The sequence below is a fragment of the Mangifera indica genome, chromosome 11 (assembly GCF_011075055.1).
Source record: "Mangifera indica cultivar Alphonso chromosome 11, CATAS_Mindica_2.1, whole genome shotgun sequence".
Classification (NCBI taxonomy): Eukaryota; Viridiplantae; Streptophyta; class Magnoliopsida; order Sapindales; family Anacardiaceae; genus Mangifera; species Mangifera indica.
In genome coordinates, this window is record NC_058147.1 from 10,064,600 (window position 1) to 10,136,688 (window position 72,089).

General features: G+C 31.8%; 3 protein-coding genes and 1 long non-coding RNA gene across 4 annotated transcripts in view; 2 read left to right on the plus strand and 2 right to left on the minus strand.

The window, feature by feature from the left end:
• Positions 1–11,505: 11,505 nt before the first annotated feature.
• Positions 11,506–13,279, plus strand: LOC123228547. The gene is made up of 2 exons (XR_006504721.1): positions 11,506–11,701; positions 12,956–13,279. It is a non-coding gene; the product is annotated as an uncharacterized LOC123228547 (long non-coding RNA).
• A 17,271-nt stretch (positions 13,280–30,550) lies between these two features.
• LOC123230199 lies at positions 30,551–33,206 on the minus strand. The gene is made up of 2 exons (XM_044656359.1): positions 32,169–33,206; positions 30,551–30,845 (listed from the first exon to the last, which is right to left on the minus strand). Exons 1-2 carry the CDS (start codon positions 33,087–33,089, stop codon positions 30,711–30,713), a joined length of 1,056 nt encoding a protein of 351 aa, XP_044512294.1. The 5' UTR covers positions 33,090–33,206; the 3' UTR covers positions 30,551–30,710.
• Positions 33,207–39,449: 6,243 nt separating this feature from the next.
• Positions 39,450–53,036, minus strand: LOC123229266 (histidine--tRNA ligase, cytoplasmic-like). Its single transcript, XM_044654929.1, has 7 exons — positions 51,644–53,036; positions 50,510–50,689; positions 49,279–49,536; positions 48,670–48,804; positions 42,390–42,671; positions 40,986–41,126; positions 39,450–39,910 (listed from the first exon to the last, which is right to left on the minus strand). Exons 1-7 carry the CDS (start codon positions 52,955–52,957, stop codon positions 39,611–39,613), a joined length of 2,610 nt encoding a protein of 869 aa, XP_044510864.1. The 5' UTR covers positions 52,958–53,036; the 3' UTR covers positions 39,450–39,610.
• Positions 53,037–69,878: 16,842 nt separating this feature from the next.
• The window catches only part of LOC123229732 (disease resistance-like protein DSC1), a 4,093-nt gene continuing 1,882 nt past the window's right edge, over positions 69,879–72,089 (plus strand). The window contains exons 1-3 of the mRNA XM_044655657.1: positions 69,879–70,422; positions 70,490–70,507; positions 70,574–71,666. Coding sequence (XP_044511592.1) covers positions 69,899–70,422; positions 70,490–70,507; positions 70,574–71,666 — 1,635 coding nt within the window. The 5' untranslated portion in view covers positions 69,879–69,898. The remainder of the gene's footprint in view (positions 70,423–70,489; positions 70,508–70,573; positions 71,667–72,089) is intronic.

A 72,089-nucleotide genomic window follows, 5' to 3' on the forward strand; every position in this document is an offset into this window, starting at 1 on the left:
CAACCAGTTTAGGAGCTACAACTGGACTTTCAGCTAAACAATATGACCAATTGATCCATCTTCTGAATCAGATACCAAAGGGCAATGACATCTCCACTTCTTACACAGGTACAGTTTCGTGTTTTAATACTTTTATTTCTCTAGATGTTTGGATAATAGATTCAGGGGCTAGTGACCATATAATATTTTCTCCAGAATTCTATACCAACAAAAAATATCTGTCCTCTCCAACACCTGTTAAACTATCAAATGGGACCACAACTCAAACCACACAAATAGGAGATGTCCAATTAGATAAACTCACACTTAAAAATGCCCTTTGTATACCCAATTTCCGTTTTAACCTCATCTCAGTTTCCAAACTATGCACAGACAACAAATGTGTAATAACCTTTTTACCTACTATATGCGTATTTCAAGACCATTCGACTGGCAATCTGATGAGCTTGGGTAAAGAACAACATGGGCTATACTACTGGACACCGAACCCCAAGACCTTTCCTTTATTAAATAAAAATTGTATTACCTCTTCTCACTGTAATACAAATCAAATTAATAAAGTGTCATTAATTTCTCATCAAAGATTAGGGCATTCGAGTACTATCCCATATCCAAAGTGTCCCATTTGCCCTCTTGCCAAGCAAACTCGCACTTCCTTTTCCACAAGCACTACTTCAACCATAAAACCGTTCCAATTGATACATTTAGATATTTGGGGACCTTATAATACACCTAACTATGATGGATCCAAATACTTTCTTACCATAGTGGATGACTTCTCATGTGCTACATGGTTATACCTCATGAATTCAAAAGCCCAAACACATACCTTTTTCCTGAAATTTATGTCTATGGTCCAAACTCAATTCCACACAAAAGTCCATCGAATCCGCACAGATAATGCAAAAGAGTTTTTCAACCATACCACTACTACTTACCTTGACTCTCATGGAATTCTTCATGAAAGTTCTTACCCTTACACACCACAATAGAATGCTACTGTGGAAAGAAAATATAGACATCTATTAGAAGTAACCCGTGCCCTCAAACACCAATCCAACATACCACCTCATTTCTGGGGAGATTGTGTGGTCACGATAGCCTATCTGATCAATAGAATGCCAACTAAGGTTCTGGGTGACAAAACACCTTATAAACTTCTCTTTGGCAAAAAACTAGACATCAGACACTTAAGAGTATTTGGGTGTCTCTGCTACTCCACCAAACTTCAACAAACAGACAAATTTGATACTCGAGCAACTCGTTATGTTTTCATGGGATATCCTCCACTACAGAAGGGATATCGCCTATATGATATGACAGCAGACAAAATCTTCATCAGTAGAGACATCATATTTCATTAAGATGTTTTTCCTTTTACTGATGAAATTAAAGGTACGACATCCACTGATTTGTCACCAATAACACACAATGAGTTTCTTGAAGAAAGATATGAGGTAATTTCATCGCCTTGTAACACTGGCGGTACATTGATAGAATCTAAACAAAGTGCTGACTCATCTTCACCTATCCCATCCATGGATGTTCCAGCTATCTTTGATGATCCTGATCCGACTCCCTTGAGACGATCTTCACGAACCACAAAACCTCCTATTTGGAGCACTGACTATGTTTGTGCTGTTTCATCTAACCCATATGCAATCTCTCGATATGTTAATTATGACAGGTTATCTCCAGGACACAGAGCTTGCATCAGTCACATCTCTGCACATCGTGAACCTATTTCATATTTAGAAGCAGTACAATTACCTTATTGGTGTCAGACGATAGCAGAAGAGTTAGAAGCTCTATATCTCAATAAAATATGGGACTTTGAACCACGACCATCTCATAGAAAACCCATCGACTGCAAATGGGTCTTCAAGATAAAGCACTGGGCAGATGGTTCCATTGAACGATATAAAGCTCGATTGGTTACAAAAAAGGTTCACTCAATAGGAAGGACTTGATTATCAAGAGACTTTTTCGCCTGTTATCAAGCATGTTACTGTTCGCACACTCTTTGCCTTTGCAGCCTCTTATGATTGGTCTCTTTATCAGATGGACGTTCACAATGCCTTTCTTCATAGGGACTTAGATGAAGAGATTTATATGGAAGTTCTACCCAGAATTCATAGACAGGGGGAGAATCTGGTATGTCGACTACGAAAATCCTTATATGGCCTGAAACAAGCATCCCGACAATGGAACACTAAAATCACAGAAGCATTGATCAAACTAGGTTTCAAACAGTCAAGACATGATTATGCCTTGTTCACAAAAAGACAAGGAAAATCATTCATATGCCTCGTGGTTTATGTAGATGATATCCTCATAACTGGGAATGACACAATCGCTATAAAAGAGCTGAAAACTTACCTCCATAAGTCTTTCAGAATAAAAGACTTAGGATCTCCAAAATATTTTTTGGGGATTGAAATTGCTCAATCTGCAGATGGGATCGTCCTCAGCCAAAGGAAATATGCATTGGAATTAATAGTAGACACTGAATTATCTGCTTGCAAACCAAGTACAATCCTAGTGGAACAAAATATCAAACTCACTAGTCAAGAGTATGATCACAACAGTGAAACAGTAAAAGACCCGCCACTACAGGATCATCTCGAATATCAACAACTAATGGGACGACTAATCTGTCTCACAATGACTAGACCAGACATTAGTTATGCAGTTCAGATCCTCAGCCAATTTATGCATGCACCAAAGTAGTCTTACATGGAGGCAGCCTTAAAGGTAATTAAATATCTAAAAGGATATCCAGGTCTAGGAATATTATTTCCTTGAGATAAAACCTTGAAAGTAACGGCTTACTGCGACACAAACTGGGGTACATGTCCTATGACAAGGAAATCACTGACAGGTTTCTATGTAAAACTTGAGGATTCTCTTATCTCATAGAAAATGAAAAAGTAATCTACTGTCTCTCTTTCTTTAGTTGAAGTAGAATATCGGGTAATGGCAAAAACTACTTGTGAAATAATATGAATTTGTGGTCTATTAAAGGATCTGGGCGTGATAATCTCAGAACCTGTTGAACTCTACTGTAACAATAAGGCAGCAAAGGATATCTCTACCAATCCAGTCTTCCATGAAAAAACTAAGCATATAGAGATTGACTGTCACTTTGTAAGAGACAAGATACAGGAAGGATTGATAAAACCTTACCACATTCGAACCATAGAACAATTGGCTGACATATTCACCAAACCTCTGGGATCAAGACAACATTTTTATCTCTTACACAAGCTTAGAGTTTATGACATCTACAAACCACTAGCTTGAGGGGGAGTATTGGAAATCAGAATCACATCCACATCCTTAGAAATCATGTAAATCATATCCCAAAAATCAAGCAAATCATCATCCATATCATATCCCAGATAATTAGCTATCACATCCCTAGAATCATATTTATATTGATTAACAGATTGTACAAATATTATGTTGCCATAGATGAATTGTAATTTACAATATATAAAGCTATTGCATGTAAAGATCAAATACACAAGTAATAAAAAACATAATTCTTTTTACTTTTCTTGAGCTTCTCTGGTTGGCCGCATTGAACCAACTCTGCTCTCTCAATTTTTGGCAAAGTGGACCTGGATAAGTTGATCGGTTCACTTCAAACATATGAATTCACTAGAAGAGATGGGAGAAGAAAAAGTCAGTTATAGGCCTCGTACTTTAACACTCAGTAAAATCAAGCAGTAATGAAATTTTTGATTTTGCAAATTTGCATGATAACAAAATAATCATGCTTACCCAAAATTATGCAAAATTTCTTTAAAAGAACATGTAAAAAATAATTAAAGGAAAAATAAAAAAGAACATGTAAAAAATAAATGCTAATAAAGGAAATAAAAATTCTAATAGAAATAATTCAAATCTATTCTTTAGAGTTGGAAATAACCTTAAGTTTTCAGAGAAAATTATAAGAAAAAGGGGATTCAATATAGAGAATGTGAGGGGTATGGTCACATTCAAGCTGAGTGTGCTAACACACTCAGAAAGAAAGGTAAAGTAATACTCAGAACTCTTAGTAATAGTGAATCGAGAGAAGGTGGGAATGAGTCTGAAGAGTCTAAATCTATTGAAAACTTTGTAGCATTTGCTGAAATTTTGGATGAATCCGATGAGATTAGTGAATTTGATAATGAAATAAAAAGCCTTCGACCAAATGTACTATCATTGGGCTTAAAATGGATCAAAAAGTTAAAATTAGTTGAGGCTTTGAATGTTATGCTAGAAAAGGGAGGTAAATTAAATGAAATAATTACCTTATTAATTATAGATCTAACTGACAAACAAATGTTATTTGATGTAACCAAGAAGGATCTTAGCACTGCCAAAGCTACCATTGAAATGTTGAATGCAAGAAAAATCAATCTAGATTTAATGTTGAATCAAAGGAAGATTTATGGAGTCAACATAGAAATTGGTTACTCTTCAAGCGCAAACGCATCAAAATTGATTGTGCACACATTTGTCAGAATTAAGGATACAATCAGAGTAAGTATTCAATCGAGTGTGAACAAATCGAATCCAATTGTGAGCACTTTTGTTTGGAATGCACCAGTAAATCTAAGTATGCTCTTACTGATCTAAAATTTGTTTCAATTTGTCATTTTCGTGGAAAAAGGGCCACATTCTGCTAAAATGTTTCAAGCTGAAAGTTTATTTAAAAATCATGTTGAGAATTTACATGTTTTGTCTAAATCTTCTTATAATAAGCTTCAAGGCATAAAATTTGCGTGGAAACTGAAATATAGTGTTAATTTTATTGTTGCTTATGCTTCATTATCCACATATCAAGATAATATTTGGTACTTTGATAGTGATTGCTTTAGACGTATGTTTGTAAATGTATCACTACCATTTAATATTAAACCTTATGATAGTGCTCATATTACATATGGGGATGGTAAAAGTGGAAAGATTATAGGTAAAAAATTGATTAATATTCTCAGGTTATTGTCTTTGTATGATGAATTGTTTGTAAATGGACAAAGAGTTAACTTATTAGCATAAGTCAAATTTGTGACAATAACCTTACTGTTCAATTTTCAAAATGTTTTTGTAAAGTTCTTGATGGAAATGGAAAATGTGTTTTGGAAGAAGTAAGATCCAATGACAATTAATACTTGCTAACAAATCATCTTGTTTTTCATAGCCAAGATTGATCTAGTTGAACATTGACATTACAAGCTAGGGCACATGAATTATAGGGATCTTGAAAATTCGTAAGACTAATAGTGATAAGAGGTTTACCAATGCTAGAATTGAACAGTGAAAAGTTTTGTGGATGATGTCAACAAGGAAAACAAACTAGGTCTTAACATAAACTATCTCTCTTTGAGGAAATAATCTGACTTATTTTTTCTAATTTGACTTATTTTTCCTATTAGGGTCACACTTTATCTCATCTAGTGTTCATCTGATACTTTTTGGAAGCTAACTACAATGATTCGACACTTTTCTATGCTCAAACTTTCTTTCTTTCTTTCTCTTACTACACTCTCTTGAAATTCAAACTGTGCTTTATTACAAGCATGCTCTACTGCGAGTAGACTCTACTATGGGTCTATGTCCTACTATAGACTTATTCTACTATGGATATACCCTACTATGGGTGGTGTAGCATAAAGTGCCCTCTTATAGTTCATAGCATGCATACATTATCTCTTATTGAACTTACTTCCATCTAAAACTGAAACTCGTGCCCCAACCTTTTCTTTCTTTTTAGGCACGTGGATACTATTACGTATCTATAACCCACTAGACCATACTCTTGGGATGACCCTTGACTCTTGAACCCCAAATTTCCTTTCTTTCTTTTTTTCTTTTCTTTTTCTGTCCTTTCTTTCCAAAAAACTGTAATTACTGTTTATTTGATAGGGCAATCTTGTTTTTCAAACAATTTAACAATATAAACGATCTCCAAATCATACAAATTATATATCATTGAAAAAAAGATTCAAAGAGCTTTCTAATGAGCTATAACAACACTCATGATTCATCAGAGAAGGTAGTCAAAATGAGTTTTCTTTCTCTCTTTCTTTTTAAAAACTATAATTACTGTTTATTTGATAGAACAATCTTTTTGTTTAAGCAATTTAATAGTCTAAACGGTCTCCAAATCATACAAACTATATATCATTGAAAAGGGGATTCAAAGAGCTTTTCAATGAGCTATAGAAACAGTCATGATTCATTATAAAAGGTAGTCAAAATATGGGATAAAATTAGTGGCAAAACTATAAATATTTCCCAACTCTCTACCATAAACCAATATCACACACATAGATATCCCAAATGGTAAAACAACATCTGTCAACTTCAAAATTCCTCAACCATGTCATTTAACTCAACTTAATCAAGTATATATGGCTATTCATATCTATATATGTATCCCTATGTCCTTTGTCACGACCTTATCATTTATATATATAAACCTTTCTTTTTTGCTTCCAACCATGACCAATGCATCCATATAACATAAAATCATCATTTATAACATAAAGCAAAGGAATCAAAGGCATAAAATGTGAAACATAGAGTTTATTTAGCAAATTTATGGTAGACCAAGAATGATTCTACTTACCTTGCTTCAAGCTAACACTTGCCAAGCTTGCTCCTTCCTTTTTGCCTTACTTATTTTCTCATCAAGAACCACCTCAAATTAATACCAAAACACACTAACATGTTCATATAACATACTCTAATATATATAAACATAGGTAAAGGGAAAAGAAAGAGATCTTTTGATTACCAAAGCCTTCAAAGTGCTTCCACTCCTTTTCTTTCCTTACTTTGTCTTCCAAAACCCCTTCAAATCATTGCCTTTTTCTTAAAAAACAAAGAAGAAGCATGAAGAAGGTTGAGTTTCTAGAAGGGACGGGAGAAGAAGATGGAAAATAGCATTTTGTTTTGTCATTTATCCCTTAATGCTTGTACATACACTTTTTGCTTATCATATTTACTTATCTTTTGTCTTTCTATAATTTTTTGTTTATATATATATATGTATTAAAATGTATGTATATATATATTTATACATATATTTGAACATATATATTTAAGATTGGAAATGTCTCAAAGTAAGGCCAAAAGACATAAATACCCTTGGAACTTACCTAAGGGTATTACAACTTCACACCAACCAAAACCATCCCTTTAGAATGCATGTTTGTCAAATGTAACTTTTTCCACATTTTGAATCTTTTTCCCTATACTCCACTTCACAGTGATTATAACACTTATATTATATATTCTGAGGAAGTTCATACCTAACATTAATACATAATCAGGGCTTTTACCCATATCAAACATTCCTAAACTATTTGACACTTCCACTAACAATGGATTTATGATTTACGAGTTTGAAGTCAAAGAGTTCAATCCATAATTAATGAAAAAAATTGAACAAAAAATCCTTAGGACCTTCCAATCAAGCTGGAGTTTTCTCACTTAAAAGAAAATAGGATTCAATTGGTTTATTATGAGAATAAACAAAAGGATGAGCTATTTGTGAGTGGTGGTGATGACTTAATAAGTCATCCGAGGGTGATGGTTGGCAAGGTTAAGGTGAAAGTAAAGAAAAAGAAAAAGAAAGACCAAATGCTTTTGAATTCTAAAATGGAAAGATAGTTGAATTATGTCGTTGAAAATATAAGCTAATCTGTAGGGAACATACTGCTTCACTGAAGATGTCACCTTCAATTATACCTTAGTTTATAAATAAGTTTCAGCCTTAGATTAGTAAAAAAGTTGTGGTTCAACACCTATATTTGAGTATAAACCCTCTTATATTTATAGAAATGAGTGTTTTTCACCATTCAAATGATAATCTTGTAACCATAACTGTCTAGTAAAGAGTTTGTATATGCACAATTGGTTTTAATGGAGTTTAGCATGATTTAACACTAGGATGATGATTTGTAAGGTTTATAGGCGATTAGTGGATACTTCTGAGATTAAGATTTGATAGTATTAAGTTTGAATTATGATTGTTAGGACAACATGAAGGTATTGGTATCTTGTTGGGTGATTAAAGATGTAGTTAAAAATTGTTGAGGTTAGTAAAAACTTACATAACATGTAATGATTTTTATTCTATATGGAAAATGTTGATATGATTATTTATGCTATAAAATTCTTTTTATTAAAAGTGATAAATTATATTATGATTTTATTTTATGACTTTATGTTAGAAGTATATAATTTTTTTTAAATCTAAAATACTTTTGAAAAGTGTTTTGATATTTTTATATAGAAGAAAACTTATGTTATATTATATGGCTATTAAATTAAAAGTATTTGAATGAATTTCTTGAATAAAGATTTTCGAATATTCTTCAAAGATAAAGATTTGTTAGAAAAACAAGTTTTATAAGATAGTTTTTGTCGAATGTCTATAGTAAGATAAAGAATTGACCGATTTATAAATCGATAACTATGATCAAATCATAAAACATCTAAGGACATATGTTGAATGATGAAAAGTCAATAGACCAATTATAAATATGAATAGAATGAAATATTTATGTTTGTTATTTTTTTCTTATGATAATGAATATGAACTTGTTTACATTATTTTTCTTATAATTTATGAAAATGTTTTGTTTTCGTTATGGTTAAAGAATATCAAAAGTTTTATTCTTTATTTTTTTTCTTTATGACTAATTATTTTGAAAATAAAGAAGTTTTACAACGTTTATTATTAAAAAGTTATGTATTATGTTTGTTTTTATTTATCAAGTTGATGGTTCACTCCTCATCTCTTTTGTTTTGCAGAATAAGTTTTTTAGATTAGTTAGGAAGAGTTGAATAAAATAAACTCAAGATGAGTTGAGAGATTAAAGAGTCTTGATGTCTAGATTTTATTATTTATGAATATTGTAATTGTGGATTATTATTTATAAGACGTGATTATGTTTAATTACATTTGGGTCTATTTTGGAAAGAATAAGAATATGTTTTGCCATAGAATTATTTTTATTTAGATTAAAGTCATGGATTAAATTAGTTTTGCATTTTTGAGCGAGTTTAGAATCCAGGGTGTTACATAGTACATGCTCTTATTCCGTTGTCATGTTATGAAGTTAAGTTGTGCATGCCTCTTTGATTATATTTATTGTAGGGGAATACATCTAGAGATGGGTGTTGCACTATGTTGGTGACATCCTACTTAGTAGGAACAACAATTCCCTCCTTGATGAAATTATGAGTTAGTTTAACAATAAATTTGCCTTAAAAAAGTTTGGGACCCCTAAATTTTTCGGCTTTGAAGTTGCCAAAAATCAGGTTGGCCTTCACTTATGTTAATCTAAATATGCAAAAAATATTCTGGTCAAGGCCAACATGCAAGACTCAAAACCATGCACCACACCCTTTGGCACTGACACCAAACTCTACCTTGAAGATAGTGATAAATTTGAACACCCTTCACTATTTAGAAGCCTGATAGGAGCACTATAGTGTCTCACTCTCAACAAGCCTGATATCTCATTCTCAGTTGATAAATTAAGTTATGTTTTATAGTCTCTCACTCAATTTCAATGGAAAACCTATAAACGATTGTTGAGATACATAATGGCACCATTAATTTTGGTCTCTTCTTCAAATGAAATTCAGCTACTAAACTTGAATGTTATTCAAACTTTGATTGGTCTAGCAATATCCATGACAAGAGATCCACAATAGGGTACCGCCTGTTTCTTGGTACCAACCTCATTCAATGGTGTTTCAGGAAACAAAAGGTATTTGCCCTTAAAGCAAAATATAGGGCTCGTACACACTACCAGTGAAGTTGCCCGGACTAGAACCTTATTTACTGAACTTGTCCTTACCCTCTCAGCCCCACCAATTATTTGGTGTGATAATCAAAGTGCAAGTTCTCTGGCATCCAACCCTATTTTTCATGCTTATACAAAACATATAGAAATAGGTGTCCATTACATAAGAGACCAAGTGGCTGCCAACAATGTTAAAATCCAATTTGTTCCGACTGACCATCAAAAAACTGATATTTTAACCAAAGTCTTGCCTTCCCACAAGTTTGAATAGTTTAGAGCTGCTCTAAATGTTTCTTCTCCTGATCTTTGTCTTCATACTACACAGTCTGATCTCTGAATTTTTTTTTTTTGGTGCATGATGTCTAATTTTTTTTTTGGTGATATTGTCCTTGATTGAACTCATGGTTATGGAATTAGTCATTGATTAGCTCGCTTCCTACCTGGAATTATTGATTGATCCACTTTCTGAGTTTCTGGCTATGTAGCATAGAAACGGAAAGAGAGAAACATGGAAACATGGAAACGGAAACGTGAAAATGCATTTTTTAAAAAATATAAGAAACAGAAATATGGAGAAACTTATAAATATGAAAAATATAAGGGTTTTTTTTTTTATAAATACTAAATTTTTTATAATAAAAGTACATAAACTTGTATAATATAAAAATAAATAATAAAAAAAGAATGAGAGAAAGAATACTATAAAATAGAATCATAGAACTTATTGTAAATTGTTCTTAAGTAAATGCATGTAGATATTTAAGAAAAAAACAACAATACACACCAATCTATATGATATGTCGGGGAAGAGATGAGTAACATATCAAAAAGTAAAGAGAAGATGAATTTAATATGAGATTTAAAGACATTTTCGTTTTGAAAATACAAAATATATGTGTTTAATCGATTTCATGATTTTTCTTCTAAAATAAACGTGTTTCAAAATTTTTCAAAAATTTTGAAATGACCCGAAACGTTTCCTACAAGTTTCTGGGAGTTTCGGAAATGGAAACGTTTCCAAAACGTGGAAACACGTCCTATTGTAAGTTTTCATGCTACTTAGCTGTCTGGCATACCTACTTTAGCATTGCATTTGGATTGATTGTCTGGTATTTGTTCACTTTGCTGATTGGTTGTTCTGTATTATCTCTCTCTCTCGTGGTTATGTTTCGGCACTCTCATTGTTGATTGGTTTTCTTTATTAGTGCTGCACTTGTTGAATCTACCATGATTAAATAAATTCCTTGTTGCTCATTATTGTTCCTTCTGTGTTGTTGTTAGAGGAAATAATAACCGCTGTGAGTTTCTCTTGTCATTTTTTTTTTTTAATAACATCTTCTTCTTAATTTCCTTTACTTTTTTTTTTCTTTCTATATTTCTCTGTTCTTAAAATTGCACTGAGTGTCATTAATCCTGTGTGAACAGCAACTTTCATCAAACTTGAGCATCATTTGCCTTATGCTTGGTGTATAGATAATTTTTTTACATAATTCAATATGTATCCAAAATTAATACGCAAAATGACACCCACTGATGTGGCAGCCAACATGACAGATGTCATTTCATCTGCCACGTTGACAACTTACCACATCAGCGGAAAAATATTCTTTAAAAAAATTAATGGAATGTCTTATTTTTATAAAATAAACCCACTTTCTGAAACAACAATCACACAAATAGCAGCCAACCACGACGAAAGTAGTAGCCAACCACCATCAACCCAAACTCATGTTTAACCATAATCCACTATCATTCATCGGGACCACCGTTGGTCATCGCTTGTTGGAACCATCGTTGATTGTTGTTCTTCGAAAACTGCTTCTCCAAAAGTTGGATTTGTTACAAAGTGTGACTTCACCGGAGCCTTCATCAGAGCAACTAAGGTTGAGTTTTTTGTTATTCGTTTTTATAATTAGAGAAAGTTATCTCTGATTGATTAATTAATTGAAAAGAGAAACTTGTCTAGCAATGGGTATTGTGAAGAGAGAGTAGCTATCTTGAAATAAAGAAAATTGTGAATGTTAAACCATTAAGTGGCCGTTTGGAGTAAGACTTGGATTGGATTAATTTTTCAATACAAGATTAGACTATTTGTTTTTTTTTCAGTTCAGGAATAGGCTGGATCGAACTAAATTGGATTATTAGATTTATTATACAATTTTCCCTTTACAGTTAATTATCTTTAGAATTTTCTTTTCTTGAGAAATTACCTTTAAGAAATTTTTGTGTTTAACCTTTAATTGAAAAGAGAAAATTGAAGAAGGCAGCACTTTGTTGGGTGTAAAATCGGCTGATGTAATGCTGTGACTTTAAACTTTCATTTTTCAAGGCAGTGTATGTATCCAATTTAGGTTTTTTAAGTTAATTGGATGTGGGTTTCTTCAAACCAAAACCAAACCTTTCAAGGCAGTGCATGTATCCAATTTAGGCAGTGTGGGTTTTTTTTTGTCATCAAATTATTATTTTTTTGTTGTTCTTTATATTCTTAGGTGGTTGATGGTTGATTATCATTGATGTTATTATACTATGGTAAACTTGTCGAATGCCCCAAACACGGAGAAAATATTAAAAGCTATTTTAGCTAAAGAGAATTTGGCCATGGATGTTGATTCAGTAGACGAATACTTTGGTCTTGATATAAAGGCAAGGGGTTTCCCTCTTTCATTTTTTTAAAGTTTTCTATATATATTCTTTATCTAAAAATGAAACTTTTACTTATAAGTAAAATAAATTTGATGTTAATTATTATTTTTATTTTTAAACTTTGTGTATGTTACTGTACATAATAAATTTTTAGTTGGTTGTAAGTTTGAGACCTTACATGATTTCTACAAGCATGACAAACACCAGTTGGATTGTCATACTGATTTTGTTAATGTCAATTGCATAGGTATCGACACAGTTAAAGAAATAGTTCTTGGAAAATAGAAATCAACCTAAGGCATTTGAAATATGATAATTGCTTCTTCCCTCAGTCCTATGGTGGTGCATTATGATCTCTCATGTCTGAAATTGAAGAATGTAATATGCCTTTTGTAACTTGTCTTCATGCAGTATACTTCGCTTAAATTCATATATGTGTGCTTCAAGTTGCAATATATTTAACTAAAATTGATAATTTGTGCTAATGGTTTCAGGAATTGAAGAATGTTTATCCAGGAATTGCCCCCACCATATATATCCAGGAATTGCCCCCACCATATATATCCAGGAATTGGCACGGGTTGTATATCCCGGAGTGGCTTCCTATATATCAAATTTCAAATGCCTTAGGTTGCACAAAACATCAAATTTTGTGGTTAAGAAATCTGTATAAGAATTTATGAATCTTACCCCTTAATATTCAATTCATAATTTTGCCCTCTTAGTCAAGAACTTTACCATTATTCAATTCATTATGAGAATTGGCATAGAATTCTTAATGTGTATCCAGGATTTGTGATTAAGGAATTCTTAAGCTACCTAGTGCATTTGAAATTTGATATTTTGTAACCAGTCCAAGAGCCCTGGTAATGCAAAAATGCAGGTTCTTGGATACTCGGTCTGCCCAGTCTTACTCCATAAATTCAGGTCCCTACAGGGGTAAAATTAAATTTGTCGATGCCCATTCCAACCAAAGTTCGAACTGCCCAGATATTTTTCAGAATTGTGCTACAACAGTTACCCAACTTCTGCAAATCTCAGTCTGCAGTATACAGCTTCAGTCAGCAGATTTCTAGAATTTCTAACACTGCCCAAAAACATTCCAAGAAGATTTTGCTGGAAGAAAAAGGCCCAGATTCTACAGTTCTAGTGCAAGGATGCTGTCTCCAAAACCAGCTTTAGCCATACTCCTATACAGCTTGAAAATTCCTTATATAATATTATGATCTATGTTACTCCCTCTAGAAACAGAACCAAAATGCAACTTGGAGGCATTGGGCTGACTTGGCTGCAGTAACTTTGGTAGGACATCTAGAGATGATAATATGTTTCAAATGTAATATAGAAACATAATGCAAGAAATGAACTTTTTATTGATTTCATGTAATGAGAACCAGTTTATGGATTATATTCAATGCAAGCTTTCTTCATTGCTACATATTATAAACTTGTTCACATTACACTCAGTCCATCAAAACACATCCAGACAAGCCATAACCTGCAACTCCCTTTCAGATTCTTCAAATTCTTCAGCTAAAGAGACTTTTGCCCTTCTACTCCCTTTTTATTTGCCTCTTGTTCCATCGCAGTTTTAGACTCCTCTTGTTTGCTATCTACTACTTCTGTTTGTGGTGGACCAGGGGGCTTAGAAACTGTCACTTGCTCGTTTCCTAGGCTATCATGTGTTTGGTTAGGATAATTTATTCCTTTGATTTTTCTTCACATAAATATGAGTCTAACACAATGCAATAACAAAATGCAAAAAGAGATAACTGCTGAGATTAACAAAAATAAACTAAAAACTCATAAATACTGAAAATAAAATTACAAATCAAATTTATATAATGTTATTCTAAATATCAACCGCATGTTAAAATTTATCACATCATCAATTATAAAATCAACAAGCCGACTATAAAACATGATCCACAAAATATCCCCACTTTTATTATAATATCTACAAAAGTTTCACAGTCGGTGTTATCCCTATCATAAAGTTATCTTCCATCAATAACATGTTTATATAAAACTAAAAAACTGAGACTTAATTACACATGCACTTGGTAGATCACACCTCAAAAGAGCTCTCCTGCAATATTAAATAAAAGTAATTTGTTATTTATCATGAAACATATGAAAAATAAAAAGCAAAACAAAACACTCAATTAAATTAAAATACTAAACTTTTACTTTAATCTTTTTTAATCAATTTTTGTATACGCAATTTCTTCTCTTTTACTTTGTGGATAATTTAATCAACTTTTGATTGTTTTCTTTTGAATGGAGGACGACCCTTGCTACGAACAGCCCGTGGAGTAAGAATTTTATTGTCGCCCTCATTGGAAGTTCTATCAACAACTTTAGGATTTGTTATACTATTTGACATGTTTAAACTTTTATAAATCTTACCAACATTTTCACTTGAGATTAACTTGTTCTTCATATTAGTTATCATTTCTATCATCATATTACAATCGTCATCATTATTTGATGCCAAATCTGCAATAGTTCTTCATATCAGTTATCATTTCTACCAACTATTATAACTTTTTTTGACTTTGGTATGACACCTGTTTATGTTTTTCCTCCATCGCCTTAAAATGAACTTATCTGGTACATGAGAAATTTGCTTCTCAATTAGCACAACAATTGCATGTCGACATAATATTCCTCTAAACTCAAACATTCAACAATTGCAATGAATATCATAAGTTGATTCATCAAAGCAAACCACAAAGGTAACACAACGATGAGTCTCTCCAACCACAACATCTTCTTGTACTATAAATTCCATATAAGAATCAACCTTTTTAGAAGAAGACAACCCACAATAAATCTTAGCAGCAAGTTCTTGTTGAAATTCTTTGAATTTTGCAATGGTATATGCATCTTGTAATTGATTCTCAATTGGATAAGTGCTTATGCAAGGGATCCATGATTTGAAAGATTTAAAATCAGCCTCGCTTTCTTTTTCCACTTTATCAAGCAATGCATTTTCATATTGTTCCACAAACTGTTTTAAAGTGGTTTTTGAATTGACATAACCATCAAAGAATGAATGCATACTTTCACTGCGCTGCATGGTAGACATACCTGTCCAGAAAGTATCCTTTACAAAAGCGGGCACCCAACGTCGCCTTTCATTATATAATCCAAGTAGTCATGCATTGTTGAGAAGGTTGTGTTTATCAATGAACTTATTCCAACGTTCTTCAAACTCATCACTTGTTAACGAATCATACACAATATTTTGGAAAGAAAACTTAATATGTTCATATTCACAATAACCTCTCAATTTTTCAGGCAACTTTTTCATTATATACCATAAACACCATCTATGTCATGTATTGGGGAACACAATCTCAATTGCATTTTGCATTGCCTTGTCTTGATCAGTAATTATTGCCTTAGGCTTTTATAGTCTTGAACAAGATTCTCTAATGAATCATAAACCATTCCAGGCTCAGGCTCCCATTCCTTTTCTAAACTTCTTGTATAATCAGTTTCTTCAAAATGATTATCCTAATTCATTGATATTTAATTAGTTAGAATTAGAATAAAATAATCCTATGAAAAATGTAAAAACAAAACCTAAAAAATAAAATAAAATCATATTGATGAATAAAAAAATGATTATAAAGAAATAGAAGTACTCCAATAACATTGAAATGAGAAGAAGTGTTCTCGGAATTTGTTTGACTGCACTCTTCCATTTTTGAAATTTTGATGCAATATCAATACTAAGTTTAAATTACTGAATGAAGAGTAACTAATTTTAACAATTATTTGATTTTTATTCTCACTAACATAGCATGCCACATAATCTTCCAATCAATACAATTTATAAATATCGATGATGAATAAATCAAAACTTTTGTTATTTTAATATAAATACAAACAATTATACAAATTTGTATTTATGTTGAAAATTGATTTTCTAATTTCAATATTACATAAATTATAGCAGGAAGAAGAATGAAAAGAATAAAAAAAGTCATAATGTCTACTAACATTCTAAACTAAAAAGTAGATTTAAAAGGTTAGTATACGATTTTGACATCGATTTAACCATTTCGAATTATTGAACCATAGCATCTTTGAATCCTAAACTAAACATAAAATTGGTTTCTTCGTAAAATGAATATAATTTCAAAAGATCTATGAAGTACTTAAAAAATAAATATGATCATTATTAACTCACCAATCACAAATCAAATAAAAATATAACTATATTATATTAAAATTGAAACATTAACAATCATATATATCACTAAAAAAAATTCTGACTAATCAATATACAATTAAAGGGCCTTCAGGAAGCTTAACCGAAAATGAAAAACTTACCTTGACCCAACTCTGAAGAACCAAATTGAAGCTTTATATGGTAAGAGATTGGGCAAAAAATTTTAAAAAATCCCCAAAAAAAATATATTTCTCAATATCAATTAAGGGTTATACAGAGATAATTTCTTGAAGATATATAATTTCTTGAAGGTAATTTCTCAAGAAAAGAAAATTCTAAAGGTAATTAACTATAAAGGGAAAATTGTATACTAAATCTAACAATCCAATTCTATTCGATGCAGTATATTCTTGAACTGAAAAAAAAAAAAAACAAGTCTAATCCTATACTAAAAAATTAATCCAATCCAATGTCTTACTCCATAGGGCCACTTAATGATTTGGCATTCACAATTTTCTCTGTTTCAGATAGCTACTCTATGTCTTCATAATACCCACTGCTAGACAATTTTCTCTTTTCAATTAATTAATCAAGCAAAGATAACTTTCTCTAATTATAAAAAAGAAAAAAAAACACCTAACCTTAATTGCTCTGAAGAAAGCTCTAGTAAAGTCCCACTTTGTAACTAATCAAACTTTGAAGAAGAAGTTAAATCCTCTGACATCTCCGGCAAATGAAGTCCGATGATGGTTTCAAAGAGCTAACGATCGATGGCGGTTCCAAAAAGCGATGGCCGATGCTGGCCCCAATGAATGAACATGGATTATGGTTAAACACGAGTTTGGGTTGATGGTGGTTGGCTGGTGTTTACGTGATTGCTGTTTAAGAGAGTGGGTTTGTTTTAGAAAGATATGGCACAATCTATTAAATTTTTTGAAGAAAATTTTTCCTCTGATGTGGCAAATTGCCAATGTGGCAGATGAGATGTCATCTGCCATGTTGGCTGCCACATCAGTGGGTATTATTTTGTGTACCAAGCTTGGGTGCATGTAGCTTTGCTCAATTTTTTTTGTGACCTGACATATACTTTGATTACATCTTCTTTCTGTATCTGCTTTCCCACCCTGAAATCTGATATGTTCGGATTATGATCAATACGGTTTATTGGTGATCTTATGATTTTTTTTTCTTTTTTTCCTTTGAATTTAAATAACTTTTGTTGATACTCCTACTACTGATTTTCTTTGAGCCTTTTGCGAAACTGCACTTCTTACTTTCTGGGCCTTGTTGTTGTTGTCTCAATCAACTCATTTTACCTGCGTTTGTGTTTATTAATACTGTTGATGATCTTATAATGTTGATATTGATCCTGTCAATTTCGGATAAAATCAGTTGTACGTTCATCTTTGGCAAACTAGCATCCCTGATATACTCATTTTACTTTTGACATGGTGGTATGATTCTCTATGTTGATATTAGCTTTACTTCTGATTCCCATTCTTTTTTTTTAACTCCGACCTAGTGCCTGCATTGACTAAACTCCCTTGTTAGTAAAATTTGTTGTTGTCTGTACTTTCAATTTCTTTAACTCTTGTGTGCTTACTGCTGCCTGCTTTCGGTTTCATAATTATCAGATTTATGCAAACCATGTTTCTTCCACTAACAGCATTTTTTTACAGGAAGGTGCTCAATTCTATTCTCTTTTGATTTCTGTAGTTATCTGTTCCCTTTGTTCTTTTCTGTCTTTATGGTGTTTCCTCCCAAAGATTATACTACCCAATTGTTTCATGTTTTGAGACCAATATGAAGTTCAGTTGTTTGTTTGTTTGTTTCGGGATTATGCTGGTACTTATCCTACCTTCGACCAGTTTCTTGTTTCGGGCCTATATGGAGCTCAATTGGTTGCTGTTTCATGCCAATATGGTGCTTTTTTTTTTTTTTTTCTGGTTTTTTATGCACTCTCTTATTAATGATTATTCCTGTCTGCCTTATAATTTTTTTTAATCATGCTAGCCTAATTTCTCTTTACCAATGTCTATCTTGCAATATGTAAGTCCGCATGGTGCCCAATTCTTAGTCTTTCTTGAATCAATCTTTCTCAAGAGTGGATTAGAAGTTAAGCCAAAAATTATTAAGAGAGAGAGAGGAAAGGTTTAATCTCATCAGTCCAAGCAGCAATGTGACAAGGCAAAGAAGTAAAAATGTCTAGAAGTGCAACTGTAAATGCTAAGAAAGTTGAGTTTAGGAGAAGATGCTGGAATATAGGAGTAAAAGTGAGAAAAATCAAAATGTGAAGGTCTCCATTATAGCTTTGCAGGGTCTCAATTGTAAAAAGCCAAATCAAGGAGGATTGCTTGTAGACTCCAGAAATGAGAATAGGTATTTTGTAATTCTGTTTTATATATAGGCCAAAGCACTATTTCCCACCCAAAGTATGCGCTTTTCCCAAGTTTCCCCCAATAAATTTTGAAAATACAATTTACCCACTCATGACCGGTTAAAATTAACGGTTTTAAGGGTAAAATCGTCATTTTATTTGTATTATTAAAAATAAACTTAAATTTGATTCTATTTTCCCCCCTAAACCCTAAAAACTGACAATTTCCCCAACCCAAGTTTTAAAAAATTGCATTTTCCCCCCTAGGCTTTTAAATTTTCTGAGTTAGTTTTCTGATGTCATTTCTTCCTCTTCGGCGCAACCTCCTTCAGGCGATTGTCCTAGGAACTATCATCGACGAAGACGACTCGTCTTCATCGAGATGAAGATGAGTTGTCTCGATGAAGACGAGTCGTCTTCGTCTGTGACGAAGAAGAATCGTCTTCTCCCAGAGACGAAGACTCCTCATCGACGAAGAGTCTTTGTTGTCGACAAAGACCTTGTCTTCGTCTTTGGACGAAGATGATTCGTTTTCATCTCGACAAAGACAAGTCGACGATCGTGCCTAGCATAATTGCCGAAAGGAGGCCGCGCTGGAGAGGATGAGGAGTCGCCTGGAGGTCACTGAAGAGAAAGAAATAGCGTTGAAAAACTAACTCTAAAAGATTGAAAACCCTATGGGGGAAAACATTGTTTTTTAAAACTTGGGTTGGAGAAAATTGTTAATTTTTGAAATTTTAGCGGGAAAAATGAGATAATTTTTTTAGGGGTTAGGTTTCGTTAAATTTAACAGCCTATGGGTAGGTAAATGATATTTTCAAAGTTAATTAGTGGAAACTTGAGAAAAGCGCATACTTTGGGTAGGAAACAGTCCTTTGGCCTTATATATAAACAGAAAATATACATACCATTTTTTATTATCGCTCATTTTTAATAAAAAAAAATAAGTTATCTTTGTCTCTAGAGTCTGCTTTTTCTCTCTGCATCTTACACCTTTTGTAGATTAGGGTTTGCTCTATTTTTTTTTTTTTTTTCTAACAAATCGTAGCATCAGTCACAAGTACTAGCACATCTTAATCATCATCTGATAATTATTATTATAGATGAACTTCATCAAAAATATAATCTGGGCCCAAGTTATCTTATAATCCATGCAATAAGCTATTGGCATATCATGTACCATTTGGTTGGTTCTTTTAGTCTGACCATTTGTTTAGAGATAATAGATTGTATTGAATGATAACTTGATATCCAAAAATCTTTGTAGACTCCTGTACAAAAACATAATATTCTTAGATACAATATACAGTCTCATTACCTCCGTAACATATATTTGTCTCAACTGGTTAGTAAAAATAATGTCCTTAACTGACAGAAAATATATTGAGTTTATTCATCTATTCACGATAACCCACAAATGCATTATGTCTCTTATTTACTCTTGGGAGTCTAATAATAAAATTCATGAAATGTGCTCTCATTTTCACTTTGATACACTAATAGGCTGTCACATGTCAGACGTCACCTTGCTAACCCCAAATAAAAATATATAATTTAACATGTCAAAGTTTAGCTTTGTAACTTTAAATGATTGATATAAATTTCACACAAAATAATTAAGTGAGAAGGTTTCAAAGATTTAGTGTTTGTTTGGTACGGCTGATTCAAGTAGAGCTTATGTAAAAGTAGTTCATTACAATACAACTTATCAAAAAGTTGTGAATAGAAAATTGTGAAAAATGGATTTTAGTTTTAATTTATTTACCAAAATAAATCAGGTAAATTTATATAATATAATATAATTGGGATTATCCCTTATTAAAGTTACTAATTGCATACATTTAAAAAAAGATTTCTTCTTTCTACCATGAAATGTAATCCAATAAACTCCATTTTTTCAAAAAATGAAGATGGAATTTATACAATTAATAGAGTTTGATCAAGATCGTGCAATACTAAATTCTTTGTTCAACTACATTTTTTCTTTTTTCTTTTTTAACTAATATCTTCTTTCTCTTTTCTCACAAATTTATAAATTAGTTTGATGCATAAGAAATTTGTTTAGAGGGTAAGTCTCCAATGAAGACATATTCATTATATCATATGCCCATATATATATATATATATATATATATATATATATATATATATATATAACAAGGGTTTAAAAATCAGATCAGATTACAAACCGTTTTAAAGTTTGATTCTGGTCAAACCAAGTGAACCATTTTGATTGGTCGGTTCAATCGGATTTTTAGTTTTGTGTAAGAGTCAAAGAAATTTGGTCTTATTACACATTCTTTATGCACTAATTTAAATCTATGCAAAATTTTTAATTTAAACTCCATAAAACACTTATTGAAATATTATTATAAATTAATTATACAACATAATCATTACAATACAAACATATTATAGTTAGGGAAATTATTAAAAATGGCCAAAATACCCCCTATTAAGCAAAAAAAACCCAAAATCACTATTTTCAAGCAAAAATAGACAAATTCACTATTCCTAAGCAAAAATGCCCATGACTTTTTTTAAAATGTTAAAATTACCCTTCATTTCATTTATATAAACCTTCTCACTAACTAGAAAGGGTTAAATGAAATTTTATTAAAATTAGGGGGTATTTTGATATTAAACATTTTAAGAGCATTATAAATTTCTCAATGAAATTTTAGGAATAGATAATTGAGGGGTTAAATGAAATATTATTAAAAATTGAGGGGCATTTTGATATATCGACACATATTTTTCAGATTTTTGAAGAATTTTTCGATTGTTGCCATTATAGGGTTTTTCAATTTTAGAATTCGAATTTCAGTTTCGTTTTTTCGAATCTTACTGTTTTACGATATATCGACTCGTATTTTTCAGATTTTCGAAGAATTTTTCGATTGTTGTCATTCTAGGGTTTTTCAACTTTTAGAATTCGAATTTCATTTTCTTTTTTTCGAATTTTACTGTTTTACGATATATCGACTCGTATTTTTCAGATTTCTGAAGAATTTTTCGATTGTTGCCATTCTAGGGTTTTTCAACTTTTAGAATTCGAATTTCAATTATGTTTTTTCGAATTTTACTGTTTTACGATATATCGACTCGTATTTTTCACATTTTCGAAGAATTTTTCGATTGTTACCATTCTAGGGTTTTTCAACTTTTAGAATTCGAATTTCAATTCTGTTTTTTCGAATTTTACTGTTTTACAATATATCAACTCGTATTTTTCAGATTTGTAAAGAATTTTTCGATTGTTGCCATTCTAGGGTTTTTCAACTTTTAGAATTCGAATTTCAATTCCGTTTTTTCAAATTTTACTGTTTTATGATATATCGACTCGTATTTTTCAGATTTTCGAAGAATTTTTTTATTCTTGCCATTCTAGGGTTTTTCAACTTATAGAATTCGAATTTCAATTCCGTTTTTTCAAATTTTACTGTTTTATGATATATCGACTCGTATTTTTCAAATTTTCGAAGAATTTTTTTATTCTTGCCATTCTAGGGTTTTTCAACTTTTAGAATTCGAATTTCATTTCCGTTTTTTCGAATTTTACTGTTTTACGATATATCGACTCGTATTTTTCAGATTTCTAAAGAATTTTTCGATTGTTGCCATTCTAGGGTTTTTCAACTTTTAGAATTCGAATTTTAATTTCGTTTTTTTGAACTTTGCTGGTTTACGATATATCGACTCGTATTTTTTAGATTTTTGAAGAATTTATCGATTGTTGCCATTCTCGGGTTTTTCAACTTTTAGAATTCGAATTTCAATTTTGTTTTTTTGAATTTTATTGTTTTACGATATATCGACTCGTATTTTTCAGATTTCTAAAGAATTTTTTGATTGTTGTCATTCTAGGGTTTTTCAACTTTTAGAATTTGAATTTCAATTCCGTTTTTTCGAATTTTACTGTTTTACGATATATCGACCCGTATTTTTTAGATTTTCGAAGAAATTTTTTATTGTTGCCATTCTAGGATTTTTCAACTTTTAGAATTCGAATTTTAATTCTGTTTTTCAAATTTTACTGTTTTACGATATATCAACTCGTATTTTTCAGATTTTCGAAGAATTTTTTGATTGTTGCCATTCTAGGGTTTTTCAACTTTTAGAATTCGAATTTCAATTTTGTTTTTTTGAATTTTACTGTTTTATGATATATCGACTCGTATTTTTCAGATTTCTGAAGAATTTCTCGATTGTTGTCATTCTAGGGTTTTTCAACCTTTAGAGTTCGAGTTTCAGTTCTGTTTTTTTTAATTTTATTGTTTTATGATATATCAACTTGTATTTTTTATATTTCCGAAGAATTTTTTGATTGTTGTCATTATAGGGTTTTTCAACTTTTAAAATTCGAATTTCAGTTCTGTTTTTTCGAATTTTACCGTTTTATGATATATTGACTCGTATTTTTCATATTTTCGAAGAATTTTTTGATTGTTGCCATTCTAGGATTTTTCAACTTTTAGAATTTGAATTTTAATTCTGTTTTTTCAAATTTCACCATTTTACGATATATCAACTCATATTTTTCAGATTTTCAAAGAATTTTCCGTCTGTTATCATTTTAGGGTTTTTCAATTTTTAGAATTCAAATTTCAGTTTCGTTTTTTCAAATTTCATCGTTTTACGATATATCAACTCATGCTTAATAGTAACATCACTGAAATCACATATCCATATATAACCACAGATAAAGTATATCATACACATACGTACATACAATAAATAAATACATCTAAACATAGAAAGAACGATAAATAAACAATGAGTCAACTAAATATACATCCGTGGGCTACTCGATACAATGAAAATATAACTGCACCGCTAAACGTCGACGCATAGAGGTAGACGACTCTCGGGGAAAATGTTAGCTCTGTGACAACGCCAAACACTCAAAAAATAGTAACATAAACACGCCACAGTCACCGAAGCCCAATCCCTGCTAAGGGACATCCGTCGCTCGATGCAAAGTGAGAGAATCACATCGTGGAGGCCTCCCCGAAGCTGTCCAAAAACTCGTCGCCTCTAATAACGCGGGAATGAATGTCATATACGGTCACATCCGCTGCTCAAGAGTCCCTATATTTCCTAAATATGATACCTCCGAATCGTATACCGTAATTGACCACTCAGGCATTCGTCCGGAGCATACTCTGTCACTCGCCTGTGACATAGACTCATATGTCATCTGCCACATGGGAACACCCCAAAGATAGGAATTAAACCCATCCAGATGATCGACCAACTGTAAATAATCTAAAGACACCTTTCGTCGATCATTCCCTAACAAAACCATGTGAAGAACATACAATAAGACCAGCTTGACTGCATCAATATCGTCATCCCCCCACGGCCTCGACAAGAAAACACACTCTAGATCATGATACTACACCTTCGAATAACCTCGAAAGTACATATCTCTGATCCTATGACTGGAGGAGCGAGGAATATATGAAGAAATATCAATGTGTCGACTAAACGAAAGACCCGTCACCAAAGCAAACTCAAACGGGCTAAAACAAACATCAACCCCGCTAATCTGAAACCAAAACTCATCTCTGACAGAGAATCGATGTAGCTACCGTAGTATAAATGAATGAACTAATATACCAGAGAATTTGGTCTCGGGTAAACGAAGAAGATACCCGAAACATATCCTCTCAAATAGTCGTAGCTGCTCCGGGGTCAGTGTAGACATAATCCTAGATAATGTTGTGCATTGTGCACGACATATCAAATCTGTGCGAAAGTGTCTGGACTCATCGGGGATTCGCAGCTTGATTTCAACACGTCTTCTTTTGCGAAAAATATCCTGCGAAAATTTACAAAATTCGTTAGCCATTCATAAATAGCAAATATATAACAAATGTCTTCATGGAAAAATCATAAAAAGAAAAAAAATACAAAACAATAAAAGAGGTGATTGAAAAATTTTAAAAATAAGATTTCAAGATTGTAAAACAGTGAAATTCAAAAAAAGGAACTAAAATTCGAAATCTAAAAGTTGGAAAACCCTAGAATGACAACAATCGAGAAATTCTTCGAAAATCTAAAAAGTACGAGTCAATATATCGTAAAATGATAAAATTCAAAAAAACGAAACTAAAATTCAAATTCTAAAGGTTGAAAAACCCTAGAATGGCAACAATCGAGAAATTCTTCAAAAATCTAAAAAATACGAGTCAATATATCGTAAAACGATAAAATTCAAAAAAAGGGAACTGAAATTCGAATTTTGAAGATTGAAAAACCCTAGAATGGTAACAATCGAGAAATTCTTCAGAAATCTAAAAAATACGAGTCGATATATCATAAAACAGTAAAATTCGAAAAAACAAAACTGAAATTCGAATTCTAAAGATTGAAAAACCCTAGAATGGCAACAATCGAGAAATTTTTCAGAAATCTGAAAAATATGAGTCGATATATCGTAAAACGATAAAATTCGAAAAAACGAAATTCAAATTCAAATTCTAAAGGTTGAAAAACCCTAGAATGGAACAATCGAGAAATTCTTCAGAAATCTAAAAAATATGAGTCGATATATCATAAAACGGTAAAATTTGAAAAAACAAAACTGAAATTCGAATTCTAAAGGTTGAAAAACCCTAGAATGGCAACAATCGGGAAATTATTTAGAAATCTGAAAAATACAAGTCGATATATCATAAAATGGTAAAATTTAAAAAAAACGGAACTGAAATTCGAATTCTAAAAGTTGAAAAACCCTAGAATGACAACAATCAAGAAATTCTTCAGAAATCTTAAAAATACAAATCGATATATCGTAAAAAGGTGAAATTCAAAAAAACGGAACTAAAATTCGAATTCTAAAGGTTGAAAAACCCTAGAATGGCAACAATCGAGAAATTCTTCAAAAATCTGAAAAATACGAATCGATATATCATAAAACGGTGAAATTTGAAAAAATGGAACTGAAATTTGAATTCTAAAGGTTGAAAAACCCTAGAATGGAACAATCGAGAAATTCTTTGAAAATCTAAAAAATATGAGTCGATATATCGTAAAATGGTGAATTCGAAAAAACGAAATTCAAATTCAAATTCTAAAGGTTGAAAAACCCTAGAATGGTAATAATCGAGAAATTTTTCAGAAATCTGAAAAATACGAATCGATATATCATAAAACGGTGAAATTTAAAAAAACGAAACTGAAATTCGAATTCTAAAGGTTGAAAAACCTTAGGATGGCAACAATCAAGAAATTTTTCGAAAATTTGAAAAATACAAATCGATATATCGTAAAACGGTAAAATTAGAAAAAATAGAACTGAAATTCGAATTCTAAATGTTGAAAAACTCTAGAATGGCAACAATCGAGAAATTCTTTGGAAATCTTACAAATACGAGTCGATATATCGTAAAACGGTGAAATTTGAAAAAACGGAACTGAAATTTGAATTCTAAAGGTTGAAAAACCCTAGAACAGCAATAATCAAAAAATTCTTCGGAAATCTGAAAAGTATGAGTCAATTATCGTAAAACAGTGAAATTCGAAAAAACGGAACTGAAATTCGAATTCTAAAAGTTGTAATACCTTAGAATGGTAATAATTGAAAAAAAATTTGGAAATTTTAAAAATACGAGGTCATTACATCGTAAAATGTGTCCAAGAGGCATAAAAATTGAGAAACTTAATCTAAAATTCTAAAACTACATATTGAAAAATCTTAAAACAAAAAAACGGATATAAAATTCGAAAACTACGCGTTGAGAAACCCTGGATGTGAAAAATATCAATTTACCCCGTGAGAAAATGTCTATTACAAACAGGTCCAATATTTATCCCTTGTCCCTTAGAAATTCTTGAAGTTTTTGCCACCCCTGCTGTTTCAAAATTGTTAATTTTCCCCCCGATCCACTGTGACATGGCAAATTTAAAAAACGCCTATAGTGGACTGACAATATCAACCGGATCCCTAATATTTTTAAAAAGCCACTTAACCCCCCTAACCACTGTCACAGTGGGCTGTTCATCTTTACAGTGGAAAACACTATTCCACTGTCGCACTGTCGTGACTTCCGATGCAATTTTTGGCCAAAAATTCGCTCATTCCAGCCTCCAATTTCAACATAAATCGAATCTAGATATGCTTTAACACAAAACCCCTCAACCAATTTAACAAAAATAGACAAAAATCAAAACATATTAAACATTGTTCAAACCGCAAACCCTAATTTTTCAAACCGCAAGTTCTCACTCAAATCTCAATAATATGAACAATAACTTGATTCAAACAAGATCACAGAAGATATACTAACCTTCTTGACCATTTTCGGTCGTCGGAGAGCAAGGAAATCGTCGGAAATGGCACCACAGTGGGACAACAGTGGAACGCTGATTCACAGTGGGAGAAAAATCTATTTTTTTTGGATTTGCACAGTGATTATGGGCGTTTTACAGTGGGAATTATGAAATTTCGGTTTGTTTATATATAGGGGTAGTTTAGATATTTCACAAATGTCGGGCATTTTTGCTTGAATATGAATTTTTTGGACAATTTTCTTAAACCCCCTTACTTTTGCCTATTTTTAATCATTTCCCTTATAGTTAAGCTGGACGATGCTTAAACTGAAGCACACATTACAAATTATTCACATAACATAACAACATACATAAATTTAAACTTGGGTGGGACATAGTCTTTCGCCATTAATAAATTATAATAAATTTATTATTAATAAAATAATAAAAATTATAAATATAATAAATTAATAATATAGGATGCTCGTGAAATTGCGAATGAAATTATATTGGGTATTGGAATGAGCATTGAAAAGTAGACGTCAACTCGCCTGGAAGAACAAAAGAAGACACAGCAGACATCTGCCATCGATTGGGGGAGAACAACGGAACTTGAAACAGTCGTCTATCAAAGAAACAACTAAACTTGAAGAAGAAGCTATCCTCTGTCGTCAACTCGTCTTCATGGTTGGTGGGGGAGAACAGTCAAAACTTATCGAAGTTGAAGGTTTTGGTCGTCGACAACTCGCCTGGGTTCATTTACTTTAGGCCACAACAGCAACAGCAACGACAACGTAACGCAACTGCAACTCTGGAAAAAGAAATCAAATGCGTTTTGTGTTTTAATGTCCTCTAAATTTTTTTTTTCAGTTTAATTTATACTTACTCTATTAATCGAATTTGCTTGAACCATGGTAAACTGTGAACCGGTGATGGATTGCGGGTCTAGCCACGGTTCAATCCGAATATAAGTTAAACATGATTTTTTTAATTATAATATCCGTTTTTGGAGCTGGTTCATGGTCTGACTGGAAGAGCTAACAAGTTCAATCTGATTCTATAAACTGTGATATACAGTATAACGCTACTCTCTCAGCGAAAGAGGAAAAGTCTTTCCACCATTGCCTACAGTCTCCAACCGGAATCATGTGGATTCAAATAAATCCAGCCCTAATTAAATGAAGTGACTCATTCAAGAGTCTGAGTCAACACACTCTATATTTATTATTTATTAAAAGGCCAAATGACCATATCCCATGATTGATTAAATGACAGGTCTTCCTCGTTAAATTTGAAAAGATTATTTTCTACCCATTTATCAAGATTAACTCTTAATTTTAATAATTAAAGAGTATTTATATCATTTTTTTTAATATTATGATATATGTGTATTGTGGGGTGTCAATACTACAATTAAAAACATATTAAGGGTGTTGTATATATATATTTTTAAGAAATTATCATATATTCATCTTATATATTTTTAAAATAAATATAATTTTTATAGTTTGTAATATGATATTTACATTTTCAAACTATTTTTAAATTTGTAAAAAAACCCATAGAAATTTTCTTAACCTCTAATAATAACAAAAATTATAATTTATCTCAAATATATGATTACACGTCATTGACACTCTTATGCATATTTATATTAATATTTTTTATTAAAATTAATATAAAATTATTTAATAAAATTCTGAAAGCAAAATGTTATTTAGCTTGATAGTTTTTTTTGTCTTTTCACTAATTTCATAATAAAAAAAATGCCAAATGACTATTTCCCACCCAAGGTTTAGCGTATTCTCAAATGTCCCCCCCTTTAACTATGGAAACACCAAACACCCACCCATGGCCGGTTAGATTTAACAGAACCCTAACGCCTAAAAATTCTATCTCTTTTTGCCCTCATAAACTTTAAAAACTAACATTTTTTTTCAGCCTAAGTTTTAAAAAACCGCAGTTTCACCCTAGGGTTTGGTTTTGAAATCTCCGACGACCTCTCCGGCTCTGTTGCCGACGGCATCTCCCTCCCGAAGCAACCTCTCCTTTCGGCGATCTCTTTCCTCCCATTTGGAGGTCCGATCGACGCCCGGAGACGTCGTGAGAGACGAAGAACTTCGTCGGGAAGACGAAGTTCTTCGTCTTCCCAGAAGACGACGGAGCCGTCGTCTTCGTCTGGGAAGACGGTCGTCTTCCCAGAGGTCTTCTTCTGAGAAGACGACGGCTCCGTCGTCTTCTGGGAAGACGACGGCTCCGTCGTCTTCCCGACGAAGTTCTTCGTCTCCCAAGACTTCTCCGGGCGTCGATCGGACCTCCAAATGGGAGGAAAGAGATCGCCAGAAGGAGAGGTTGCTTCGGGAGGGAGAGGCCGTCGGCAACGGAGCCGGAGAGGTCGCCGGAGATTTCAAAACCAAACCCTAGGGTGAAACTGCAGTTTTTTAAAACTTAAGCTGGGGGAAAATTTTACTTTTTAAAGTTTAGGGGGGCAAAATTATATTCTATTTTAGTTTATTTTTAATATTATAGCGAAAATGATGATTTTATCCTTACCACCGTTAGGGTTTTGTTAAATCTAACCGGCCATGGGTGGGTGTTTGGTGTTTCCATAGTTAAAGGGGGGACATTTGAGAATACGCTAAACCTTGGGTGGGAAATACTCGTTTGGCCTAAAAAAAAAAACAGTTAACCAACTTTATGAGTAAGAAATTAGCTTTTTCAAATTTAAGGGGTAAACTTTGGCATTCCATTGAACCTTGGATGGGAAAGTCTTTCGGCATTTATTAAATGAAGAGTCGGGCTATGGCTCAAAGCTAAAGATGTGGAGCCTTCATCGATGGCTAGCATACAAAGATAGACTCATTGGAGTCCAACAAATATCACAGTCAATATACATGGTGAATCGTTTGGCAATTAATTCTTCATTAAATTCGCCTGAAATTTTAGTTTTGATTTCTTTTGTTGACTAAATAGAATCGAAACTAATAACACCACTTGGCTTTGTGTAGAAAATGAAAGATTTCTCCTGTATGAATGACACTCCAGATAGATTTTATATGAGAATTATTGAATGCTTCTCCACTTTCATTCAAAAAGCTATTTACCTCATCTTCTACTTCCATTGAAAAGCTACCTCACTTCTTTTACCCCCAAAGATGGGTAGAAAAAGCAATGTTATGTCTAAACGCTTATCTTAACTTTCAAATCATAACTATAACTTATGACTCAGATATGAAGAGGAACAAAGAAGAATACGTTAAGCGTGGAATTTATAAACATTTCAACTTCATCAGAGTTCTTACACAAGAGGTGAAACACTTTGAAAATAGCAAACCACTACATATATATGATCATAAGACTCACCTTCAGCACACAATGCTTCATTCAAATATCTACTTTACCAACATACATGTCACCGTAAACTCATCATTGCAGGCCATGGATTCACTCCAGATGCTGGTAGTGCAGGCCGAACAATTGGGACCCGTCTCACCACTGAGAAAGCTTCATTGAGACGAGCAGCACGGCTCATAAACTGAGACACCTTCTGCAGAAATTAATCAGAAATTAAACTTGGTTAGAATATAATTGTCTAACTTATGCAAGATATATATGAAACAAAAACATATACTATTCATTTTCACGTTAATCCAAATACAACATGCAGTAACAGAGATTTTCCAATTTAAAAATCTCTGATAGATGAAATAAAAACAAGTCAATCTTGGGTTTTACTTTAGTTTTTCCAGACAAATACTGTAATCTTTCCTCCATCATCTTCATGCTAATTAAATTTAATGCACTACCCCCTTAAAGCACACAATTAGAGATTACGGAACACTTCTGACAATCACAAAATTGAAAATATTTTGAAGATAGACTACACACTTACATATAAAAAAAAAAGACAGATAGTTAAACATGAAAATTTAGGTAATAAAGTTAAACATGAAAATTTAACAAGGAGGAGGACATAAGGGAAAACTCCACAACTAGATGTTAATTTTGCATTACATAATATAAAAATCACATTGAAGGTGCTTTAATTGAAGTGTGCACTAACTGCTTCTCACCATCAAAGGAAAAAAGAAAAACACAAAGTCAATTGGCACAATGGCATTGTCACCTCATCACTATGCACTCTTATGTATCATGGTTATAAATGAAAACAGTCAAGGATGTCAAATGGAATATCTGTAGGATTTCTCAGCATTATAAAAATTTAAAAAAAAAAAAAAACTATAACACTTACTAACTACAGATGGTGATCACCCAAAAAGCTATAAGTAACTTGTAAATTGCTTGAAGAATTTTTTGTTAATTTTAATTTTTACAATGTAGATGTTTCTCCTCCCAAAACATTTCCATAATTGCTGGTACTTCAAAACATATCTTAAGTTCCATACCCTTCCTACTGTGTCAAGGTAGATTTATCCTTAACTTAATAATAGTTGATTACGTGCTTCCAACCATGTTCACAACAATTATTTGACACTCCTGTTGGTAGAGTATATCGGAAAGAAAAGCAAAATGCTATACAATAGGGATGTTCGTGGGTTAAATTAACGGTGTAGTGGGCAACAAAATGTTATCAAAGGCACAAGAGAGCATTTTGGTCCACTCCTCTCATGGTTCTGCAATTCAGCCATTTTCGCTGGCTATCCCACTTCAGTTACCAACAATTTTAAATACAATTTACACAAGTTAAAAAAGATAGTGAGTGACCAAAATTATTTCAGTAAACAGAAAATGAAAAACTTTTGATGAAAACATACGAAAACATGAAACAGAAATTGCAATTCAAAATCCAATATTGACTGAATTTAACAATATGCAAAATTGAAATACCAAAACAAATGCAACAACTGACCTTATCATCAAGAGTAACCTTGAGTTGCAAGCCCTTTGTCTTCCTCCTCATATTATACAACCTTCGTCCCAACACAACCAATCCGAGCACAGCCGCTGCCACTGAGAATGACCAAACAGGATTAACCTTCAAAACACAATACTTCAACACCTCAAGAGGAACCTTCCACCAAGCTATCGTTATCTTCTCCTCTACACCGGCTGTCTTCACTTCACCCTTCACTTCTTCCATCCCAACTCTCGAATTCGTCCCATTTCCACCGCCTGATTCGCCGCAGTCCTCAGACTCAACCCCTTCCTCCACATGATCACTACCCATTTCCTCCTCCTTCTCAACACCCTCAAAGCTCTTTAAAACCAATCCATCACCCCCAGAATCAGACCAAAACCTCTCCAAATCCTTATCCTGCAGTTGACTTTCTCCAAACCCTTCAAAACCCTCCTCCCTTTTTAACTTCTCATCCAATCCCAATTCATTTTTCACATCAAAATCACCAAAACCCACTTGAATTTTCCCATTTCCAACCAAACCCATCTCGTTTTTCTCCTCCAAATCACCAAATTTACGTTCATCAGATCGTTCACTACCCGAATCAGACCAAAACTCCCCCGAATTCTTCCTCTCAAAACAAGTCTCCAACCCAGGATCAATCCAACTCGGATTATCCGACTCAACAGAACTCTCTTCGTTAACATCGGCAAGACTCGTTTTTGCATACCGATTTTGATTTTCCAGCGAAAAATAATCCGATCTTATCATTCCACCAGAATAATCCCCTTCAGTTTCATCAAAATTCCTGGAATTTTGAACTGGATTTTCCGGGTTAACAATAGAATCAGAATCAGAACTCTGTAAAAGCTCCCAATCTTGGAAAAATTCACCTCCACCTCCTGATTTTGATGATGAATCTCCTCCTTCCATTTTTAATTTGTGTAGATTAAACAAAAATTTTCAAAAACCAGAAAGCTTAAGCTAAACCCGAAAGGGTATTTTGAGATCGAGAACCAGAGGAAAGGGAAGTTAATAGCTGTAAAGAGCAATAATCGTGTAGGGTTCTCATCAGCATTATATCGTGCAATCAGCACAGCTGATTAAAGAAGATAAGGAATGAACGGATGCGATTGTGAGAGTTTTAATGGCGGTAAAATTAATGAAATTGGTAATTACAGGTGAGATTATAGGAGCATTTAGTTTGAGTAATGTTTTATTATCAAAATAGAAAGATTACCTTGAAGATAGATTACTTAAAAAATTACTGGATATAAATAATTACTATGTTTGATAAAATTTGATAGGTATAAATAATTATTATGTTTGGTTAAAGATAATAAAAGATTACTAGTAAATTATTTTATTTAAATGCCCTTAAATATAATTATTTTTAAATATTTTTTATATTATTTATCATATTAATTAAAAATAAATTTATTTTTGTCTCAAAAAATTAATAAATAATAATATAATTATAATAAAATCAAGATTACCTTGGTAATATTTAAATATCTAAGGTGAATGTGGTAATATTACCACCTATATTACCTGTCACATTAGCATTGATAATAGAATATTACTGTAATCTTTTATTACTGATAAACCAAATAAGGGAATAAAAGATAAATTACCAAAGTAATCTTTAAATACAGAAACTAAACGCCCCCTATAGGATTAAGATAAAAACCTCGGAGTATTTATTTATTAATATTTTTTAATCTTTACTTACAAAAAAAATTGATCTTTATTCTATAATTTATAAGAAATCAGAATTTAAATATAAGAAATTTTAATCCAAAGTAGATTTTTTTCTAAAGTAAAATACACAAAGACCCTCAAACCTCTGCCACAAAAACTTGGCTTTTGCTAATTTTGGGTAGATTTTATTTATTATGAGTGTGTTTTCATGGGTTTTTATGAAACTAAGTTTGAGAAGAGTCGAATTTAAGTTTGATTATAATGTCGAGCCAACTCAAGTTTTACGCTTGGCTTGGTGCTATAAATGAATATAAAATGATCTCATTTTGATATATATTAATCAAAATAATGTTATTTTAATATATATTAATCGAAACGATATTGTTTTAATAGATTCATATTAATTTTTTCATGAGTTTCACGAGTAAAACACCTTTTAAACTTGAACTAAAAAATATTAAACTCTCAAACTCGAGTTTATTTGAGTTGAACTAGTTTCATATATGTTTGAACTAAGCTTGCTTTCAAACTTGTACATACTCATCTAATTTAACCCTACTTGTAAAGGTAAATGTAAAAGGTTTCTTTTGGAATTCTTTTCATATTTAAGAGAAGAGACCCTTAATTTTGTAATGTGATAGTCATTTGATACAAAATATAAGAAATATGGAGGGTAATGGTTGCTTTGTGCTTAGTCCAATGGAGTTTGAGGAACATGTAGAGAAAAATGAGGTGGAGAGCAGGGGAAGATTTCACGAAAAGGAAAAGGTGAGATATGCTTGTCTTTACCTAGACGAGAATATAGAATAGATGACAAAGAGTATAAGTATCAAGTGACTGCATTTCATTTTAAATTAACTGATAAATACATAAATTAGTTAAGACGGTTGGGAAATTAACAACATATTATCCACCACAACATAAAATAATATTTTTACCAAATTTATATTTTCCGAATTAAAATATAAAGGGAAAAGGGAAAAGGGGCAAATATGAATAAATGAAGAAGTTGAAAAGTTGCACCTAACAAAAGTTGGTCAGAAACGAATGGCTTATTGTGTACAAGATCAAAAGGGTATTGCACGTTGTCAGTCTAAATTCGTGGGCTTTGACTAACTTGTTGAAAAGTTAAGACAATTTTCACGAACCTTAAATTGTCGGTTGCTTCGAAGAAACCAGCAGCCCATGTTAACATGACATAAAAGTCCAAGATTTTCACTTACGGAATACAACTTGTTTGGCCGTCTCATTGTTTAATTTGAAGCGGCAAAAATTTCATAAAAACCCTTTTATAATTATTAAAAACTAATATTTGTTACGCATCAGATGGGTTTCTACGAAAGGAGAAAACAATAAATTATGAGTGGCTGCTTGAATGTCAATGGCAGAAAAAAATGACAAAGCATTTATTGTTTCATTGATGATGGGGAATGGGCTATTTCCCATCTAAGATTTAGTTCAAAATTTAATATCATATTTATGATAATTAAAAAATTCAAACTTTCACCTATAATCTAATTTTTATTAATTTTTTTATTAAAAATAAAGATAAAATAGTTATTTTATTGTTAATATTAAAAAAAATATAAATTTCATTATCTTTTTCCCCTATATTCTAAAAACTAATAATTTTATTCTTATAAAAAATTTTCAAACTTTGAAAAATAATATTTTCACTCCGAAACCTAAGGTTTTTATATTTTTCAAACTACAGTCACCCCTTAGAACTTCAAAAACAACAATTTCACCCCTATTTTTGAACTTCAAAAACAACAATTTCACCCCTATTTTTGAACTTCAACTTTCGACATCCCTTTCAACGTCCTCTAGCATCCCTAATATTGTCATCCTCCTATCGTCTAATCCAGAAAACACGTTCTATATCATAATACTGCGCCTTCTGACATCCTTGAAAATAGGTATCTCTAATCCTATGTTCAAATTTGCGTGGAATATATGATGATAATGTAGTGATCCAACTAAATGATAGTCTTGTCGTGAGAGCAAACTTGAATGGACTGAGTCTCACATCAACCTCATTTATTCTAAACCAAACTCATCTCTGCCCAAGTCCTGTGATAACAATTGTAGCGGAAATGAGTGTACTAACACTCTATTAAACCTGGTGTCTGGTAATCAAAAGAGATGTGTTAAACACATCCTCTCAAACAATATGTCACCTCTGCTTGAAAGTGTCGTGATTTATTTGAAATTCTTAATTCGCCATTACCACTTTTTTTCATAAGAAATATCATGTTAAAACAATTTAAAGTTTATAAGAATTTTATTTAAAATATATATAAGAACAGAGATGAAAATAACATATACAAAAAAAAACAAATATAAAATTAAAAAACTACATGTTAAAATATCTTAAAATGACAAAAACTAAAAAAATCAAACGGAAATTTAAACATTACTTGTGAAAAGACCCTAGATTTGAAAAAAATCCAAAAACTACACTAAAATTTGAAAACTACATATCCAAAAATCTTAAATAACAAGTATAAAAAAACATAACTGAAATTTGAAAACTACATGTTAAAATACCTTAGAATGTCAAAAATTGAAAAAATCGCTCGAAAATTACAAATTGAAATACAGTAGAATGACAAAAATAAAAAACATATCTGAATTTTGAAAACTAAACATTAAAATATCCTATAATGACAAAAACCAAAAATCGATCTGAAAATTGAAAAGTACATGTTGAAATACCCTAGATGATAACAATAAAAAAATAGGATTAAAATTTGAAAACTATATGTCTAGAAGCCTTAAAATTACAAATACTGAAAAACAAAATTGAAATTCGAAAATTACATGTTAAAATGCCATAAAATTTCAAAAGCAAAAAAATCACTCGGAAATTTGAACATTACAAGATGAAATACCCTAGAATAACAAAAATAAAGAAGGAGATCTAAATTTTGAAAACTAAATGTTGAAATACCTTGGAATGATAAAAACCAAAAAATCGATTTGAAACTTAAAAAATACATGTCAAAATATCCTAGAATAACAACAATGAAGAAAGAACTAAACATCTGGAAACCTTAAAATGACAAATATTAGAAAATGAAACTAAAATTCAAAAACTGTACGTTGAAATACCTTAGAATGTCAAAAATAAAAAAATTACTTAAAATTTTAAAAAGAACAAGTCAAAATACTTTAGAATGACAAAAAAAAGGATCAAAATTTTGAAAACAAAACGTTGAAATTCCCTAGAATAGAAAAAACCAAAAAATCGATCTAAAATTTGGAAAATACATGTCAAAATACTTTAGAATGATAACAAACGAAATATTGAACCAAAATTTGAAAACTACATGACCAAAAACCTTAAAATGACAAAAATAAAAAAAACGAAATTGAAATTTGAAAATTACACGTTGAAATATCCTGGAATGTCAAAAACTGAAAAATCGTTCGAAAATTTGAAAAATACAAGTCAAAATATCCTAAAATGGCAAAAATAAAAAATGAATCTGAATCTTGAAAACTAAACGTTCAATTAGCTTAGAAACAAAAAATCTGAAATATCAATCTAGAATTCAGAAATTACATAAGAAAACGGCCTAAAAATCACAAAAATAAAGAAACAAACCTAAAAGTCAAAAACCACATATCGAAGAACCCTAAAACAAAAAAAACAGACATGAAATTTGAAAACTAAACATTGAAATAGTTTAATATGACAAAAACTGAAGAATCAATCTGAAATTTAAAAATTACATCGAAAAATAGGCTTAGAGAAATACAAAAATCAAAAAACAGATTTCAAATTCAAAAATTACATGTCACAAAACCTTAAAGCATGAAAAACAGATATGAAATTCGAAAACTACACATCGACAAACCCTAGGAGTGAAAAATATAAATTTGCCCCCTTATATATTTCTACTCTCTCATAGATTCTATAGTTTTCCTTTGCCCTCTCATCAATTTTCTAATCTTCCACAAGTCTTATAGTTTCAAAAAAATTAAGTTCCCCCTCACCCCTCGTATTCCTTCATGTTCCCAAATCACCCCCCAAGGGTTTTCCCGAGTACTGACTGTTTCAAAAATCGCATTCTCCCCTCCCTTGATAGAGATTTTATTTACCCTAGGGTCCCTTGAGGTAGATCTCCAATGAAACTAAGGCATTTTCCAGCAAAAAATTGTCATTTTAGCCTCAAATTTCAACACAATCAAATCTACACATCATATAACATAATAATCCTAAAAAAATTCAAGCAAAAATCAAGATATTTTATGCATTGTTTAAAATCGAAACCCTAAATATTTAACGCTTAAAATCTTTATGAAATCGCAATAATCCTAACAATAAAATTATTCAAAAAAGTGTATGGATGATGTATTAAATTTTTTTGTTATTTTTTGTCATTAAAAATCATGAAAACTCAATGAAAATCCGAAGAAGTTGTACAACGTTGAACCCTTGGAAAGACCCGTGATTTTCTCTGGATTTCAACAATGATTTGGGGGAAATTTAGGTGGGAATATGAATTATTTTTTGTTTATATATAAGGACATTTTAGTTATTGCAGCTAAATAGGGTATTTTTGCTTAATTTTTTTACTTTTAGGGTAGTTTTGCTTAAGCTCCTATTGTTTCGACCAATTCATTCAATTTCCCTATTTCTCCCCACTTTGTGTTCCATTTCTCTCCACTTTTCTTCCTTTCTTCAACTTTTAGTTTTTTCATAAATATACGTAGCTTCCGTTCCTTTTTTCAATCATCTTAAAATTCTAAATTTCCATCTTGCAATTGCAATATTAAATTATACTTATTATATTTATAACAATATTACGCATATATGCTTTGGAATATATGAAGAAAAATATATATGATTTATTATCATATAATTAAATATTATTTTATTATTATTATTAAAAACAGCTTTGCTATTATTAAGAACCTGTATCTCGAGCACATTTATAAGACTTTTTGACATTTCTAGAAGGCTTAGGTTTTTTGTTTTCTAAATTAAACAATAGTATGTACATAATTAATCCTTAATTATATGAATGTGAAAATTGATTTTGTTTTAGAAAGACACAAGTAATTTTGATATAACATTTTTTTTACAATTTTGCCCTTCCACCGAAAAATGATAACTAAGATTATCAGGTTTCCAATTGTGACATTTGATTTAACATCAAAGAAATGACACATCTAATCTGAGTAAACATCACAAAAATGGCAATTACACCAACCAAATCAATTACTTCACAGTTTACCTTACAATATTATTTTGATTAAAATTGAATGAAATCATTCAAATTTAGCAAAGAAAAAATTAAGATTAGAGAAACTATAAAACACAATAAGATGTAGCAAATTGCTGCTACTTTTGGTCAATACCTAAATTCATCTCTCATCATCTTCTTTCGCTAGTAAACCTTGAGCCTTTATTTATCAAGAGCCTTGTAAGCAATATTAATACAGGAAGATATTTATGGAAACAATATCTCTACTTGTAAGAACTATTTTAATAAATTATAAAAATCAGAGCATACTACTTCTTTCAACATAAATCCTCAGCTCCCAACACTTAAATAAATCAAAATACAATTCCAGAAAATATTTATGGAAACCAATATTTATTTGAAATGCATTTTTCAATATATATCAGTTTATAATGTTAGGAAGCATAACTCATATTTCCAATAATACAGCTAATAAAATGAAAATGTTTTGAATAAAACAGGCATTGAATAAAGGTATACCTCAACTTGATAATATTTTCACAGGTTCAGCCGTCTTTGAAGTTCCTCAACAAATTTACTTCTGGAGATGGTCTCTTCTACGGTGGTGTCAATGTTCTTTAACTTTACAATTCCTTCATTCAGCTCCCGTTCACCAACAATCACCATCCAAGGGATTTTCGACTCCCTTGCACGATCAATGAGTTTCATCACTTTCTTGTGGACCATGAATTCTGCTTTCACCTTGGCATTCCACAGCTCACTAACTAGCTCTGCTGCTTGGGGTAGCTTATCACCAAGCAAGGCCACCAGTACTTGCGTCTCAGTGGCTCGGATTGTCTGCCAACACCAGAAGAAAACATGAAATAGCAAATTAGTGCCAACAGAAAATACAAGCATTTCCTCCCTATCAACAAGAAAATAAAAAAAATAGAGGAATGCTAACTAAACGCTTTCTCAGTCTTTCATTTTCCTTTGGAGATGTACCTAGAAAACAAACTTACCATTATTTCAACCAAATTATCAACTTGCTACTTTTTCTTTTTGTTTTTTTGTACATGTGTCAAATGAAAGTGAGAGCGGAAAAAGTGTTGTGATCATTTCTCCTTAAAATAGAACTTTTCTAACCCAAACAAAGAGATCATGTAAAATCAAATGGCAGACCCCAAAAATGGATAAGATTTCATATATGCATACATGAATAACTCACGCACATAAAAAAGCTGAGTCTGCAGTCTAAAAGGAAACAGCAGAATCAAACAATATTTTACCCAGAAATGAGTTCAAATAAGCAAGACTACATTTTGACACCCACCATATATTACATAGTTGCACATAAAAAAGCTGAATCTGCAGAGGAAACAGCAGAATCAAACAATATTTTACCAAGAAATGAATCCAAATAAACAAGACTACATTTTGACACCCACCATATATTACATTGTTAACAGAATACAAAAATACAAAAAAACAATAAATTATAACAGTGTTTGTAATATTTTTTTCTTTGAGAAAGTTAAAAACATTCTTTCACCCTCTTTCCCACTCTCCAATTGAGACATGTACAAAATGACAAAAAGGGAAAAGAAAGCATAATTTGTTTTTCATCTGTTTGACTTTTTCTACAAGTCAAAATGAAAGTGAGAGTGAGAAAGGGGTCCTAAAGAGAGTTTCCATAGCATCTGATTAACCAAATATTTGTAAAAGTAGTATTCAACCTACATAAAAATTGAGTACAATAGAATGCTGTTAACAACCAAAGCACAAGTTGGCTTACAGGAAAAATCATGTGCACATATAAATATAGGAGCACTCAGCAGAGTCCAATGACAATTACTCCTTAACAGAATGTAGTGTATAATATTTAGCGAACAATGACTCAGAGAAACAAACTATATATGAATGTTATCATCACCTGGTTTCTCTCTTTTTGAAGCTGCTCCATGATAGTAAACACTCTCTCAATTCCAAGGCTGACACCAACAGCAGGAACCTGCTTCGTACCAAACATTCCAATAAGGTTGTCATAACGTCCACCAGCAGCAATTGAACCAACCTGAGTGCATAAAGAAGTCATATTACCTTGGCAACAACCATAAAACTAATGCCAGGAAGAAATTATAAGATAACAAATGAACAATGATTTACATACATTTGATAGGTGCCATATTTCATTGGATTTCATTCGATACATGTCATAGACATCATACAATCCAGAGGTAAGTAATAAAGAGAATGGTTTTTGTGATTTAACTCATATAAAATATCTCTTTATGATGCTAGCCTTTACATTCATCAATACCTTTCCCCAAGAGGATACAAGATAAATTGGGCACAGAACTCAGCTCACACAATCTAGACAATGAACAATATATACATGAACTGGTTGGCATAACGACTACATTGTATTAGCTATAACTAGTGGACACTAAGCTGCCGAGACACTACACTAGGTTTGAATGTATTAGAAACCAAAAAGAAAAAAATGCGCGAGAAAGAGCAAAAGGGGTCAATAGGTTCAGCAACACTGCCAAAAGTCAAGTGCTTCATGCAAAGACAGAACACGTGACCCAACTGGGCCCCATTCTTACGAACTAGGTTGGCACGGTCCTAATAAGCCCTGAATCAGGCTAAGCAGCTCAGTTTAAATAATGTCTCTCAATATGCCTTAAAAAGTTTAAAAAATTGATATGCATGATTTCACCATAAAATTATTGTGAATCATTCTTACAACACATTTACCTCAATACTAGAACTGGCATGACATTGCCATTATCTAGGGAAAGGTAGAGGTCAGATAAGCACAAAGAAAGATTTGATTTGAGAATGACCACTTCAGCGAACCAATCTTCAGGCAAACTCAAAGATTTGATCTTAAATAGATTATTCCAGTTACATTCCATCAAATATTTTTACCAATTGCCATTCTCTAGGGCAAGGTAGAGGTCAGATAAGCACAAAGAAAGATTTTATTTGAGAGTGCCCACTTCAGTGAACCAATCTTCAAACAAACTCAAAGATTTGATCTTGATAGATTATTCCAGTTACATTCCATCAAATATATTTATCAATTCCAGATAATAATAACTTTCATGTATGACATGCTAAACTTGTGATGGATGTAGTAAAACAAGTCATCACAATAATGATCTAAGAACATAACTACATAAAAACGATCCAATATTACTAAACAAAATGTCACAATAAAATTTTGGGTTACGTAAGGCAGCATTATATACATGCATCTGTATCTCCCTACCTCTCGACCATTAACCAAGATGAAGAGAACTAGAAATATGGAGGCACAACAAGATTTTACCTGTGTCTCCCCTTTGAAAACAGCTTCATAGATGACTCCAGTATAATAATCAAGACCTCTGGCAAGACTCAAATCAAAAACTACCTTGTCAACACACTTGGACTTTTCTAGAGCTTGAAATAAAATTTCAAGGTCATCCAATGCAACTTTTGATGAACTGTTTTCCAAAAACTTGCTTCCTTCCTGTTTAAGCTTCGACAACAATACCAAAGGGGATCCTCTTTCCTTCACAAAAGTTCCAATCTTAGTTGCTGCCTCAACAGTTAAGCCCTTTTCTTCAACCTAAGAAAATATTATTTTATAATGTTACTAATAGAGCAAATCATGAGTTTATGAGCAACAAAATGTGGCAAGACCTAAATATTGGAGAGCATACTTATTCACAGTTAAAGAGAAAATTTTAAAAACAAAATGGTCAATTCAGCAATTATTTTCAAATAAGTTAAAACAAAAAAATTATACAGTGATTTTTTTTTTAAAGGCAGAATACATACAAACTTGCGTTCAACATTATGCAATTTATTTTACGTAAGAAATATGAATATTAGCAATAGGAATCACTTTCAGTCTCCATCATATGGCAGACAAAGACCGCAGTGAAGCAAGTCCATTGATCTTTGATGCAGCAAGGGGTAAAAGAAGTCCCTTAATTAATTTACTTTAATTTAGGAAACTGGACTATGACCTTTGCAAAACATCTTATGAAGCAAAGGCTTGCATGGATTAAAATATTGAGTCATCACTAGTCTAGAATGGCACTGGACTTGCAAGATATACTTTCTAAATTAAGATTCAAAGACCCATGCCAACTTTCAACCTACTATTGTGACTCAATGTCAATGTGTTAGGGCTTCTTAAAAATCATAGAACAGATGTATATATCAGATGTATATCAACTTAAAAATCACACAACAGTTGTATACAACTTCAAAACTGCCGATTACTAGCCAATAGAATATTATATTGTAACTGTTAACTACATTAAAGAAAAGTGTAAAACTTACATAAGTGGACTAGAAATCCACAAACGAAATAAAAAACTTTAGATAAGGAAAAAATTCTGCACAAGACTGATAAAATCTGTCAATAATAATCTTAGTTTCCCCAGCCCAAAAGGAAAGTGTTACAGAATCTGTGAATATGTGCATTAGTAGATATAGAGCTTAATTATAGGAATTAATTATGGTAGACGCAGATTTTAGGATCTCAATTATAGGAATCAAATAGTCAGTTTCCTACTCTAGAATACCTAATATGTATATATAAACGTATCTCTGTAATAGTAAAAATATGAATAAAAATATACTCTGAATTTCAGTTTCTACATGGTATCAGAGCCTGGTTTGCCCAAGTGTGCAAATTCAGAAATTTCGTAGCCCTAGAGAGCAATTTCGTAGTTCACCGGTGTAGAGTGACCATTAGTTCTCACCGCCACACTAGAAAGAAGTGCGCTTCGCCGATCGTCAGGTTCCCAGAATCCGGCCACCGGAAGCTCAACGCGTGACCCACACGCGCCGCCTGTTCCTTCTGAAAACGAACACTCAGATCTCCTTTTCTGTGGCACGTTGATTCTCACCGCCGGCACAGTCAGACTCAGACGACGCCGATCGTTCAGATCCCCAATCTTCCGTGGCATTTCGCCGTTGAACGCGCCATTGCCGTCGCCGGAACAGTTGCTGTCGACGAATCCCTCTTTCTGACCAGGTTTCCGCTTATTTTTCATTGTTCTGTGTCGCCTGTGCAGCGTTTTTGGATCTTAGTTACTGCAAAAATCAATTTGTGCAAGGGTATTTTCACTATTTATTTTATTCGGCTGTATTGAGTACTATTATGGCAGATATTAAACCGATAACCATGGCTAAGATGGTTCCTGTAATGTCAAAAATCACTGAACACAAGCTTAATGGTTCTAATTATCTGGATTGGAGTAAAACGGTTCGATTGTACTTGTTGAGTCTGGAGAAAGATGATCACCTTACACAAGCTCCTCCTACGGATGGTACCAGACAAGCATGGCTGCGAGATGATGCTCGATTATTTTTGCAGATCCGGAATTCTATTGAAAGTGAGGTAGTCAGTTTAATTAATCACTGTGAATTGGTTAAGGAGCTAATGGAATATTTAGATTTTTTGTATTCTGGAAGAGGTAATCTTTCTCGCATATATGAGGTGTGCAAAGCTTTTTATCGTGCAGAAAAACAGGACAAAACCATCACATCTTATTTTATGGATTTCAAAAGAACTTATGAAGAACTTAATATGTTGTTACCTTTTAGTCCTGATGTTAAGGTTCAGCAAACTCAACGAGAACAAATGGCCATCATGAGCTTTCTAGCTGGTCTTCCATCTGAGTTTGAAACTGCCAAATCTCAGATACTTGCTAGTCCTGAAATTTCATCTCTGCATGACACGTTTACTAGGGTACTTCGTACAGAAAGCACCCCATCATTTCAGAGTAACAGTGCTCTTATTGGTCGAAGTAGTGCATTTGAAACTGGACGCTCATATAATAAGAATAGAGGAGGGAGCAGCAGCAACCGTGACAAAGTTTTTGATCGTAATCATGAGTCAGGAGGGATTGTGTGCTATTACTGTCACGAGCCAGGACATACAAAGCGTACTTGTAGGAAGTTGCAGAATCGGGCTTCAAAATCCCAATCAGCACATGTTGCAGCGACCAATATTGCTACCAATTCATTATCTGGAGAGACTATTATGATTTCTACAGATGAGTATGCCAAGTTCTCCCAGTACCAAGAATCACTAAAGTCTTCATCAACTCCTATCACTGCCAATGCTGAGTCAGGTAAACCAAATACATGTCTTGTTTCCTCCTCATCCAAGTGGGTCATTGATTCTAGTGCTACAGATCATATGACAGGTAATCCTAATCTTTTTTCAACCTTTCAGTCATTTGCATCCCCTTCTAATGTTACGTTAGCAGATGGATCAACATCATCTGTTCTTGGTTCTGGAACTGTTAATCTAACCCCATCAGTTTCATTGTCATCTGTTTTGAGTTTACCACAGTTTTCCTTTAATTTAATTTCAGTAAGCAAACTCACTCGTGCGCTTAACTGTTGTGTCTCATTCTTTCCTGATCATTGTTTATTTCAGGATCTTATGACGAAGCAGATTATTGGTAAAGGACATGAATCTGGGGGTCTCTATGTACTAGATATGCAAATGCCAAGGTCTATTGCTTGTTCCAGTTCCTTAACTCCATTTGAAGCTCACTGTCGGTTGGGGCATCCTTCTCTACCTGTGTTGAAAACCCTATGTCCACAATTTCGTCATGTATCTTCGTTAGATTGTGAGTCATGTCAATTTGCCAAACATCATCGTCTGTCTTCAGGTTCTAGAGTCAATAAACGAGCTAACTCTCCTTTTGAGTTAGTTCATTCAGATGTTTGGGGTCCTTGTCCTAGTGTGTCCAAAACTGGGTTTAAATATTTTGTTACTTTCGTTGATGATTATTCTCGTATGACTTGGCTTTATTTAATGAAAAATCGTTCTGAAGTGTTTTCTCATTTTTGTGCCTTTCATGCTGAAATAAAAACACAATTCCATGTTTCTATTCATACCTTACGTAGTGATAATGCCAAAGAATATTTCTCTGAATCTTTTCAGTCATATTTGATTCAAAATGGCATTCTTCATCAATCCTCTTGTGCTGCCACACCATCTCAAAATGGAGTAGCTGAGCGAAAAAATAGACACTTGCTTGAAACAGCTCGAGCACTCTTGTTTCAAACGCAAGTTCCCAAACATTTTTGGGCTGATGCGGTTTCCACATCCTGTTTTTTAATTAACCGCATGCCATCATCAATTCTCCAAGGTCAGATCCCTTACACTATTATTTTTCCAGATAAACCTTTATTTCCTATTAAACCCAAAATATTTGGTAGTACGTGTTTTGTTCGTGATATTCGTCCTAGTGTCACAAAGTTAGACCCTAAGTCTTTAAAATGTGTGTTTCTTGGCTACTCTCGTCTTCAAAAAGGATATAGGTGTTTTTGTGTCACCCTAAACAAATATCTGGTGTCATCTGATGTTACATTTTTGGAAAACATTCCTTTCTTTTCTGCTTCTCCCACTTACAATATTCAGGGGGAGGATGATGATTTGTTGGTGTACACTGTTACCTCATCTCACCCTTTAGAGGATGCTGTTACATCTGTTAGTTCTCCAGAAATTTCTCAACCTGAAGAGTCTACTCCTACCAGACCACCCATTACGCAGGTGTACTCTAGACGACAACAACCTCCGGAGACATGTCCTGAACCATCCTCTTCGTCGTCTGATCCAGTTCCTAATGATATTGATCTACCAATTGCTCTTCGAAAAGGTAAAAGACAGTGTACTTATCCTATCTCTTCTTTTGTTTTTTATGGTCACTTATCCCCTATTTCTTGTTCCTTTATTGCATCACTTGATTCTATTTCTATTCCTAACACCACTCATGAAGCTCTATCTCATCCTGGTTGGCGTGAGGCTATGATAGAGGAAATGAATGCCTTAGCTGATAATGGTACTTGGGACTTGGTCAATCTACCTGCAGGAAAGAAAGCCATTGGATGTAAATGGGTGTTCACAGTTAAAGTTAATCCGGATGGATCAGTGGCTCGCCTTAAAGCTCGGTTGGTTGCCAAAGGATATGCACAGACTTATGGGGTGGATTATTCTGACACTTTCTCTCCTATTGCTAAGTTAACCTCTGTTCGTTTATTTATTTCTATGGCAGCTACCTATAATTAGCCTTTGCACCAGCTGGATATCAAGAATGCATTTTTACATGGTGACCTTCAAGAGGAAGTTTACATGGAGCAACCACCTGGTTTTGTTGCTCAGGGGGAGTATGGAAAGGTGTGTTGGCTTCGCAAATCTTTGTATGGTTTGAAACAAAGTCCTCGTGCTTGGTTTGGAAAATTTAGTCAGGCAGTTCAAAGGTTTGGCATGATAAAGAGCAAATGTGATCATTCAGTTTTCTATAGACAGTCCGAAGCTAGTAGTATTCTTTTGGTTGTATATGTTGATGATATGATCATTACTGGAAGCGATAATGTGGGAATTTCCTCTCTTAAATCATTTCTTCACACGCAGTTTCAAACAAAAGATTTAGGGGGGTTGAAGTATTTCTTGGGCATTGAAGTAACAAGAAGCAAGAAAGGCATCTTCCTATCTCAGAGGAAATATGTGCTTGACTTATTGACTGAGACAGGAAAATTGGGAGTCAAACCATGTAGCACTCCAATGGTTCCTAATCTACAGCTTACAAAAGATGGTGACCTGTTTGAAGAACCTGAGAAGTATAGAAGATTAGTGGGAAAGTTGAATTATCTTACAGTGACTCGTCCTGACATTGCATATTCTGTTAGTATTGTAAGTCAATTCATGTCATCTCCAACAGTCGATCATTGGACAGCGTTGGAGCAAATTTTGTGCTACTTAAAGGGTGCTCCTGGACGTGGTATATTGTATGGAAATCATGGTCACACTAATATTGAATGTTTTTCAGATGCAGATTGGGCAGGTTCCAAAGTAGATAGAAGATCCACCACTGGTTATTGTGTTTTTGTTGGAGGAAATTTGGTATCATGGAAGAGCAAGAAGCAGAGTGTTGTGTCCCGATCTAGTGCAGAATCAGAATATAGAGCTATGGCTCAGTCCGTGTGTGAGATAATGTGGGTATATCAACTCTTGACTGAAGTAGGTTTCCAGATGTCCTTACCAGCGCAATTATGGTGTGATAATCAAGCTGCTCTTCATATTGCCTCTAATCCCGTGTTTCATGAACGAACTAAACATATTGAGATTGATTGTCATTTCGTTCGAGAGAAGATTCAGCAGAACTTTATTTCTACAAGATATGTGAAGACTGGAGAACAGTTAGGGGATATTTTCACTAAGGCTGTAAATGGGGTTCGGATTGATTATATTTGTAACAAGTTGGGCATGATTAACATCTATGCTCCAACTTGAGGGGGAGTGTTACAGAATCTGTGAATATGTGCATTAGTAGATATAGAGCTTAATTATAGGAATTAATTATGGTAGACGCAGATTTTAGGATCTCAATTATAGGAATCAAATAGTCAGTTTCCTACTCTAGAATACCTAATGTGTATATATAAACGTATCTCTGTAATAGTAAAAATATGAATAAAAATATACTCTGAATTTCAGTTTCTACAGAAAGCAAAGCAACCACTGGAACATCAAAAGCAACTATTATGAACAATAAAGCACAACAGAATTGCATGGGTACATATATGCTTACTATTTCTTTTCTAATCTGCTCAAAGGTTTGCTTGTCTAGCTTGTCAATACTTGAACATATTGTTCTGAACTTTTCAGGAGGCACTCCACATATTTCCAGCATTCCATCTAGTAGCATTCTATGATTCAATTTTATCTGTAAAATGAAAATCATCAAATAATGAGGGAGCCGAAAACATTTAAGTTATGACAATATGCAAATGTATGTAGAAGTAGCTAGATTATCAAAAACTTATTAAAGTTAAAAATAAGTGTCTCTTCAACTGCCCAAATCCATTGAATCTAAACTTGCAGAATAAACACGTGCATATTCCATTAGCTGAATACTACTTTATAAATGTACATCTTTTGATCTCTTCTATTAATAAATTCCTTTGTTTTCAATCAGAAAAATGCTATTCATATACCAAGATCCATAAATCTAATATCATCAATTGTATTAAATGTTCCTAGAACGCTAGATGTGTATACACAGGTAAAATATCTCATACATGTGAGCAACATATCTAATTGCAAATCAACTCAAACATCCTAGAGGTCATGAGATAATCTCATGAAGCCTGATGTGCAGAAGCCAGAGAAAAAAATGTATACAGTTACTGAAACTTACCTCATAATCTCCAATATCTAGTTCTTCAAGCAGTTCTGTCAATATTTTAATGACTTCAAAGTCTGGCCCCATCCTTTCATATTGGCCAGCAATATCAAAGTCACATAGATAAAATTCACGAAATCTTCCTTTAGAAGGGTTATCTCTCCTATACACCTTAGCTATTTGATGCCTTTTCATGGAAGTAAGACCATTCATAGCCACATGCCGAGCAAATGGAACAGTCAAGTCATATCGCAGAGAACAAAGCTCACCACCCTGTAAACAAGTAGACAAAAAATGTTATAAACTGACATACAACTTGGCTAGAATAGGATGATTGTGGTTGGAACAATATAATGTAATAAGGTATGAAAAACAAACCTTTGAATAAATCTCCAATATTAATAAAAAAATATCTGCCTTGATTGTCTTTGGCAGCCCTATTTATCCTAAGAGTAATGCTACGTGCACTAATAATAACTAGCAATTTAGGTATTAGTGATGATATGTCACCATGCAATTAAATATTACTTTAATATTAATTTAAAATTACACAATCACGTGGTGACGCATTATCATTGGTACTCAAATTACTACCCATTATAAGTGTACATAGTTTTATTGTTATACTAGTTAGAAGAAACACTAACCTCAACTGAAAAGTAAATAAAAGAATCCTAAATAAAGTAAATAAGCAAAGTATCCTAAATAGCCCTAAATAGAGTATTAAATAAACTGTAAAGCTAAAATTTAAAAAAAAAAAAAATTTCTATTCTAATTAGGATGCACTGCATCATAAACCCAACCATAGTCTACAGAAGGGGAATAGTAACGAAAGATGAATACAATAACAAACCCATTCAACTAATTAAACATAACAAAATCATCATAACTTATATATTTTTTCAAAGAATTATAAGTCAACAAAATTCCAACCTTTTTGCAATAAAAACCGAAACAATTTTTGTGCCAGAATCAGAAGTCCCAAATATATGACTGAGCTTAGGTTCTATAGCCTCAACTAGGCTTTTAGTTTTCCATTAAACCACCCTTTCATTTGACATATTAAGAGCAAAGAACACTCAAACAGTATATAAGAAAATAAAATCCATTGAAGCAAAAATTTACTACATCGTGAGTGAAGGTATAAAGAGATAAAAAAATCCAAATAAGGGCTACTTCTGAAAAATAATTCTAACTACATAAACAAGAAAAATGAATGCAGCTGATTTAACTAATAATCATGTACTTGGTCAGCAAGATCATAAATCAACTTCGAATCCTCTCCATATTTTCCTGTTAGGGTCTCTCTCAATTCAAAAACAGGAGTATCTAGGGCAGTGGCACCATGCCTCTTGAAAACTTCAGTTATGATTGAAAATGCTTTTTCTCTTATTGCCATTTGTTCTTTTGCAAAATCGCGAGTACCCTGCACAACCATGTGCAAATGTAAGAATGCTACAGATTCCAAAGCAAGCTCTACCATTCCAAGAATGAGGACATAAAAGATGTGAACAAATTAAGTTCATAGCTTTGCATTCAGCTACTAAACAATAAACTACAGAACTAACAGTTATGCAATGCTTGAACATATTTGACTTGAAATGCTTCATGCCACAGCATTCAAATTTTTTCTCTGTTTTCACATGTCAAAGGATTCCAAGAATGAGGACATAAAAGATGTGAACAAATTAAGTTCATAGCTTTGCATTCAGCTACTAAACAATAAACTACAGAACTAACAGTTATGCAATGCTTGAACATATTTGACTTGAAATGCTTCATGCCACAGCATTCAAATTTTTTCTCTGTTTTCACATGTCAAAGGATTAAAGATATCAAAATACAATACTTTAATTTTGACAATGTTCACAGAATATGTATAAAATAACAATAACTGCAATTAAAAGAAAAACAATTTTTATCTAATAACTCTCAACACAATTCTAACAATCTAAACCAAGACTACTCACAACTTAGTCAGTAATCCAAAGGCCCTTAACACAACAAATATTGCGAACTAATCAATACAAAACCATGAATTTATAAGTGGGATTTGCACAATTTTCAAACAAATGATTTTTCCAGCTTATCATGCATAGGAATATTTTCTGAATTGGCTCAATATTGCTCAATATTGCACTGTTGGGCCAACATTCGTTCATCAGCATGCATCTTAAAAAATATCCATCATGGGCTACAAATTGACTCCACATCATGAATGTATGAACTAAAACACAATGTCCTCCATGCATCCAATATCTAAACATGAAATGCCAAAGGGCAACAACACAACTAAATGCTTAATTATACTAAATTTTTCTATTCTTTTTTGGTTGCAAAAATGCTCAAATTAAAAAATAGTTGAAAACACATTCATTACCTTAGGAAGCTTGGGAAGCCTTCTACTTTCATTACTCTCCACAATCTCTTTAACCTTTGCTACCAAACCATCAAAATCCGGGTCCTTCAGATCAAAAAATGAAAAAATATCCTCAATCAATTTCTCCAAAATCCCCAGACCCTTATTCTGCATCCTATCCTTAATTAATTGCACAATCACCCCAGTTCCCTTACCCAAAACCACCTTCTTCTTCTTCTTCTCACTCTTCTTATCCCCTCCTACATCCCCTCCATTCACCTTCTGACCCAGCAACTCCCCACCTTCAAGTGCAGCAAATGCAATCACAGCCTCCCACGCCACAATCTTCAACACAAGCTCCAACAAGGAATTTGCCTCATGAACAAACTTCACATAATCCTCCTCCAAATGTGCATCCAAAACCAACTTATACAAACTCCTCAAACTATCCCAGCTCAAACCACCCTTCTCAACCAAACTCCTCAGTTCATCGCTGTCAACCTTACTCAAACTCATTTTTGCACGGAACAAACTACTTTCACCTACATTCTTAACTGCAGATACCAATGCCATCACATTGGCACCCAAGGCCTTCCCAGTCCCACCAATCCCAACTCTCACACCCGAATTCAACTCAATCCTCGTGCTTGAATGCACTAATTTAACTACCTCCCTTAACTTCCCATTAATTTTCGGAATTTCCAAAACCTCTTCACTCTTTACTTTCCCCACTAACTTAGACCCATTAAGCAACACTTTCAAGTCCCCAGCAATCGCAATCTCCTCCTTTGCAGTGAACCCATCTCCCGAATCAATCGAATTGAAAGCCATCACGTCAGCACCAGACGCCTCACACGACAAAGCCGCCACTGCATCAACAATGGTCGACAAAGCCGTCGATTTATAATCCAAAACCGCACAAACACCACACAATGCACATGGCAAATTCAATTTCTCCAACAAAGTCCTCTCATTTTCACTCACCTCAACATGTTCACTCCCAATCTTATCACTTCCAGAATTTAGGGTCTCCGAAATGCGAACCGGAAGAACCGCACGGACATCAGAACCGGACTGAACTGAAAGGAGCTTGTTGAGAAGGACGGTGAGGGAAGCGCGGGACTCTTCTAGAGTTAGGGTTTGGTGAAGGGGGATTTGATAGTTGGTGAAAGGTGGCGGATCCTGATTTGGCGGCGGGGAAGAGAGACGATCGAGGGCCGAGGAGTCGAGGCGCACGTGAGTGAGGGAGGTGGAGACATAGAAGACAGAGGAAGAGGTGAGGGATGCGCCTTTGCCGCCAAGAGTTATCAGGGAGGTTGAGCCTCTCTCCGCCATGGTTGAATTGAAGCTTGGAGAGAGGAAATAAAAATGGAGCGAGCGCGCGATAGTGTGAAAGATTTAGCGCACTGGTAGTGCGTGTAGTGGGGTGTTGTCTTTTTGCATGAGAACGACGACGCTTTATATATGTTTTTGTGTAGGCCTTAGGGTTTTTGCATTTACGAATTCTCTTGATGTGATACGTTAAAATTAGTTTAAACAGGGCAATTAATTAAAATAGTTTTTGTAAGTTGTCAATTTTCACCATGATTGGTAATCTGATCTAATATCATACATTATAATATAAAAAAAATCAAATTAAGATTAAGTTTTCTTTCAACAAAATTAAATTTAAGTTAATCTGATATGATTTGAAATTAAATCAAAATGTTGTAAGATTGAAACAAGAGTAACTAAGAATTAATATTAAATATTTAGAGAAATATTATTTTAGTAAAATTAGTTTCCTATAAATTAAAGAAATGTTAAAGGATAAGTCTCAATGATAATTGAAATCTTTATATATTACATATAATTATATTTTTATATAGTTATAATTACTCATATTATTCTTGATTTTTATTTAAAAATTTTATTTTATTATTTGGTATTGAGAATGTGATTTGGTTATTAAAATTAGTGACAAATTTTAAAAATTTTAATATATAAATTTTAAACTATTTATAAATAAGGCAAAATATTATATTGTATATATTATTAAATGTAGGTTAAAAGTAAATTGGTAAATAAATTACAACATAAAAAACACTTAAAAGAGTGAAAAATAATTGATAATTTTGGTTCAATTTGAATTGTGTCAGGTTAACCTAAATATTAAAGGGTTGAGTTAGAGTTAAAAAATTTTGATACTATTTTAATTCAATCTAAGTTAGAGTTGATAATCTTTTATCTGAAATATGAATTAATATAATATGAGTATGATATGATAACTCAAACTGTCAGTTTAACCAAATCAATAAGAACTTTACAAATTATACGCGTATATCTTAGAAAATAAAATAATACAAACTGTCAGGTTTACCCTCATCTAATGTCCACTCAACCATAAACATAATCAAACACAAAAATACAAACAAAATGACCAAATTTCGTATGAGACATGCTTGTGGGTGTTACAGTAGGATTTGATATGCATGTTAGTCAAACATTAGGAAGCCATTACTCAAGATTGTTTATCTATGCTTATGAAACTTAAGGAGTGTACACCAATGCATCAACCAAAATAAAGGTATAGGGAAGAGTTTTAAGTCATGCTCGTACATGGTTTAAGAAATGACACGATTAACCTTATGTTGTGTGTTGAAATAGGGATAAGATTAGAAAGACCTTTTTAGAGGAAAATTTAGATAATTAGCTAATCAAATGTGTTTGACTATATGAAAAATGATATAGATTGTGATTGAAGCAAATTTGGATCAAATTTAGGAAAGTCAAGAATAATGATATAGATTGTGAGATGGTTTGCTATTAATAATTTATGAGATTGAGTATTATAATTTAATTGTATTTACACCTTTTTGCATGCTGCATATAGAAAAGTTTTAATCATGCTAAAGTTCGTTGTGTGTGTTAATTAAAAGCTTAAGTAAACACGTATATTTCGTATAGGGGTACATATTTAGAGAGAGGTATTATAAGATATTAGGTTTAGTTCGGGTGATAAAGCTTAATTAGATTGTAAATATGTTTTCTAGAATCGCAAGTGTACTTTGTATGTTTTTAGGTCTCAAGGGCTGGAGAGTGATATTTTTTTATGAAAAGTGAGGTTAAGGAAGATATTATGACAAGTGAGAGAAATTGTGTGGAGAATTGGTGTTAAAATGAAGAAGACAAAGATTTTAAGATGGAATTCGCAAAAATTTGATAATTCCCCAACAAAAAAGCAAAGTGTCATGGCACAAGAATTGTAGAAAAATTACAGAAGCATAATGTCATGGTAGTAGAAATTAAATTTGTGTTGCAGCCTGTTTAAGACAAAAGATCAATGTTGCATTCCAAAAATAATCCATTTAGGATTCTTACAAGACACTTGTGCTTGACCTAGACCTATAAATAACACCTTTTTTAGCAAAATAAAAGAGAGAGCCGTGGAAGATAAAAAAGATTACAAGCAATTAAGAAAAAAAGGAATATGAAGCAAAGTCATTGTTAACTTGGGCTAAGTCTTTTGATCACGGTTATCTTTATTTTTTTTTTTTTTTGGGCAAAAGGACTATTTTTCATCCAAAGTATGTTATTATCTGAAGTTTTCTCTTGTTAATTTTGAAAATCTCATTTACCCACTCATAGATAGTTAAAATTAATGGTTTCAAAGGTAAAATCATCATTTTATCTATAATATTAAAAATAAATTAAAATTTAATCTCGTTTTCCCCTTAAAACCCTAAAAACTAATCATTTCCCCCTTAGACCAAGTTTTAAAAAATGGCATTCCCCACCCCCCAGGGTTTAGTTCTCAATCCCTAAAGCCAAATCTAGCGCTATTGCCGGTGACAAAGCTTCCCCGACGCATCACCGTGCTTCAACGGTCTCTCTCCTATCCTCTGGAATGTTGATCAATGCAAATCTGACCTGAAAAGATGAAAAACTTCGTCAGATTTGACATTGGGTATTGAAAACTAAACCCTAGAGGGGGAATGCCATTTTTTTAAACTTGGCTTAGGGGGAAAATTGCTAGTTTTTAGGGTTTAAGGGGGAAAAAAGAGAAAAAAATTTTAAGAGGTTAAGATTCCGTTAATTTTAACCATTCATGAGTAGGTAAATGAAATTTTCAAAGTTAACAGAGGAAAACTTGAGATAACAACATAATTTGGGTGGGACTAAGTCCTATGGCCCTTTTTTTTTTGTCAGAACTGTTCATGTTTTTATTCTTCATGAGTAACTAAATTCTTGTGATTGAGGGGGATTTCAAAACCCTAATTATATTATGTGATTTTTAACAAAAATAATACTTTCTTCCTTTCAAATCTCTCTACTATGTGTTTGTTCTTTGTGTGAGTGAGAGATGGATTATTTAATTTTTTGAATGTGCAATTAAGTAGCTAGGTTAATTCATTAAAAATCCAATCTAGGATCTTTAAGTATGTTATCACTTAAGTAATCTAGATAATAAATGATAAATCATTTACGGTAAGGCTAATCACTTAAATACACTAAATCAAGCTTATAAGTTTTAGCATTAATTCAGTAGATTTATTACTACTAAATGCATTTATTAATTTAAATGTAGAAAGCTTATATTAAGTTAATTAATTAATGAATAGAGAATTAAATTAAGGACTTCTTTGATTCAATGATACCATAAGGAAGGGTTGGACTACTGAATCAATAATAACTTTGGAACTGAAATGGTTGACAATAATTTAGAAAACATTATTGTTGCATGTCATAATATGATTAGTTGTGGCGGCTGATCTATTGATCGTGTTTATATTATATTTTATAATCTATTTTATTTTGTTGCATTGGATATTAGGCTTATTCGTTTTATAGTTAGATTGTTATTTGAAATCCCTATTGCAAGTTGGTTTCAAAAATCCTTTGCGGAAAAAGACCCTTAAAGGCTATTTGGTTTGTGTTATAGAAAGATTATCTTAATAATTTATCTTTTATTAATTATATTATTTTATTTAATTTCTCAATAATAAAATATTAAGAACTAATAATGATGTAATAGATAATATAGGTGGTAATCTGATTACTGTCTCCACCTTAGCTATTAAAATATTAGTGGGGTAATTTTGATTTTATTACAATTTTATTTTGGTTTATTAATTTTTTATTACTAAAATGCCTTCACTTTTAATAAATATAATAAGTAATATGAAATATATTTTAAAATAATTATATCAAAAAATTTTAATTAAAATAAGTATTATTTTATTTTCTTGAATTAAACATAATCATTATTTATATTTATTAAATTTTATCAAATATAATAATTATTTATATATAATAACTTTTTAAATAATTTATTTTTAAAATAAATTTTTATTTTTATGATAAAATATTTCTTAAATAAATTATGTTTTCATTTATATTATACCTATAAACACTATAATGATAGTATATTTAGCAAGGAATGACTAGATAATGTATCATTTTCACATGATTGACGACTGGAGATTGAGTTTAGTGAAGTTTTTTATCGTCCGTGTTTTCCTTTATCATTTAGGTTTTCTATGTGAAATTGTAAGTTATTATGCCGTTTATTTTGTGCCTCATTTGTTATTTATTGTCCGGGCATTTTATAATAAGACAAATCTCGCCTAAAATATATTGTTTTTTCAAAATCTTATCTTTTAATTTTAAAAATTTCAAATATCTATTTATAAATAGGTAAATCTATTAATTTTAAAGATAAAATTTTTATTTTATCTGTAATATTAAAAATAAATTAAAATTTAATATCTTATAAAATTCCAATCGACAAAGATCTTGTCAAAGAAAATGATTGTTTTTTCAAATCAAGACGAGATCTTCATCTTTATTTTTTTAGATGAAATCTTTACTGATAAGAGTTTCAAAGGAGGAGAGAAACTGTTGAAATATAATGATACATTGAAAATTCTTTGTCACTAATGATAACATCAAATATTGAAAACTAAATCTTAATAGGAGGAATGTCAATATTTAAAATTTGGTTTAGGAGAAAACTTTTAACTTTAGAAAACGTTTGATTTGGGTAATATTTTATTACCAAAATAGAAAAATTACCTTGAAGATAGATTACTTAAAAGATTACTGGACATAAATAATTATTATGCTTGATAAAATTTGATAGGTATAAATAATTATTATGTTTGGTTAAAGGTAATAAAAGATTACTAGTAAATTATTTTACTTAAATACCTTTGACTATAATTATTTTTAAATATTTTTTTATATTATTTATCATATTAATTAAAAATAAATTTATTTTTGTCTTAAAAAACTAATAAATAATAACATAATTATAATAAAATCAAGATGGTAATCTTTAAATACCTAAGGTGAATGTGGTAATCAGATTACCACCTATATTATCTGTCACGTCAGTATTAGTAATAGAAGATTACTGTAATATTTTATTATTGATAAACCAAACAAAAGAATAAAAGATAGATTACTAAAGTAATATTTAAAAACTGAAACCAAACGATCCCTTAGGGTTTAAAAGAGAAAAAAATATTAAATTTTAAAAATTAGAGTTTTATTAATTTTAATTATCAATAAATAAATAAATTAAAATTTTAAAATTAAAAGATAAAAACTCGAGAGTGCCGCAAACTTTAGGTAGGAAAAACTCCTTTGGCCTAACACAAAATCAAATCGTAAGTTTCAGATAAGAAGTAGCGTAAGGCTAACTGAAAGGTCCAAGAAGAAAGCTCGTCAGATGAAGTCATTAATCTTTTATAAATATAATTTTGATATTATATGGATTTAGTATTATTCATTATGTTACGTGTTGGTGTAGAATTCTATGGGGCCGCTTTATTTTATAGGCCAAATGAATATTTTCACCGTGAAGAATAGATGTAAATTCAATTTTTTATCTATTAATTATAAAAAAATTTAAAAATTTATTTATTTATTAAATTTAATATTATTATTATTATTATTAAGAGTAAAATGATCGCTTAAAAATTTAATTTAAATTCATATTTTGAATTACTCTCAAATTTTGAAATCTTTATTTTTATCTTCTAATATCATATTTTTTAGATTTAAAAATCGCTTCGCATCCCCTCTCAAAAAAAATTAGGGTTATAAAACTATCATTTTTTGCAATAAACAATCACCCCCCTAGAGTTTTAAAAATCTTAGTTTTACCCTCCATTCAACTTCGGTTTTCAGATTTTCAACTTTAACAACTAACCATTGTCACCAGTCATCAGTTCTCTCCCTCTATCTCCTCAATCGATTGGTCTTCCCTCTTTGATCATCTTCATATGAAGAGATCAGTCTTCCTTCTCTGATGAAGATGGCCAAAGAGGGAAGACTAGTTGATTAGGAAGACGAAAGGGAGTGAGCCCCTGGCATGTGATAATGGTTGGTCATTAGAGATAAAATCTGGAAACCAAAGTTGAATAAGGGTTAAACTGAGATTTTTTAAAACTTTAGGGGCTGCTATTTATTACAAAGAATGCGAGTTTTGCAACCCTATATTTGGAGAGAGGGGGGAAATCAATTTTTAAACTTAAAAAATATGAGGTTAGAAAGTAGAAATAAAATTTTTAAAATTTGAAAGTAATTAAAAATATGAGTTTAAATAAAATTTTTAAATAACAATTTTATCCCTGATAATAATAATAAAATTTAATAGATGATAAATATTTTAATTTTTGATAATTAGTAGTAAAAAAATTAGATTTGCATCAAACATTGGATGAAAAATAATCATTTGGCCTATTTTATTATTATTTGAATAACTTTAAGTTAAGCGCCTTATTTTCACCCTAGTTTTAATTTATTGATAAATTTTTATCAATTAATTTAAAAAATGATAAACATCCACCAATCAATTAATATTGTTAACAAATTTTATCAGTAATAAAGATTAAAAAGACAATTTACGCGACACCAAACCCTAGTCAGTTATGTATTTCTTTAAATAAGTTTTTTCAAATGGTGGGAAATGCAAAGGCACGCATGTGTATTTATTGGATTTTTAAAAAAAATTATCTTTCTATATTGCAAATTCTTCGTTTACTTCACTTTTTCTATATTCTGTCTCTACAATGATTTTTCTTTTAACGTCAAAAGTATTATTCTTATTTAAGGTTTACTTTTTTCCTATATTCAAATCTATTAATTTTTAAAAACTAAATACTCATTTATATATTAAAATTTACTATTATTATCAATGATAAAATTATTATTTCAAGATTTTATTTGAAAAAAATAATTTATCCCTATTTTCTACTTTAATTTTAAAAACTAACAATTTTCTACTTAGTTTTAAAAAGTTATTTTTTTACTCTCACCATCAAGGGTTCTTAAAATTTTCATATTTTAGGGTTAAAGTTGTCTCCTCAAAATTTAAAACATTACACTTACACCCATAAAAATTCATTCTATTTTTTGATGATTCACTCCGATATATCATCAACTTCGATGGTTTTTCAATGCAAAAACCATAAAAAATATAATCAAAATGATCAGATTTATCACACAAATCTGTGCGTTAGTTGATGCATAGATCCTCACAACAAATTTGACTATTTTGATCAGATTTTTTATGGCTTTTGTGCCAAGAAACCACTGAGGACAGAGAGGTGGTGCTACTGGAGTAAATGACTGTAAAGAATGGTCATCAGAAAGAGAGAATGAATTTTTTAGAGTGCAAGTGCAATATTTTTAATTTTAAGGAAACGATTGTTAACCCTAGAAACCCTAGAGGTGGGGGTGAAAAAGTAACATTTTAAAATTAAGTTATATGGATAAATTATTCTTTATTTAAATAAAATCTTAAAATGACGATTTTACCATTGACAATAATAGTAAAATTTAATAGATGGATAAGTGTTTAGATTTTTAAAAATTAACAAGTAAGAATTTGAGAAAAGAGTATATCATGGGTGGAAATAAGTCCTTTGGCCTTTTTTTAAAATCTATTTTGAGTTGATTTGTATCACAAATCAAGATTTTACTTCCATTGGGTCTCAAGATCAAGATTTTTGCTTCTATTAAGAGGTTGCAATTACCAATTATTGTTACATCCCAAGCTGTTACCATCATTGGTCTTAGAGATAGTAATCTTGTTCCAGGACTTGTTTACCTTTGCATGGAAAAGCAAACCTTTCCCTGTCCATATTCTTAATTTCTTTGACTGCTTCTAGATTCTTGACTTTGATTTAGGGGTGTTCAAAAGAGTAATTTTATATGTATAAATAATATATATAAATAATGAAATATTATTATGTAAATAGGTATTATTTTATTTTTAATTTAAATCTATCTAATCACTTAGAGACTTGTTATTGTTTGTATATAAAATTATGTATATTATTTGTATATATAATTTTATTGATTAAAAAATATCCGGTAACTGAACCAAACCGATCTTTGAACTGAAAAATAAATAAAAAATAGGTTATTTAAAAAATTAGTTCAGATATTGATTCAAAAATATTAAAAAACTGATTTTTTGGTTCAATTAATAGTTTGTCTATTTTTTAAAATCAATTAATTGAATCAAACTAATATTAAAAATTGAATAAAACATTAATAAAATATTAAAATTATTTAAAAAATTGGAAAAATAATAAAAGAGAATCATTATTTAAAATTTAGTTTAAAACCAGTTAACTGAAAATTTGGTTTGGTTAATTATATTTTAAATTCAGTCCAAAATTGGTTAATCTTTATATCTATTTGATTTTGGTTTATGATTTTCTCTAAACAAAAAATTTGATTTAGTTAGAAAAGTTATTAAATCAGTTTGGTTAATCAATTTTGAGCTCTCCTACTTTGAGTATTATAACTATTTGTTTAAATTGATAAGTGCTCGTGTTAGATAGACGTTGGTATTATGGGAGAACTGAGTTTTAATTTTTGGCTAAATGACTATTTCTCAATCAAGATTTGATGCAAATCTAACTTTTCATTCACTAACTATTAAAAATCTAAATACCTATTTATCTGTTAAATTTTGTTATTACTGTCAGGAGTAAAATTTATCTATTTCTCTCCTAAGTTTAAAAATCTAATAAATTTTTTCCTATCTAAAGTTTGAACAATTAACATTTTCCTCCAGAGTTTTTTCAACATTTGTTTTCATAATTTTATGTTTTGCTTTGCATCATTTTTTCTTTGTCCTTTTTTGCTTCATCTTTGGTCTATTTTATGGTGGTTAGATTTTCTATTATGATTACTTTTGAATTGAAACTTATTTCGTCTAAGACCTCATCTACACCCACAAGAACTATTATTTGTAATTGCTTTCACTTTAGGGAATAAAACAATGCCAGTGGGGCATGTTTGATGGTTGCTCAATAATAATTTATTATTTCACTTAATGAACACTAAACATGATATTAATTTAGAATTTTTTTGAAGTTTTTTTTCCCAATATTGCTATTGGAAAACATATTTGAAGGATGAAATGCGGAGAAAGTTTATTCTAACATATTTTCTTCAGTTTTTTTCATATAATCTAATTCGAGAAACTATTCTGGACATGATAAAATTATTTATTTACATATTTAAAATTTTGTACCTGTAAGTGAGTCCAATTGTATTGTGCCATTGGGAGCACTATTGATTTTTGATGTTAAAATATATTTTTCAGACTGTTTTATAATTCTAGTGGATTTATTATATCTACATATTCAACTCACAAACCTTCATGAATGTGATGCTAAAGGAAAACAGTGGCCTTTGATCTATCCTATTAGGACATTTCATTTCCTTCTTTAATTATTTCTCCAAGATTATTGATTTTAAATGAAGAACCATATCAAGAGCCCATTTAGTATAATTTTCTTTATCCAATCTTAGAGCAACATATTGAAATTTTACGAGATTTGATATTTTCACTAATTGTAGGTTGATAAAAGTAACAAAAATTAGCAATTTGATGAACAAAAATTGTGTCGGAACTTCAAGTTCGTATTTGGCCCATATTCACAAAACTTCAGAGTTTGTAATTAATATTCAAAATATTGAGTTTTAAATTATAGTATTTAAAATATTGGTTCTCATTATATTTAGGACTTCAGGTCTATATTTTTTAGGATTTATTAAACTTGAGGTTGTAAGTGAGATATAATTATAATTTGTATTTACAAATATGAAACAATTATAAAGATAATATAACTACAATTTACTTTTTCCAAATGGGAAAATAAATGTAAGGAAAAATTAAATAGAAGAATAAAAATAATTAAAACATCCATAGTTTGTATTTTTGTAAATAGAATAATATCATATTTGAAATATTTATATTGTATTATATAATCAAGACAATGATATAATTTAAATATTAGTGATATTAAAATATTTCTAAACAGATTGTGTTAATAAAATATTATAAATACAATGAAAGAAATATAACCACAATAAGAGTGGAGAGGCAAATTGAGGAAGTGTGTACATAAGGCCTTTTAAGAGAATGTCTGGTAGATTATACAAAACTAGTGGGGTATTTATAATGGGATTTTTCACAACCAATTGATAAGTATCACCCAATTCAATAAATGTGTTTTATCAAAGCCGCAATTGGCAGCCCAGAACAATAAATGGTCACCTCTTATGGGTACACCAGGCCCTAAATGTTTTGTTATGTGGAAACCCATTATATACATAACAATTAAAGTATTTTTTGTGATTATATTTATTAAAATAGATAAACCAATAATTTATAATTAAAATAATAAAAGGTATTAACTGTTATAAAATAATGAAATTTATTGAATTAATAGAAAGAAAGCTTCCGAAATTATGACAAGAAGCAAAAGAAGAAGCAAGAAGAAAACTTTGTGTGAAGAAAGTGTGTCGATTACATGAAGAGAGGGGGGGTATTTATAGGAGAATTGCCGCCCCTCCAGTCAGCAAAAATGGCTTCCTTCTAAGCCAAGTTTCCAATGCCATTAATGTTTTCATACTCCTTTAGCCAAATTTTCTTCTCCTGCGTCAGCCTCTCCAATTTCTTCTTGCAATAATAATTGCTTTCCCACCCATTTTCTTGACTTTATTGGTGGAAAGCCACTGCATCTGTAACACTCCCCTTTGGATTTTCACCACTTACAGATAATTATATTAACCTTGCTAAGGAAAAACCTAATGGGATAAAAACTAAAGCAAAAGAATATAATTATTAAATGTCCTGTAAGTTGGCGTTGGACGTGCTTAAACTGCCTCATTAAAAACTTTATAAGTAAAACCCAGTGGAACAAAACCTAGTGAAGGGAAAAAGAGTATAGTGCACCTTTTGTCCAATGTTTGATAAACTTCAAAATTTTGCTTGATGAATGCTCCCCCTGATGAGCGCTCCCCCTCTTTGTAGTAGGATTAACTTAGTTGCTTGTTGAGTCGCTTCATACCGATGTTATACACTAACTTCTCAAATGTTGATGTCGGTAATGTCTTAGTGAACAAATCTGCAAGATTCTCACTGGATCTTATTTGCTTGACATCAATCTTTTTACTCTGCTGGAGCTCATAAGTGTAAAAGAACTTCGGTGAGATATATTTGGTTCGGTCTCCTTTGATGTATCCACCTCTAATTTGGGTTATACATGCTACATTGTCTTCATATAATATGGAATGAGTGTTTGTTGTAGAAGGAAGACTGCATGCATTCTAGATATGATGGATGACAGACCGTAACCATATACATTCTCGGCTGGCTTCATGAAGAGCTAAAATTTTTGAATGATTTGAAGAAGTTGCAACCAAGGTCTACTTGGTGGAGCGCCATGATATAGCTATGTCATTATAAGTAAAAATATATTCCGTTTGAGAATGAGCCTTATGGGGGTCAGAAAGATAACCAGCATCTGCATATCCAACCAAACTAGGATTTTAGGAGATTTGACAGAATAGAATAATCCCAAATCTTGAGTTCCACATAGGTAACGGAGTATATGTTTGATTCCGTTCCAGTGACGACGGGTTGGTGCAGAGCTAAATCGGGCTAATAAATTAACTGCGAAGGATATATCCGGTCTCATGCATTGGGCCAAATATAATAAAGCTCCAATGGCATTAAGATATGGTATTCAGGATCAAGTATCTTTTCATCTTCTTCTTTAGGACGAAATGGGTCCTTTTTTGGATCAAGAGACTGAACAACCATTGGGGTGCTCAAAGGATAAGCCTTATCCATATTAAAGCGTTTTAATAATTTTTCAATATACGCTGATTGATGGATAAGTATTCCATTTGAATTATGCTCGATCTGCAGGCCGAGACAATATTTTGTTTTCCTCAAATCCTTCATTTCAAATTCTTTTTTCATATATTCAGCAGTTTTTAAGAGCTCTTTAGAAGTCCCAATTAAATTCATGTCATCAACATAAACTGCTACAATGACAAATCTTGATTCTGACCTTTTGATAAAGACACATGGGCATATAGAGTCATTCACATAGCCCTCTTTTTTCAAATATTCACTGAGACAATTGTACCACATACATCCGGATTGTTTTAATCCGTACAATGATCATTGTAATTTAATTGAGTATAAGCCTTTTGAATTGACCTTTTTTGCTTCAGACAATTTGTATCATTCAGGGAGTTTCATATAAATTTCAGTGTCCAAATTTTCATACAAATAAGCAATAACTACGTCCATTAAACGCATATCCAGTCCTTCAGAGACTGTTAAACTGATTAAATATCTGAATGTGATTATATGCATCACAGGTGCATATGTTTCATCAAAGTCTATACCAAACCTTTGGGAAAAACCTTGGGCTACAAGCCTGGCTTTATATCTAGCAATTTTATTTTTCTCATTTCTTTTTCTCACGAATACCCATTTATATCCAACGGGTTATACGTCTTGAGGTGTTGGAACTACATGCCCAAACACTTGACGTTTTGCTAGAAAAACTAATTCTGCTTGAATTGCCTCTTCCCATTTAGGCCAATCATGTCTTTGTTTGCACTCAACCATAGTACATGACTCAAAATCATCATCATTCAGAATTTCAGTAGCTACTGCAAATGAGAATATGTCATCAATTATAAATATTTCACGATTCCACACCTCTCGTGTATAAACATAATTTAAAGATATTTCAATATTCTCATTTTCCTGTTCTTCAGGATTTTGTACCACTTCAGGGGCTTGAGTTTCTTCAGGGACCATAACCTCTTCTGGAGGAATATTTGTTTGATTATTTGCCTTTCTTTTTTGAGGAATAGTGTCCTTTGATCCAATAGGTCTACTATGCTTCTGGCGTGAGGTAGGTGGATCAGTTATGGCTCGAATGGATTGTTCAGTAGTCACATTGATTCTTGCTGGTGCATTAGCAGTTGGAACATGTGATCTTGTTACTTTTGTCGTATCTACAAATGCATCAGGCATTTGGTTGGCAATAATTTGTAATCGCATTATCCTTTGCACTTCAGTTTCACTTTGGGATGTGCGAGGATCTAAATGAGACATGGTAGGTACATACCAAGTAAGTTCATGCCTAACTTCAGGAGGCATTTTCTTTTCCCTTAAAGACAGGAAAGTTGTCTCATTAAAGTGACAATCTACAAATCGTATAGTAAAAAGATCACCTGTTAATGGTTCTGGGTACCTGATAATGGATGGTGAATTATATCCAAAATATATTCCCAAACGACGTTAAAGTCCCATTTTTGTGCGTTGATGAGACGCAATAGGGACATATACAACACAACCAAATATTCTCGAAAGAGATATATTAGGTTGGTTACCAAGGTCCAATTGTAGGGGAGAATATTGATGATAAGAAGAAGTTCGCAAGCGAATTAACGCTGCAGCATGTAATATAACATGTCCCCACATAGAAGTAGGTAATTAACTTTTTAATAATAAGGTACGTGTAATTACCTGGAGTCATTTGATAAGAGACTCAACTAATCCATTCTATGTGGACATGTGGGACTGGATGTTCAACCTCAATCCCCATAGACATGCAATAATTATCAAATGTTTTGGATGTAAATTCACAAACATTATCTAGCCGTATTGACTTGATCAAATAATCTACGAAATGTGCCTTTAATTTGATAATTTGTGCTAACAGTTTAGCAAATGCAACATTTCGAGTAGGCAATAAACAAACATGAGACCATCGTGCAGATGCATCAATTAAAACCATAAAATAACGAAATGACCCACTTGGTGGATGAATGAGTCCACATATATCTCCTTGAATCCTTTGCAGGAAAGATGGGGATTCACCTCCAATTTTGGAGGGAGATGGTCTTATTACTAATTTGCCTTGAGAACAGGCGGTGCAGAATTGTTCATTGGACAATAAAATTTTATGATTCTATAATGTATGTCCATGTGAATTTTCAATAATCCTACATATCATTGTAGATTCTGGGTGGTGTAAACGATCATGCCAAAGCATAAATACTTTTGGATCAACGAACTTCTGGTTCGATACTACGTAGGTTTCAATTGCCTTTATGATTGTACAATACAATCCAGATGATAAAGCAGACAATTTTTTTAGTATAAGCCTTCTTTCGGAGGTATTACTAGTTATACAAATGAATTCTGCACCATTTTCACTCATGGTTTCAAGATGATAACCATTTTTTCTTATAACTTTCAAACTCAATAGATTTCTTCTGGATCTACTTGAATATAATGCATCATTAATGCTTAATTTGGTCCCATTATTTAACATAATTGTGGCTCTTCCAGAGCCTTCTATCAGATCAATTGATCCTGATATGATATTTACTTTAGCTTCGATTAATGCTAAAGTTAAGAAAAATTTCTTTTCCTTAAGAATTGTGTGCGTTGTTGCACTATCCACCAAACATATGTCTTCCACATCAGCTTTTGAAGTCAACGCTTCAATTTTGGAGTCCATTTCCTTTCATTTAAAAATTACGTTAGTTTTAACGTACACAAAATATTGAAAGGAAGAGAACATGATATTAAAAGAAAAAAATAATTTTTATGACTTCAAAATATATATATGATGGATTTAAAAAAATCTTGGGCATCTTTGTCACTATACTGTTATTCTTTGAAAGAAGATTTAAAACATCAAGAATCATTAGATTGACAGGATCTAACTTATCAAAAATTTAATTCTTATGGGTGCTTAATATAGATCCACCCAATGTTTGTGTGTACTACAGGTACACCGCCAATGACATTTATAACCACACTTATTATTTTGTGGTTTACTCTGCATTACAACTACTTCTGGTAGTTGCGTTCACTTCAGGGAACGATATATAACGAGAAAATATTAATTCAGAATTTTTTTTCGATATTGCTACTACAGGAGCATAAAATGTGGGAAATATTTTATCTTCCACATTCAGGAAAAGATTCTGAATATTACAGAGTTATACTAAATATAGAGTCATTGAGAGTATTATTAAATATGATGTTCAAATCTATCTTTCAAATTTCTCCACAAATTTAATGGATTTATCATTATATCCATATTTCGGTTTGCAATCCTTCAGGGATATGATGCCGAAAGATAATAACAACCTTGTATTTGTCCTTCTGAGACATTTTATTTAGTTAGTTTTTCAAGGCTCATAAATTCTAGGTGCAGACTTATACAAAAAGCCCATTTAATATTATCCATCCAATTTTAGGAACTTCAGGTTCAATTATTGTTATATTTACAAAATTTCTGGTTTTACAGACAATATATATGAGTTAATCTTTGAAACTTCAGGTTCAAATATTATCTCATATTTACAAAATAGCTGATTTTATAGGAGAAATATTGGGACTAATTTTGAAAGCTTCAGGTCCATATATTATCTCATATTTACAAAACTTCTGGTTTTGTAATTAGTATTCAGAATATTATAATAGTATTCTGATTATATTTTTAAACTTCAAGTCCATATTTTTCACATTTTATGCAAACTTCAGGTTGCAAATGTGATATAATTATTCTAAAATAAAGACTTTGATGAAACTTGGGACTTCTGGCCCATATATATGTATTCTCTTGATTTTACAAACTTTAAGTTGTAAATCGTAAAACTTGGGACTTCGGACCCATATATATATATTCTCGTGATTTTATAAGCTTCAGGTTGTAAATCGGATATAAATAATTCAAATAAATAGAGATTCAATAACTAAAGATGCGAATAAATAAATATTCAAATAAATAGAATACAACAAAAATAAATATTTAAATAATATCAGGACTTCTGATCCAGATTCTTGGTTTTGTAAGCTTCAGGTTACAAATAATATTTATGACTTCAGGTCACAAATTTATAATTTCGTAAACTTCGGGTTACGAATGATATTCAGGATTTCAGATCCAGATTCATGATATTTAGGACTGCAGATCCAGATTCATAATTTTGTAAACTTCAAGTTACAAATAAGATTCAGAACTTCAGGTTCAGATTTATGATATTCCAGACTTCAGGTCTAGATTTAAGAGTTTTAGGACTTCAGGTCTAGATTTACAATTTTGTAAACTTCGGGTTGCAAAGAGAGTACAATTATAAAGAAAACTTAAATAAAAGCATAAAAAGATAACTGAGATATCACAACTGGGATATCCATATTTATATAAGCAGCATAACAACATAATAAAAATATTATAATATTCCTGAACTGATCGTATTGATAACATGTTATAAAATAATGAAATTTATTGAATTAATAGAAAAAAAGCTTCCGAAATTATGACAAGAAGCAAAAGAAGAAGCAAGAAGAAAACTTTGTGTGAAGAAAGTGTGTCGATTACATGAAGAGAGGGGGGGTATTTATAGGAGAATTGCCACCCCTCTAGTCAGCAAAAATGGCTTCCTTCTAATCCAAGTTTCCAATGCCATTAATGTTTTCATACTCCTTTAGCCAAATTTTCTTCTCCTACGTCAGCCTCTCCAATTTCTTCTTGCAATAATAATTGCTTTCCCATCCATTTTCTTGACTTTATTGGTGCAAAGCCACTGCATCTGTAACATTAACTAAATTTGATGATACATAAATATTTATTTTTTAAAATTTAATAAATAAGAATTTAAAAATACACTCAACCTCGGTGTTAATTAGATTTTTGGCCAATAACTTTAGTCGGAGTTGCAAAGAAGTAACACTGTAGAATAAATGACTTTTCTTTCATGATAGATATTTTCCAGGTGACAAGATTTTTGGCCAATAACTTTAATGGTTGGTTCAAGGAAGTAACACTGTAGAGTAAGTGACTGTACTTTGATGATAGATATTTTTCAGAAAAAACAATATTATATTCGTTGCTTCAGCAGACGGTGCTAGTTAATTTTTGCTGTGTACGAAGTAGGATGGCTTCTTCTTCTTCTTCCACTACTGTTGAAGTGAAGAAGCATGATGTATTCCTCAGTTTCTGTGGTGTTGACACCCGCAACACTTTTACCAGCACTTTACATGGAATTTTGAAGAGTAGAAATATAAATGTTTTCATTGATTACGAACTTAGGAGAGGAGAGAACATTTCTTCATCTCTTATTAGGGAAATTTCAGATTCCATGATTTCAGTTATCATTTTCTCTGAAGGTTATGCATCTTCAAGATGGTGTCTGGAAGAACTTGTTAAGATCATGGAGTGCAGGGATACGCAAAAACAGGTGGTAATACCAGTTTTCTATCATATCAATCCATCAGATGTAAGGAAGCAAACTGGAAATTTCGGAGAGGGATTTAAAAAGCTTGTAGAAAGTTATGGTGAGAAGAACTTAGAGAGGGTACAACTGACAGAAGAACAATTTAAAGATAAGGTGCTGCAGTGGAAGAATGCTTTGACAGAAGCAGCTAATATATCCGGCCGATCAACAGAAGAGGACCCGTAATTTTTTACTCTTTAATTTCGCACCTGCAGTGTCAGCTTATTAATTTAATTTTCACATTATATACAGCAGTTTTTTTTCTTTTTTGTTAGAATTTTCCATCTCTTAATGAATCATTGCATTATAACAATTTTTTTTTTTCATTTTTGTTAGGTTCGATTACAATCTTGCAAATAAAGTTGTCATAGATATTTGGAAGACACTAAACATCATGATCCCAACTAATGATTACAAAAAATTGTTTGGAGTTGAATCAACCATCCAGCACATTATAAATTTACTGTGCACTGGGTCAAGAAATGTCCATGCTATAGGAATTTGGGGAATGCCTGGTATAGGTAAGACAACTATTGCAGAGTGTGTATTCAACAAAATAAGTGATTCTTTTAAGGGTTCTTATTTTGCTGAAAATATTAGGGAAGAATCAATGAGTACTGATGGACTAAATCCAATGCGGCACAAACTTCTTTCAACTATTTTAAAACATCCTGATATGGAGATAAATTCTAAAGTAAAAAATGAAATGCTTAAACGTAAACAAGTTTTCATTGTTTTTGATGATGTGACAACTTTGAGTCAAATAGAGTGTTTAGTTGAAGATATATATTGTTTTGGCCAAGGAAGTCGAATCATTATAACATCTACTGATAGACAAGTACTTCGAAGTTGTGGAGTTGGTGAAAAATATATATATGAGATGATAGGGTTGCATGAGGATGCAGCTCTTCAGCTTTTTAGTTGGTATGCTTTTAAACAAAGTAATCTTGACAAAGATTACAATGGCCTATCAAAAAGGGTTGTAAATTATGTTGAAGGTGTTCCATTAGCTCTTAAAGTGTTGGGTTGCCATTTAATTGGTAAGTCAAAACAAATTTGGGAAAGTGCAATAAATAGATTAGAAATAATTCCTCATAAGGATATTCATAATGTACTAAAATTATGTTATGAGGGACTGAGTGATGATGAACAAAATCTATTCTTAGATATTGCATGTTTCCTTAAGTTAGAGAATATAGAATTTGTGATGGACTTCTTGAATGCTTGTTACTTGGAGGCTGAAATCGGACTAAGTGTTCTCAAAGACAAGTGTCTCATGACCATATCAAGAGACAACAAGGTAAAAATGCATAATTTGCTTCAAACTATGGGAAGGGAAATTGTCCGACAAGAATCCTTGAGAAATCCTGGTTTACGCAGTCGTTTATGGTACCATGAAGATACCTTCAGTGTATTGAAGGAAAAAAAGGTGAGAGTTGAAGGTATTATGTAAAGTTAGATTGTTAATTTTTATATATGAGATCTAGCATAATATCAACTATATGAGAAATACGTTCCGACTTTTATTATTTGAATTAGTTTGGGCTGACATAAATGTGTTTTGGTTTATGTGTTAATCGTTATTTAAGGCTTTAAAAAATAATTGCTTATAAACTCTTAAAAGGTTTATAGCTGAGAAATTTTCTTTCTATGGCATCAGATGTCTAATGCAATTGAAGGCATATGTTTAGACATGTCTAAGCAAGCAGAGATCATATCCTTACAACCTTCTTCTTTAGAAGTGATGGATCAATTGAGATTCTTTAAACTACATAACTCGCATGATGAAGTGAATAATATCAATAAAGTGTATGTTTCCCCGCGGCTTTGTTTTGTTTCCTCTGAGCTACGA

What these genes read in the sequence shown, in the direction of transcription:
- LOC123230199 (XM_044656359.1), bottom strand. Translation starts at nt 33,089, where the DNA reads ATGGAAGGAGGAGATTCATCATCAAAATCAGGAGGTGGAGGTGAATTT. An exon ending in AGGTTACTCTTGATGATAAG is followed by an intron (nt 30,846 to 32,168) that starts GTCAGTTGTTGC and finishes TAATTTCTGCAG; the next exon opens with AAGGTGTCTCAGTTTATGAG.
- LOC123229266 (XM_044654929.1), bottom strand. Translation starts at nt 52,957, where the DNA reads ATGGCGGAGAGAGGCTCAACCTCCCTGATAACTCTTGGCGGCAAAGGC. An exon ending in TTTATGATCTTGCTGACCAA is followed by an intron (nt 49,537 to 50,509) that starts GTACATGATTAT and finishes ACTTGTTTACAG; the next exon opens with GGTGGTGAGCTTTGTTCTCT. An exon ending in AGCAGATTAGAAAAGAAATA is followed by an intron (nt 42,672 to 48,669) that starts GTAAGCATATAT and finishes ATATTTTCTTAG; the next exon opens with GTTGAAGAAAAGGGCTTAAC.